This window comes from Echinops telfairi, unplaced genomic scaffold (genome assembly GCF_000313985.2).
Source record: "Echinops telfairi isolate 266 unplaced genomic scaffold, ASM31398v2 ScPeMD7_2;HRSCAF=8, whole genome shotgun sequence".
In the NCBI taxonomy this organism is placed as follows: Eukaryota; Metazoa; Chordata; class Mammalia; order Afrosoricida; family Tenrecidae; genus Echinops; species Echinops telfairi.
In genome coordinates this window covers 62,844,399-62,915,730 of record NW_022103898.1, presented here as the reverse complement: position 1 = coordinate 62,915,730, position 71,332 = coordinate 62,844,399, and the positions used below count along the sequence as shown (strand labels likewise).

The 71,332-nt window shown below is 43.2% G+C and overlaps 3 protein-coding genes and 1 pseudogene across 5 annotated transcripts in view; 1 reads left to right on the top strand and 3 right to left on the bottom strand.

Moving 5' to 3' along the window:
- Window positions 1-11,264: 11,264 nt before the first annotated feature.
- Window positions 11,265-31,265, top strand: CCT2 (chaperonin containing TCP1 subunit 2). The gene is made up of 16 exons (XM_004700455.3): window positions 11,265-11,364; window positions 12,001-12,075; window positions 12,172-12,237; window positions 13,761-13,872; window positions 14,214-14,290; window positions 14,424-14,536; window positions 15,704-15,906; window positions 17,768-17,868; window positions 18,081-18,208; window positions 20,979-21,082; window positions 24,227-24,346; window positions 24,718-24,846; window positions 25,077-25,180; window positions 25,431-25,530; window positions 26,643-26,784; window positions 30,594-31,265. Exons 1-16 carry the CDS (start codon window positions 11,362-11,364, stop codon window positions 30,622-30,624), a joined length of 1,608 nt encoding a protein of 535 aa, XP_004700512.1. The 5' UTR covers window positions 11,265-11,361; the 3' UTR covers window positions 30,625-31,265.
- A 1,837-nt stretch (window positions 31,266-33,102) lies between these two features.
- Window positions 33,103-41,417, bottom strand: LRRC10 (leucine rich repeat containing 10). 3 transcript variants are annotated; one of them, XR_006680341.1, is made up of 3 exons: window positions 40,184-41,417; window positions 36,443-36,653; window positions 33,103-33,675 (listed from the first exon to the last, which is right to left on the bottom strand). XR_006680341.1 is itself a non-coding variant. In XM_004700792.2 (1 exon), the coding sequence occupies exon 1, from the start codon at window positions 41,365-41,367 to the stop codon at window positions 40,528-40,530; it is 840 nt and encodes a 279-aa protein (XP_004700849.1). In that variant the 5' UTR covers window positions 41,368-41,417; the 3' UTR covers window positions 39,599-40,527. The 3 variants fall into 3 exon arrangements, 1 of the variants encoding a protein (XP_004700849.1); XR_006680340.1 differs by lacking the exon at window positions 33,103-33,675 and adding an exon at window positions 35,092-35,181; XM_004700792.2 differs by lacking the exons at window positions 33,103-33,675; window positions 36,443-36,653 and having other exon boundaries at window positions 39,599-41,417.
- On the bottom strand, window positions 34,984-35,528 carry LOC101655953 (annotated as a pseudogene).
- A 25,800-nt stretch (window positions 41,418-67,217) lies between the features above and the next one.
- Window positions 67,218-71,332, bottom strand: part of BEST3 (bestrophin 3) — a 41,823-nt gene continuing 37,708 nt past the window's right edge. Inside the window, exon 10 of the mRNA XM_045288881.1 lies at window positions 67,218-68,130. Within this exon, the coding sequence (XP_045144816.1) occupies window positions 67,218-68,130 (913 nt within the window). The remainder of the gene's footprint in view (window positions 68,131-71,332) is intronic.

Sequence of the window (71,332 nt, the reverse complement as noted above, 5' to 3'; positions counted from 1 at the left end):
TGTTTCTTGGGGTGGAGCGGGCACAGAGGGAGAGTCAAAAGACAATGGGTGTATTTCCCCTCCACTTAAAAAAACAAACAAACTGAGACAGCTTTAAAATTTGTCTAAAAGGAGATTAAATATTAAGAGATTACATTTTAACCTAACCACATCTACCTTAATGGACTTTACAGTGCCCACTGTGGGATAACAGGACTATTCACATCCCTCAGCTACGATCAGACGGGATTCGTTGCAGATGCAGGTAGGTTAAAATTTAGCACCCTGTCATTTGATCTTCCTCTTTGATGCTTTTAAATTTGTTCTATTTTTAATTTTAACATTTTAAAATATTAATATTTTAAATATTTTGTTTCTGATTGAAATATTTTAAAATTTATTATTATTGGTATTCATATATCGTATCATTCCATAGTTCAATCATGTCAAGTAGACTTGTACAATTGCTACCACAATCAGACATTCTTTTCGACATGGACTCCTTGAAATCGTCTCCCTGTTACCCCAGCACCATGGTAGCCCCTTCCCTCCAAAACCTTTATTCTACTTGCTGGCCTCAAAGGTTTATCATTCCTGGGTTTCATATTCCAAAATATAGGAAAATATATAACACAACTTCAAGAGGGTGACCTCCAATAACATAACACCTCTGAGATACACCCTAATATGAACAAAGCAAAACAATACAAACCAAAAATGCAGAAAATTTTGAAAACCAGATCAGGTCCAGCCTGAATCATAGGGGGTATCTACTGACAAAGTTTTAACTGTTCAAGTCCAATTTTTGCCTTTGATCTTCTGTACTCCTCTCTCCCAAGTACTCTGTTTAGTGACCACTTTCTTCTCATCCCTCAATTTTAGACAGGGGCTTATTTCCTATTGAGTTCCCCAAATGAATCTTGAGCTCCCACTATCATCCATCGCCTTCTGCACACTGGATGCTCACAATTTAAGCTCTGAGACTGATTCCGCCTTCCACTTCGGATTATATGGATTCCAATCCTGTGGTGACTGATGATGGTGTGCTTCTTCCATGTGGTCTTAGTTGACATCTCACTGAGACGGCTGCTTGCTTGGAATGTTTACCTGTTTTACTTTATATTCTTGTTAGTTTTTTTTTTTTTTAATTTTTTTTTTTTTTTATATGAAACCAGGACGGGTGAATCTACAGACAGTCACTGGGTTATGGTTCCTTGGCGTACGACAGGGGAGGGGAGGGAGAATGCGCAGCACAAGAATGAAGACAATGTAAAACTGACTGGGACGATCATTGCACAACTCTTCTTGATGTGATTGAACTATTGAACTGTATGATATGTCAATTACATGCCAATAAAACCGTAGGGGGAAAAATACACACCAAAAAAAAAGATAAATATTCCAGAGTCCTGTTATTGGGGACTCCTCCTGGTTGTCTCTGGCATCAGCTTCGTGAAGTGACAAGGCCTTCATCCCAGTCCCTTTGCAAAAGTCACACCTCCAAATTCAGCAGAGCTAGGCTATTGGTCGTCGACCCCCTTCCACGCCCCATCCGGCCCATCCTCAGGCTTGCCTGTCAGATTGTTGCAACTGCTCTGATGTGCCCAAGGGCTCGGACCACAAAGGCCAAGCAGAAAGTCAAGTTTATTTGGAAAGGGGGGCAGGAAAAGCCCTGAATCAACAGGAGGGGACTCCAGTGAGTTGCCACTGATTGAACTGGGTCTAGAAGCTTTTATCAAAGGAGCCCTGGTGGTGTAGTGGCTACACAGTGAGCTGCCATCCACATGGGTGGCAGTTCAAAGCTACCAGGAGTTCCAAGGGAGAAAGGCTGGGCTTTCTACACTGTAGACAGTGATAGTCTCAGAAACCCACAGGAGATGGCTATGAGTCAGCACTGACTCCATGACAGCGAGGGACGGGTTTTTAGCAGAGGTGGTGTACTTGGCCTGTCTGTGTCTCCACGTTATGAATAGACAAATCCAGGTCTGGTTCATTTTTCAGGTCCAATCATGAACCCGGTCATGCTATGTCTATGGCTGGGTCCTGCACAGGCACAGACAGGAACTTAAGCATGCAACGGGTCAACAAAAAGAGCCTTGGGTTTGAAGTTTAAAGTCAGCCTAAGGGTCTGATGCCTGCTGGTTCAAGATTTTAAGTGTCCTTGAAATCCCTCCTCCAGACATCCTGCTGCTCCTAGTACTTCCCGCAGGGGCAGGGTCTCTGAATTCACTTGAATTGAGAGTCTTCCAATTCCCTGGGTCACCAAAACTCATCTCCGAATCTGTTGGAGTCTAGAAGATACCAGCTTCTCTAACAAGTTTAAATGAGCCAGCCCAACTAGACAAGCAGCTAATAAAGCTCCCAGAGGTCCAAGCCAAGGTCCGCGCCCTGGGAACCAAGACTTCAGCCCTTCCTACCGGGGGTTCTGCTTGCTTTTTTACATAGGGCTTTGGATGAGTCCAGTCAACTCTATTGCTTTTTGGCTGGTCTCTATTTGGTGAGAAGTGTTCACCCAGAAACAACAGGAGGTTCTGGCGAGAGCACACACACTACCTTCCCTAGCCAGGATTTAGTCTAGAGCAGGGCTCTGCCAACTTTGGGGGTTGGCAAACTTTTGAGAGTAAAGAGACAATCCTGTCCCTCACAATAACAAACATTCTTTGACAGCCATGAGTATATTTTTTACAAACAAATGAAATCACCATTATCTGAATTTTTAATTTTAATTTTTTTCAGTTTTATTCCAGAGCCGCATGTGTGTACCCACCCATAGGGCTCTCAAGCCACAATTTGCCGACCCCGGTCTAGTGCAAGCCTGAGACCCATGCCCTGCCCTGCCACTGACAGTAAGTTGGTTGGGCCCTGAATCCATTTCTAGTGGCATTGGCTAATAAGTGAATGATCTTTTCTAATTGGTGTTGGAATCAAAGGCATCTGCCAGCCCAGACCATTAAAAACATCATTTCTTCCACATTCCAGCCAAGGCTCGAATGGATTGAACCCTTATAAATGTGTTACTTTATAGTCTAAATCGAAAACATCTCTCTTTGTGTGAGTCCAGTCACTAGAAGTTCTCTTATTATTATTATTAAATACTTTTGTTGGGGGCTCTCATAGCTCTCATCACAATCCATACATTCATCCATTGTGTCAAGCACATTTGTACATATGTTGCCATCATCATTTTCAAAGCATTTCCTCCCTACTTGAGCCCTGATATCAGCTTCTCATTTTTTCCCTCCCTCCCCCCAGAGAAGATTTTAAATACTGAAGAAAAGAAGATTTTGTCACCAATAAAGGGAAGGGGGAGACATACAAAGGCACAACTACCAGTCATTGGAAGAAGACCCAAACATTTGTCATCATCAAACTTAAGGGGGAGAAAACCCCCAGCCGGTAAGTGGGGTGTTTATGTATTGTAGAGGTTGGCTGCAAGAGACTCGGCGATCTTCCACGTTTGAAGGGGAGGGGACACATCCTGCAAGGTGTTAATTTTCCTCTTTGTGCGCCTGAGCTTGTGACGGTCACAAACTTATGCCTCTTGCTTCACGGGGCCTAAAGGTGACAATTCGTCGTGCCATTCTCTGCATAACGAAGAGCAACAACATACAAAAGGAAATCCTTTAGGTAGCAAACAAAGAGTAGCAAACAAATCATAAGAAGACAAACTTAAGTTAGTCATAGGGATTAAAAACAAAAGTGAAACAAAATGATTACTTACCTGTGTCAGGCAAATCGTTTAGAAACAAAAGTCTGAAGGCCTCTACAGGTTCACAGGAGGATTGAGGCTGGGGCTCGGGCTCTTCTGGAAGGTTTCCCGCTGCTATCAGATAGGGTCAATGATGACTCATAGTGACCCCCTCTGGGTGTCCAAGATGGTAACTGTTTACTGGAGTAGAAAGCCCAGTTTTCTCCCACGGAGCTGCTGGTGGTTTTCAACTGCTAACCTTGTGGGTGGCAACCCAACTTGTAACCACCAGGGCTCCTGGAAGATCAGCCTCTGGGTAATTGTCCCTGCTGGCCAAAGACCTCAAGCACATGCCATGGATCCAAGCATCTATTCCCATAACCTTGGCTGGAGACTGTGCAGACAATGATTCTCTCTCCCTATCTTATTTCTAGTGCTCAGGTTAATTAGGGCCTAGTTCAGCCAGTTAGGCACTGGTCCCAGGGGACAAGGGAGCACACTCTCAAGGGTCTCTTCTAAGGTCACTACTGCTTCTCCAGCCTTGTGGACACCATTCTCCACCAAAGAACTACCATCTGTTACAAGGGTCAGAGCAGAACTTTCCAAAGGGGTGCCTTTTAGGCCAACCCTGGTAGCGTGGTTTTGCAAGAGGACTCGGCTGACAGTCATGTGGAGGGGTGGGGATGGGGGCTCCTCTTTTTCTGCCAAGAAGCATGCAGGTCTTAGTGAAGTTTGCACCACCAGTCCCTCTACTAGTTAAAGCCTGGTATTTCAATAGGTGGTGTTGGAAAGCCACTGGCTTCCCTTCACAGTTAGACTCCCCCGACCCCCCGTGATGGTGTGGGAGGTATACACCATCAAGTCTCTTCCCTGAGTCAGTGGAGTTGCCTCGGGAGTTAGCAGGACCACTGCGGCCACCAGTGGGAGACGGCGGAGTCATCTTTGGGCAACCATGTCAGTTTCCTTGCTCACATATACAACAGGCTGTCACACACTCACACACGGCCCCAGTACACCTTAGTACACCTGTCCTTTCAGTTACCTATATATGAAAATTATGTCCAGTCGGGAGGCTAAGAGCAGGGGTACTTAAAGAGCTCCCTTTAATTGTAGGAAGGCTTGTTCTGCCTCAGGCTCCCGAGAGAGGTGGAGGCTGCTGTTTCTGGGCTTCAGGGAGGAGAGTTTCAGGGGAAGAAAAATTTCACTGTATCCTGGGATCCATAGTCAGCAGAACCCTCTAAGCTGATTAAAATTGGGGGTAGGGGACAGGCAACTGAGGGTTCAATTCTCTCTTTCACTAGGGTTCTGGAGCCGTCTGCCAGTACTGATCCCCAATATTGGATCAGACTCTCAAAGCAGACACTCTTAGAAAGTGCACAAAGAAGGATGTCATCTACAGACTGCAAATGGGTGACCTCTGCACACGGAGAAGGATTCCAGTCAACAAGTGAGAACTGTCCTGAACCCGTGCGCGAGGCGAGCCGGGCAGACCGGGCAGAGGGGTCTTCAGCGGCAGATGTCAGCTGAGAGTCTGAAGCAAGTATGCATGCTTTAGGTCGAAGACTGCACACCATCCCGTTCCCTCGGAGACAGCGGCGAGCAGGATGCCTGGGTCTGGGACTAGTGCGTCAGGTGACTGCCGGCCTGTTTTAGCACCTGTTGCAGAGGCTTCTGCCTTTTCCTCCCTCCTCTCCCTTTCCCCCCTGTGCTCCTGCTTTTGCTGTGAAACACCGAGCTGTCAAGCTTTAGGGGATTGTTAAGTTCCGAACTGGAGTCAAGCACTAGCGTCTGCCATTTCCCCTAGACCCCCCTTTTTTCCTGGGCCTGCCTCAAATAATATTTGACCCTCAAGGGAGTCTGAGGATCCTGGAGTGTGCTTTTTCTTGGCCGCTCTTACTTGCTCCAGAAATTCCGTATGGTTTTCCCCTTGTTAATGGTGGAAAGCTTAGGGTAATTGAAGGGCTTTCTCTGGGATCTTCGGAGGCCTTCCGGGAGACAGGTTTGGAAATGCCTCCTATTCCACTCTCCAGGCTGTTTGGGATCCCACTCTGGTCCACCCAGGGCACAGTCTGGTTTCAGTGAGAAATCACACTTATTCTTCAGTAGTCCATGTGTTTAAAATGTACCACTCATTTCCAGTGGCCTGAGGTCCTTCTCTGGATGTCTCTGAACTGGTCAGGGTCGAGTCTAGCAGGGGCACTCCATCTCTCCAGGATAGGTCAAAAGTTTGGACTAGGCTCTGGAAAAGGTCTGTATCCTTTTCAAGGTCACTTTGAACTTTCCCTAGATCTGTCTTAATTTGCCTCAGGTTGGAGAGGAGTAAGAGCGCATGTACCCTGGTGACAAAAATCTCTGCAGCCCACCTCCTGCAGCGTGCGCTGTGGAGCTCTAGTGAGCTCTCCTTTGTTTCTCGAAGGGCCTTTCCTTTCAGGGGTCTCACGGCTCCAACAGACACAGGGGGCCCTGGGTGTGAGGGCTTGCCAGGGCGCACAGGGAAATTCTGGCTGGCGTGGGGGAGGGATGGGGGCCTTGGTCCAGCTTTCCGCAGTCACTAAGGCTGAGAGCAGTCCAGCTGTGTCCAAACGATGCGTTTCGTGTAGCTTCTGATTACCGTGGAGGGCAAAAACAGCTTGCACATAGGGAAGTTCAGACTACCTGTCCTTCCATTTGCAAAATAATTCTAATTAAAGGATGGCGTTATAATGAATGCTTTTTTCGGGGCCCACTGTTCTCCAGCGGAAAGTTTATATTGGGGTGAAGGCTTATCACAAAAGAAAACCAAGCATCCTTTAGGATCTGGGGATCAGAGACTGATGTTTCAATGTGCAGCCCAGTGGCTTGTCAGATACGGTGACAAAAAAGTGCCCGTCTAAGAGGAAAGAGGCAAAGACCTTCAACTGTGACTGTGGGCCAGGAGTTTTGACCATAGAGCGCCCCCTGTGGCCAGGACTGGAAACCCTGTGACATGACCACCACAGGCCTCCCGCCACCCTCCCACCCACCACCCCACCCCCTACCCCCATCCTCATACCACATGCAGGAGGGAGAAATGCAACACTTGCTCAGTATTTCAGGCTCTGTTACCTGAAAAGCTCCCCCAGGGTTCACGGACCCATCCCTGGTGTCCATTCAGAGAAGAGGTCAGCTACTGGAAGCTCAGGAGGGCCATCCGTCCAGTAATAGTATTTCTGGAGGGGCCCTTGAGCTCCTAATCATCTAATTACTAGGATCAGAAAATGAAAACTTGTCGAGGGAGGAATGATGGCTCCTGCAGTTGTTGGGAACAAAAGGCCATCAATGAACTGGCTCCCCATTTGCTCTCAAAGGCCTCACTGGGCTCTCTGGAAGCTCCTGCAAACCATTTGTCACAAACCCGATCTGAACTAGCTCACCACGGAGGAGATGTAATGTTGGGATTGCTAAATTAGCAATCAAAAGGTAGTACTTGAAAAATCCCTGGGGTGAGAAGTGGCTGCATGTGCAGGTCATGTGAGAAGACATACCCTGGAAATGGAAGGAGAGCGCCTCCTGGGATCTCCCTCCCCCACCCCCACCCCCACCCCGCCTGCGGCGCTCCCCCCCCACCCCCCATTCCCCGGGAGTCTACACTTATCTCCGTGAACTCCAGATGGGGCTCCTTGGAGGTAATTCCTGGGCACTAAGGACAACTCTGGGATATCTTCCTCAATAACCAGCATAGTTTCTCCCTCTGGCCTTTGGTAAGGAGGGTTCCCCATGCATCATGGAAAAAGGAAGGACTAGAAGGGTGGAGAGGGATGGAGAGGAGACTGAAAGAATCCAATTGAAAGTCTTGCTCAAGCCAGACTGTAGTGGACCATTCACTCTGCACCATCCGGGTCAATCTGAATTCAGAGTCAGGCATCGTGGGACCACTGGTCACTTGTGCCTCCCAGCCTTCAGAGTCAGACGGAGGACTTTAAAAGGTGGAAGGAGAACTCTCTTAGGAAAGGAATAGCTGCTAAGGTCTGAGAATAAGCTCAGGTTCAAGCGTCGCTGCCCATTGCTTCTCAAGTTGCAGAGCCGACCTGACCCCTTCCATTGGGAACCGCAAAGGAGAGGATGGGCTGGAGTTCATTCATTGGCTTATTCTGTCGAGATGCCCCCTGCTGGGTGCCAAAATGTTGCAACTGCTGGATGGGTCCAGAGGCTCCTGGTCTCCAGAACCAAAGAACGGGCTCACAGAGTACAAATGGCAAGCAGAACGCAGAGTTTATTTGGAAAGGAAAGAAAGCATGTGACACAGCAGGTGAGGACTCGAGTGGGTTGCCACTGAGTGAACTGTGTTCGGGGCGTTTTTCACATGTGGCGTACTTGGTCTGTGTTTCCACGTTAGAAATGAATCAATCCTGGGTCTAGTCCTATTTCTCAGGGCCAGTTGTGAACCTGGCCCCACTCTGTGCATGGCCTGGTTTTGCACAGGCATGGACAAGGCAATAAACATGCAATGGGTCAGCAAAAAAAGAGTCTTGGGCTTGCTGACTTTGGAGTTTAAAGTCAGCATAAGGATCTGGTGCCAGCCGCCTTAAGATTTAAGTTGTCCTTGACTGTTGAAATCACCCCTCCATACAGGCTGCCACTCCCAATGCTTCCTTAGGGGCCTCTTTTCCCTCACTCTGCCTGTGCGCTCTCTAACTTCTATCATATTAACTATTTCCAGGTGTGTAACATCCACAACAAAACAGCCTTTTACAACATTATGCAATCATATTAGTTTCTCATTATTGTAATTCCACCCATTCCAGAGTGCAATTTGGGATCTGTGCATTAAAGAGCATTTCTGGAAAGACAATTCTCCCCCAAATCAGACAATTCTTGAAAGATTTCAATGAACTGTTTTCCTAGTCTGAACCCTCTTTGTCGTCTTGGCCCTCAGGATGGTGTGAATCAGAGTTGGAGAACTGTTTCTGTGAAGGACCAGGTAGTAAATGTGTTAGGTTTGTGAGCCTTAGTCGATGTCACAACTACTCTGTTCTGCCATTGTATTATGAAAGCAGCTATAGACATTACAAAATGAATGGGTATGACTGTGTTTCAATCAATCTACTTACAGACACTAAATTTTGAATTGCATGTGTTATGAAATTTGCTATTTTCTATATTTTCATATATTTAAGAAATATTAAAACTCTTTTAGCTCTCCGGTCATACACAACCCAGCACCAGGCTGGATTAGGGATTCAGCTCCTTGATAGTTTGCCAAGTCCTGTGTAAACCAATTTACTTTACAATATATCTGAAGGGTAGAAACAATGGAACATTTAGTGTTAGAAATTGTAAAGGTAAGTTCAGAATCTTGTTCCAAGTAATCATTTAGCTAAAGAAAAGTAGGTATAGGAATAGCTGTGAATTACCGACAACCAATGGATATTTTTCACACACACACACAAACACACACACACACACACACACACACACACACGGCTTTAGCTGTCATGGAGGCAAGGAAAATAGAAAACTGTTTTTAATACAGTGAAATCTTTTGGATTGATCTTGATCTCTACAAAGACATTGTTGTGCTGTTGTGTGATAGTGTATTCTCCAGTTGATTGATTCTGATTCATGGTGACCCGACAGGACAGAGGGTTCATAGAGTTTTTAGCTGTTAATCTTCATAGGAGCTGACCCACTAGACTTTCCATGGGAGAAGAGTAAAGCATTATATAATGGTATTATATTATGAAGAGAAAAATGCAAAATGTAAACATAAAAATGAATAAATAGGGCAAAGATAAAGAAAATATTCACATTACAGGGCAAGGTTTGGTTGGTGCAATCAACGAACATCCAATTAGAAACGGTGTATGAAATTCAATAAAAGGAAAGCAAGTGTTCTGACACTATGTTCAGTAAATAATGCTCAACATCATTGGGGGAGCAGAAGAGGGGAGGAGAGAGATTAAGCTCACTGGTAGAGACTGGTGGAAGCCCCAAACTAAGACTCTTTGTCACCCTTCAAGCATGGGATGAAATCTACTTGCCTTTGAATTTTCACCAAACCATAAAAAAAACGAAAACCAATGCCATCGAATTGATTCCAACCTATAGCGATCCTATTGGCCAAGATGGATTTCTGAGACTGTAACTCTTTAATGGGAGTAGAAAGCCTCATCTAGTAAGTGGTGGTTTTGAACTGCTGACGTTGAGGTTAGTAGCCCGAGGCATAGTCATCAGGGGTCCTAGCCAAATAATAATTTTGTAAGATGTACAGTAACATTAGGGAAGCATGCATTCCTTAGAATCATCAACCATTTGAAGTAAAAGGGCAGTGTTGTTCAAGGACAAGTTTAGAAAGCAGGAAGGGTTAGGAAAGAAACACAAGGAGTAAATAGGATAAGTACAGTTACATTGTGAAGAATGCAAGCAAGAAGATGAACAAAATGTGTTTGAATTTTTGAATGGAAATGGATTATTTCCTAAAGCTTCACCCAACCCAAAATTAAAAAATAAAAAATAAACTCAAGAAAAGGAAAGCAATTTTTTCTTCGTTATACTCACTAAATGCTTAAACTTTAAAAAGTGATAAACATATTTAGGAATACGACAGTAAATAACCACTCACCCACACCCCCAAAGCTAAAAAATGTGAAGGTGCGGTTGCCTCTGTGGGGATAGGTAGTGATGAGGCACTTGATAGCATTTACGAGTTTATTGTTAGCGTTTGGATCTACAATCAATGCTCGTGGAAGCAGCAGTTAAAGAAATCAAACGAAGCATTGGGCAAATCTGGTGCACTAGATCTCTCTCAAAGTGTTGAAGTGCAAAGATGTCACTCTCAGGACGCCTAAACCAAGTCATGGTGTTTTCTATCGCCTCCGACACTTGTGAAAGTTGGACAATGAAGAGGGAATTGTGCAGAAGAATGGATGCATTTGAATTGTGGTGCTGGTGAAGAATAATGAAAGTACCGTGGACAGCCAGGACCAACAAATCTGTCTTTTAGGAAGTAAAACCAAAAAGCTCCAGTGCCGGTGGTGGGTGGTGAGCCTTGTCTCACATAGTTTGATGTTAGGCAGAGTGCCTAATTCCTGGGAAAGATCATGCTTGGTAAAGTAGGTCAGCACAAAACAGGAAGACTCTTGACAAGGCGATTGACACGGTGGCTGCAAGAACAGGCTCAAACATAACAATGTGAGGATGGTGCAATCACGCAATGACTGTTTCCTTCTGTTGAACGAGCACAGGGCTGCTTTGAGCTTGAACGGACTCAACAGCTTCTAACAAGAACAACATGTGTTATTTATTTTAATGCAAAACTTTTAAAGTTATTAACGGAAAACTGTGAGACTTGAACGAGAACTCCGTGGCCACTGCACCACCGCAACGCAGCATCTCTTTGTTCTTCAACAAACTTGGTCCCAATCCGCTACGCCTGAAGCCAAACGTCAGGCCTCCTTTCCTCCCGCCCGCGGAGAAAGCGGTCCCTCGGGGGGCGGAGCGAACGGAGCCCCCGCCCCTCCAGTGGGACGGGCCTCGTTTCCGGATCTCCAGATTCCTCTCCACACGTCACTCCCTTTCTTCGTCGGCGGCCGAAGGCGCTAGGCCGGAACTGAGCACCGGACGCGGCCCCGCCCCTTTCAGGAGAACGTGCGGCGTCACTTCCGGCTCCCTCTTCTCTCCTGGTTAGCCGGGGCGGTCCGTGAGGGATTAGCTTGCGAGCCCAACTCCTTGGAATCATGGTGAGCCTGGCCCCCGGCGCCTGGTCCCGGTGCCTGCCCTGTGCCGCCTCTCTGCCCCCTCTGCCCGCCTACGGCCGCGGACTCCGAGTCTGTCCGGCGACCGCCGCACATGGCGCCGGCGGGGCGTGTGGCCTGCCCGCGGCCTGCTGGTGGGAACCCTCTGTCGTCGGGGGAGGGGCGCGCCTCAGGGATAACGGCTGTCTCCAAATCGGCTTAGTCCTGGAACGGCGGGCCTCCCCTCGCCCGCCCGTTGCGGAGAATTTTCTAGTGCCGCGGCGCCGACGCTGCCCGCCCCGGGGGCGGAGCGTGCAGCGGGCGGAAAGCGCGCCCCGGGGGCGAAAATGGCGCTTGTGTCGCGTGAGGCAAGCAATGTCCACGTGCCTTCCTCCTCCGTGCTACAAATCTCATCAGTGTTTGGTGTTTATTCCTGAGACGGGAAAAGTCGCCTTCCTCACAACGTTTATGTCTCTCTCTTCGCTTATGTCTCTCTCTTCGCTTTAAATAAGCCACTGGGCCGATGGTGGAGAGAGCTTCGTTCGCTGCTTGGAAAATGTGAACTCTTGGGTAATTGGGTTGTGGGCCTAGCAGGGGACTCGTGGTAAAGAGCACATATTCAGACATTCTTTCCCATTTCAGGCGTCCCTTTCTCTTGCTCCTGTTAACATATTCAAGGCTGGAGCTGATGAAGAGAGAGCAGAGACCGCCCGTCTGGTGAGCCTGGTTTTCGCCCATCTTTTGAGAATAAAGTATCTCACCTGTGACTGAATCTGGCTAATTCTGATCGTCTCTTTGATTTTTTTGCCGCAGTCGTCATTTATTGGTGCCATTGCTATTGGAGACCTGGTAAAGAGCACTTTGGGACCCAAAGGCATGGTAAGAAAAACGGTTGTATTTGTACCTTTTAATACTGTTTTAGAGCCATTAACCATTCCTTTAAGAACAAACTCGTTTTGAGGGAGGGGAGTTATTGATGATGAATTTTTCAAGTGTGCAAGTAAGACACAAGTATATTTTCCATAAAAACCAGAACTACTCATAAATCCTCTGATCCCACTGTTATCTCCCTGTATGTCGTTCAGAAGCTTACTTGATGGCACCTTAAGTTTTATGAAAAACCTACTCTAGCGTGTGTTCACTAACTGAAAGAAATCTGATGAGGACTTTCACATGTATGAAAAAAAAGGCGAAAAGCCAAACTAGTGTTTAGCAGCTAGCCCAGTGGTTCTCAACCTTCCTAATGCCTTTAATACAGTTCCTCATATTGTGGTGACCGCCAACCATAAAATTATTTTCATTGCTACTTCATAACTGTAACTTTGCTACTGTTATGAATCGGGCGACCCCTGTGAAAGGGCCATTCGACCCACAAAGTGGTTGCGACCCCCAGGTTGAGAACCACTGAGCTAGCCTTTAAAGTCAGATGGTGCGTAGCTGCTGAGTTACTAAGCTGAGTACACTCAGTGTCAAGCTGCCGTAGCTTTGAACTGTGTCTGTGAACATCATCTCACATAATCGATTCTGATAGAGCGGCCCCTGTTTATGGCCGCTAAAGCTGTAAGTCTACAGGAGCATGCTCCTAGAGGAACAGCTAGTGGGTTTGAACCTCTGACCTTGCATTTAGCAATCCCAACGTTTACCTGCTGATGTCATCAGCTTTTGTGGGATTTGATAGGTTGTATTTATTTATTTTTAATTATTTTTATTGAGGGCTCTTAAACAGCTCTTATAACAGGTTGTATTGTTTTGGGTCTTAAGAGCCCTGGTGTAGGCCCATTGAACTAACTGAAAGCGCCAACCACTATATGGAAGAAAAAGGAGGCGTGGTAAAAAGTCTAGGAAACTCATGGGGTTAGTTTTGCCACCCTACAAGGTTGCTATGATTCAGCATGAACATGATGGCAGTGAATTTGGTTTGGCTTTTTTGGGGGGTGTCTTAGAACACTCGATACTTTTCCTCATATAATTGTAATTGTTTCTTCACTTTACACTTTTTGGCTTATGAAAGGTTTCATAGAAAGGTTCTGCTTTTGGATAGTGGGGAAGATCTGTATGGCTGTTATATGTTTTAAGTTTTCCCTCATGTAATGATATTTTGTTTTATTTAGATACTAAGTCCATGTTTTTGAAGCTTGGTTGTAGTTTAATTAACAGCTATATAAATGGGCATTTTGTACTCTTTATTATAGTACTGAAACTTTACTATAGTAATGTCTCCCCATGCTGCTCATCCATTTAGGGGTAGATGCCAAGGCTTGGTACTGGGATGTATACACTAAATTTTTTTTTTAATGAATACTGCAAAATAACCATCAGAGTGATTTCACGCTAGTAGTGTATGATAGTACTAATTGATGCACTTGATCTTCAAAATCTCCTTGTATATTATGTACCTTTAGGACAAGATTCTTTTAAGCAGTGGACGAGATGCTGCTCTTATGGTAACCAATGATGGGGCAACTATTCTAAAAAACATTGGTGTTGACAACCCAGCAGCTAAAGTTTTAGTTGGTGAGTCTGAAGATTTATTTAAGGAGGAGGGATGGCATTATAAAAAACTGTTGTCAACCGGGTATATTTATTTAATAGGCTGTGTTAATTATACTTTTTATTAATTGATGTTTTGTGCTTTACGATTGTCCTTACTATTAATATATAAGTTTCTAGAGTGTCAAATAAGTGTTGGTGGTAAAACTATGCATTCCAGACTAAAAGTTCCAGAGGCTTTGTTGATCAAGGAAACATACATGTGAGATAGAGATTGTAGTTGTAGGTATATTTGGGAAATTAAACTCTCTTGATGTAATTTTAAAAAGAATCAAGTATAGACGAGTAACCCATTTTTTTTCTAGATATGTCAAGGGTTCAAGATGATGAAGTCGGTGACGGCACTACCTCTGTTACTGTTCTAGCAGCAGAACTATTAAGGGTAAGAAACTACCTGAGCAAATTTTAGCAAGGTTTTCCTTTTTGTTTTCATGGTTTGCAATATCAGAAGTAATTACATTATTCCTATAATGATTACTGAGTTTTTCTTTTTTCTTTTCATTTTTTATTAATAGGAAGCAGAAACTTTAATTGCAAAAAAGATTCATCCACAAACCATCATTAGCGGTTGGAGAGAAGCTACAAAGGCAGCAAGAGAGGCTCTTTTGAGTTCTGCAGTGGATCATGGGTTGGTAATCATGAGATTACCCTTACCAACAACAAATACTGTTTTATTTTAAGAGATCATTCTTTTTCATAATATGCAGAAAATTTAGAGAGCATTGAAAAGCATGTGCACACATGACCCTCCTGCCTCTTTTTACCCTCAAAGAGACCTATATTCCCTCCCAGAGTTAAGAAACAAATAAAATTAAGAGTTTTCATTCTAGTACATGTCATCAAAAAAGAAAACAAAAATAATAGGCAGGGGATGATTAGCCTGATTTTAACCTAGTTGATGAATAATTCTAATTTTGGGGTATCAATATTCTCTGCAATACTAATTCTAATAGAATTGTACATTTGATTATATGACTATAGTATAGTTTTCATATCTATATATGAAGATCTTTTTTAGTCTTTTATTAAAAATCATTTTATTAGGGGCTCATACAACCATACATACATCAATTGTGTAAAGCACATTTGTACATTCATTGCCCTCATCATTCTCAAAACATTTCCCCTCTACTTAAGCCCCCCCACAATTAGGTCCTCATTTTCCCACTCTCTCCCTGTTTCCTCCCTCGTGAGCCCTTGATAATTTATAAATTATTATTTTGTCATATCTTGCCCTGTCCGACGTCTCCCTTCACCCACTTTTCTGTTTCTGCCCCCCAGGGAGGAAGTCACATATAGTTCCTTGTAATCGGTTCCCTCTTTCCAACCCACCCTTCCTCTACCCTCCCAGTATCGCCACTCACACCACTGGTCCTGAAGGGCTCATCCGCCCTGGATTCCCTGTATTTCCAACTTTTTAGCCTTTTAATATGTGATTTCTTTTTTTTAATTTCCAGATGGTATACATCATATATTTTTAAAAATAAGTTTTTTTTAACCAAAAAAGCCTGTAGAAAAATGTCTGTATCCATAAGATATGTGACAACATTTGTTTCCCCACGTTTTGAAATTTTTTTCTTCCCTTGTGTTTTATTTTCTCTTTCGTGTAACTTGCTGATTATTGGGAAAATGGAGTCTTTTAATTAATTTATTTTCTTGTTAGGTTGAATTCTGTTCATGACTTAAAGCACTTAGAGTTGGGGTGAAATTATCTGTTTGACTTCAGAATATCGCTTTTGAAAAGCAAGCTAGAAAATCTTCGGAGAAATTCAAATGTGTAATTTTTTTTTTAAAGTTCGGATGAAGTTAAATTCCGTCAAGATTTAATGAACATTGCAGGAACCACCTTATCTTCAAAGCTGCTTACTCACCACAAAGATCACTTCACTACGTTAGCTGTAGAAGCTGTTCTCAGACTAAAAGGCTCTGGTAATCTGGAGGCAATTCATGTTATCAAGAAGCTCGGAGGAAGTCTGGCAGATTCCTATTTAGATGAAGGTGTGTATGTATGTTGGATATGGGAAAATCGCTTTGGATGTTGAGTGCTAGCTACTAAATGAATGTTTTTAGCTAAAGCTAGTGCTGCTATGCAAAGCCAGAAAAAATATGTGCTTAGTAATACAAGCCATACTGCAAACATTTTTGCTTTTTTGTTATACTGACGTGTCATCTTCGCACATCATCCCAACATTTCTATAATACTTGGTACGTTTTGCTTAATATTGTGAAGTTATTTATAATTAATGAGAAATTGTAGTTAACTTTTAAGTGAGTTAACCTCAAATAATGCTTCTTTTCAGGGTGGCATGTATTCTCTTGGAAGGATGTGCATATGTTTAAGTAGTTAAAACTAAGTTGTGGTTAAGAATTCTTGGTATTAAGTATACTGCTCTTGGTATTAGTCTTAAATTCATCTTAATTTCCCCTGTTTTGGATTATTTTGTTAAGATTGAATTCTGTTCATGATTTAAAGCACTTAGGGTTGTTGCTGTTAAATGCCTTAATGTGTTTTGTTTATAGTGTTTTGTTACATTTACATAATATATGGTATGTTTTTTTATTTTTCAGTTTATTCACAAAATATGGCCATTGATGAGAATATAGGCATTCTTTTAATAAGAAAAGGAAAAAAGGAACAAGTTATCATTTACAATTTCTGTCTGACCAGTGGTTTGATATTGTAGTTTTGCTTCATGTCATGTGTTATTGCAAGGGAGTTAGAAAATGCCAGCCGTATTCCTAGTTGAATTTATATATAAGGCCTATTAGGAGCTGCTCATGGAGAAAGATAAAAACAAAGGTAGATGCTAACTAGAATTAGAAACATGGGCCAAAGGCCTGCTAGAAACCTGTCACTTTATTGCAAACGGCTTGTTTTTTACTGCTTCAAATTTAAACTTGTGGGTGCATTAGAACAGTAATTGCAAATGGAAAAATTACAGGTTGAAGCCCTGCATGGGAGACTTGGAAGAGGGACAGTGAACTCTTTGAGGAGCCTGATGTGGGAGACTGGATTATTGGCAGGGCTGTGGAGAGCAACACATTTTCAAAGTGATGTCCTGTGGTGGTGGAACACCATTCCCATTTCTGGTCATATGATGTGCACAGTGCCCCTTTTTTTCTACAAAGGAGACAGGTTTCTAGCAGACACAGAGTACTGTTAACCATGTAAGACAACACTGAACTGTTCGATAGCGTTTTCTAAAACTAATCTTAATGGAGGTAGACTGTCATGTCTCATCTTTCTCAGGGCAGGTGGGTTTGAATTACCTTTCTGCTAGCCAGCAGAATGTTTAACCATTGCACCACTGGGCTCATCAATTTGTCTTCATTCTGACCCAGTTACTTAGCATTCACTCAGGTTAATTAGAACAGAAAACTTAAATGAGACTTGATGGTGTTTAGTCATTTTCTTCTTTAAATTTTGTAGAGGTAGACTGTTAATGGGTTCCTCGGATGATTTCAAATCACAGCTTGAGGCCAGTAGAAGACTTGTCTACTACTGCTTATATTCCCAGTTAACAGATGCGTATCTACGGTTGCACAGCCAGTAACCAGCAAGAGTATATGCATAGGGCCAGGTTTGGCCATCGTGCTTAAGGGTTTTTTTAAAGCTCAGTATCTAACAGTACTCTGTGTCTGACTTTACAGCATGTTTTCTCTTGAGGTGTTCACTGAATAATGAAAGTCTTTAATATTTTATGTTCACATTATCGATGCTATTGATTTTATTTTAAGAGCTTGGCAATTGAACTTCCATCATTTTTTTGAAAGACCAACGTGGTAAAGCAAACAGATTAATAAGATTTACTTACATAGCCCTAGGGTCTATATTTAATACAATTTATCTTTATTATAGGTTTTCTGTTAGATAAGAAAATTGGAGTAAATCAACCAAAGCGTATTGAAAATGCCAAAATTCTTATCGCAAATACTGGAATGGATACAGACAAAATAAAGGTGTGTGACTACATTTTTTGAAATTTCAATTGCTTGCTGTCAAACCCAGAAAGGTTGGGGAAAACGTAGCAATTAGCTGTTTTTGTGCCAGCACACCAAACCCACTACCATTGAGTTGATTTTTACATATGTACACAGACTTTTGCTAAGCTCCATAAAAATGTTGAAATATGTTCAGTCTGGTAGTCTATTTTATGCTTTCTTTGTTGTAGATATTTGGTTCCAGAGTAAGAGTTGATTCTACAGCAAAGGTTGCAGAAATAGAACATGCAGAAAAGGAAAAAATGAAGGAGAAAGTTGAACGAATTCTTAAGCATGGAATCAATTGCTTTATTAACAGGTCTGTGTGTTTGTGTTAATATGTGTAATAGCCTAAGATGTTATGAATACTTAGGGAAATGCCTGACATTGAATTAGTTACTTATTTATTAGGAATTACTTTTCCCCCCAAATGTATCTTCGTATAATAGTTTACAGTGAACGTAGTGTTATTTTTAAACTAATGTACTTTGAAATTTTATTGTATTAGCAATAACTGCAAGAGTCTTCTGATTGTGGTTATGTTAAGTAGTAGAAATTAAAAGATAATGAAATTTTTCCATGAAGCTTTTAGAGCTCCCTCATAATTGGAGAAGAGATTTAATTCCACGTTAAATGATAAGTTTGAAGTAGTAAAAACTAAGATCAGGGAAAAAAAACTGAGGGGATGACATAAGGTAGGCATGTGATGGCATTAATTTGCATGGAATATAACAACTTGTATACCAATGGTCAGGTCAGTATCTTAAGGTTTATTCGGATTGTTTTGAATGGTAAAAATAGCAAGAGGAACAACATTTCAATAAGTGAAATAATGCTACATAATTTTTGGGAAGTGAAGAGTAATGGTTAATGTTTGAGGAGAAAGTTTAAGGCCCGATTTTCTGAAATACTTTGTGATCTTTTAATGTCTACATATTTTGTCTAGCAATATCGATTTTTAAGTGTCATTTTAAAATGTAGTATGTGTTCATTCTGGAAAATAGAGAAGCATAAAGAGTAGACATGGAAAATCTACTCAGTTTTTTATGTTGACTTGTGTTTGTCAGTTGATGTGTGTTTTTAGTTTCATTTTTTCACTTGTGATCATATGCTATAAAGTTATGTAACTTGTTAAAGTACATAATTTTACTTAAAATTTGGGTGTTTTCTGAATGTAATCGGTAAATTATGACTTGTGAGTACTTTTTTAGTGGACTTTTAGGTGAGTAGTATTTTTTACTATACAGTACATAAATTTTTTCCCAAAGTTTAAAAAAAATTGCTGTAGATTTGCAGAAGCGAAATTAAAGCACATGAACATTGATACGGTTTTCTGATAAATTGCTTTCAATGATAGTTATGAGTAGGCTGGTGTTATAATTTAGCATTGCAAAGGTAATAAATGATAACTTTATTCTGATTGCATATGTTTGATTACACTGACCAAAACACATTTTGGTGCCTCAAATGTTAAACTTGTTCCTGGGTGTATTTGACTTGCTGATTCCAAAAAATGGCATTAGAGTTACCCCATCAGCCCTCTTTTGAGACAGAACGTGTGCCATATACCACTCCTCACTCTGCTCATCCATAGAAATCATCAGCATATGTTAATGTTGTGTTAGCTATCCTCAGAGAGAGGAGGTGCACATTGGCTTCATTTAAAGTAGGTTGTGTTGCACTAAATATTTGCGTCAATTGTATCCCTTCAGCTTTATTAGGAACTGAATAGCAGGCAGTTCCACTTTGTCATCTTAAAAGGGGGCCAGAAATAAGAAGCCTTCTTGCCGTAATGGATTTGACTGCCAACCACAAGGTCGCCCACTAAGCTGTTCTGTAAAAGAAAGAGGTTTTCTGCTCACATAGATTTACAGCTTCAGAAACCCACTGGGAAGTTCCACTATGTTAAACAGGGTTGCTGTGAGTTTGAATTGACTTACTGGTAGTGAGTTTGGTATCAGAGACTCACATGTGCTGAAACCCAAAATGAATCTGTTGGAGTCAAAGTCCTTTGTTAAAATGAACACTTTCCTGTCTTGTTATACGATGGCACAACTTCTACACCTGTACACAGAAAAACTCCCAAGAAAAGTTAGAATTTTTTTGGAATCAACCTCACCTTTGAAACATTTAACATGAGTTACACATTGATTTTTATATATTAAAACTTGCTTGGAAATGTTATTGCATAATTTGAAGAAAAATTTATTCAAAATATTTATGAAAATTGTTATGAAGTCATATTTTTGACACTACATTGCCCTCTCACCTTCTGTATATGGGTTTTTAAAGACTACAGATTGATGAGTTTGAACCATTGACTTTAGGATTAACAGCTCAGTGTGTAAACAGCTAGCCACCATGGGCCCATATACAGTTTCCCCTGGAAGTTCCTTAATGCCTAATTCTTTTTCAAGTATGTCTTACTTTTTTTGACATATCCTGGAATTCTCATATTTAAAATTAGGATGGTAAATTAATATAACTTAATAATTGGAATTTTTAAATTATATAGTGGAACTTAAAATATAGTGGAGCACCATATTCCAAGAAACTAGATATGTTGTAATCTATCCAAATGTCATTTTCTGAATCAGCACCTCAAATAAGGAATGGACCTACAAACCAAGGCATCAAGAAGGAAAACATTTTTTTGGGGTGGGGGGCTATTATTAATGAGGTAAAAAATATTTATGCTATTTTTCACTATTAAGGCTGATTGTTTTTCTGCTTTGAATTTTTTTTTTTCGTTGAAACCATGTTTTTCCAGTAATGGAAGTAGTTTTGAATGAAATTGTAAAAAAAATTACCTAGTAATGAATTTTTACAAGATAAGTGGACACAGGTCCCAACAGGTCTCTAGTGCTGGGTTCAGTGGTATAAGGCCAGTTTCTTTAGGTATATGTATCCACAGTTTTCCACAAGTTTGCAGCACATTGCTGAAAGTGGGAGAGCAGCTTCTGACTGACCACCTAGAGATGGAAAAAATGTATGTGGGCATTACATGTCTTAGGAGTCATGAATAGGTTGTCTTTTGTTTTCTGAATTGTTCATTTGCGACATAATAATTATATGTATTTTATTTGCAGGCAGTTAATTTATAATTACCCTGAACAGCTCTTTGGTGCTGCTGGGGTTATGGCTATTGAGCATGCAGATTTTGCTGGTGTGGAACGCCTAGCACTTGTCACAGGTATAGAAAAAGACATTGACTTACAACAAATCCTTTCTTGGGGTTGAATATTGTGTTTCATATGTAGTTGACTAGAAGAGATCCATATTTGTTTCTATTCCAGAGATCCAACAGAATGTAGATATTATTGAATCATATCATTAATATCATATGCAAGAAAAATTTTGCTGAAGATAAATTTAGAAATGGTTGCAGCAGTACATTGACAAGGGGTTGCCAGAAATTCAAGGCAATTTCAGAAAAAAACTACCAATGCTGATAGATGAATCTTGGCTGATAGTGAGAGATAAAGATTTTTTTGTGTTTTTATGGACTATATGAAGACATTCAACTATGGATCCTTATAAACTATGGATAACATTATGAAGCCTGAGAATTCCACAGTGCTTAAATTGTGCTTCTGTTGAACCTGTGTGTTGATCATTAGAACAAACATAGAACAAGGTATGCAGAGTGGTTTAAAATCAGGAATGCAAGATATTAACTTGCTTACTCAATGTGTATGCTGAACAAATGATCCTGGAAACGGTTTATGTGAAGAGCGCACTTTCAGAATTTGAGAAAGAATCATTAACAACCTGCAAATACAGGTGACCTTGCCTGCAGAAAGCAAAGAGAACTTGATGCACTTACAGATGAATATCAAATACCTTCAGTGCTAATTACACTTCCTTGTAAAGAAAAAAGCCTCACAACTTGTCTGATAAGCACAAGAAATTGAAGTGGTCAAAGATTTTATTTCACTTGGCTCACAGTGCACATGAGAGAACATCAGGAAAGGAATCTTTTGCGTTGGGAAGGACTCTACCAAAGACCTGATCAAAGTATTGGACAGCAAAGGTGTCGTTTTGAGAACTAGTGTGCCTTATTGAAGACAGCTGCCTCATGCAAGTAAAGGACAGAGAACTGGTGTATTTGAATTACACTACTGTGAGTTGGATAGATCATGGACTGTCAGAAGAATTACAGGTATGTTTTGAGAGAGGTATAGTCAGAATGCTCCTTAGAAACACGGATAGCTAGACTTCATTTCACAGATTTTGGATGTATTTGATCTGTTACTGATGGACCAATCCTTGGAGAAGGTCATCATGCTTGACAAAGTAGAGGGTCAACAAAAAAACCGAAGGCACTCAACGAAAGGACGTAATCACAATGGCCGTGATAATGGGTTCAAACAACAATTGTGAAGATGATGTAGGACCAAGACAGTTGTTTTATTCTGTTGAATCAGCTGGCTCATGAACCCTAACAACAAAATGCAACTCATTGAGAACACAAAGAAAAACCCCTTAAGGAGTTTGGAATGGACCTAAATAGTCTTTTTTGGATGGAAATCTTAGTTCAGTTTACATTCTAATATCCCAAATTACATACCACGTTTTCCACAGGTCTATTTTTTGTTTTAAGGCTTTAAAAGATACTGGATCTCCTCATAAATGTTTTTGTGCCTGGGATCTGAGTGCAGTACTTACAGTAACCTTTACTAAATACGACCATGTGCCAGAGTGGTTCAAGTACTTAAGTGTTGCTTTTGTAGAATTTTTTAAATTTCTGTAAATTCTAAAATAAGCGAAACTATCTAAATATGTCTGATGAAAAATTAGTGCATTCCAACATCAATCAATAGTGGTAAGGGCAATGTAATCCGGTTGTGTTGAATAGAAATGTGTTCATACATTAGATAACACCGTGAAACAAGCGTACAACTTGTTTGCAGTTTGATGCTGTAATGGTTTTGAAGTAACTGCTAAACCCTTGAGAAACTAAAATTTTTAGCCTTTATCTTCCAATCTTTAAAAATGAGTAGGCTGGAAGATTGGTTTGGAACTTTTGTAATAGAATTAAATCATACTAATATTTGGAGAGTAGAATTAAGTATTATCTCAATACTTTTCTAAGTTACTTTCAATAATTTGAAAGAGAAACCTGGTCTTCCTCTGATCTAAGGGTACTTTTAATTACTATAGAGTGACAATTGTCCTGTCTTAATTAAAGTTCACTAAAAGCCATTATGTACTTGAAGTTTATGATAACACAACATTTGCTCATACTGGTACAGGTTCACCCTTTAATGCAAAAAAATTGAACATATGTGAAGACAGGCTCATAGAATAAATTGATGCCATTGAAAAATATTTCGTACACTAATTGTATAACTGCAAAGTTGACTCCTATCCATGGAGTGCACTTGGCAAAATATGTGAAATTAGCTCTTGGAAATGTCGAAAGATAACTTACAAGTAGGCATACAAGAATTAATGAAAATACCAATAAGTTCAATATTCTTTTTTTAAAAAAAATATGTATGATGTCCCATACAACTGGTATCTTGCAATTAGAGCACAAAGCAATATCAGGAATTTGCCAAAATGTAAAGAACTTCAGCTGTTTCCATTAGGAATACATAGAGTTTAGAATACCAGTAGTCCTTATACTAAGAAATTTGCAAGATAATAGTGTCAATTACTCAGCAGATTTATTTGTAAAAAGTAGGAAAGGGAAGATTGACTAGTAATACATGGAATCTACATCATTAAAAGACAGTCTAATTAGATAAAAAGATTTTAGACACCTAATTATGTTTGCTGTAGGAAAGTTCTAGTTTACTTTTCCTCCTCTGGGCCTAGGCTTTCACAAATGGTTGCTGTAATAGAGCTATCTTGTGCTCTTTAAAGTGATTCCTAATTGTCTATATAGTTGTAGATTAGTCAGGTATTTGCATATCTTACCCTGGGTTCAGAAGAGAGTCTGAATTGAAATTCATCAGGAAAATGTTAATGGCTCACTCACCTTTGAGAGGTGGTATCCCAGTGTTGCATATAGGTCTATAGCCAGAATACTTCTGTTTGAATTACTGTTTCACCATATTTGTACTAGTTAGGTAACTTTGGATATGGAATTAAATCTCTCTTGGTCCTTAAATTTGGCTGTTTGTAAAATGGGATAGTAGTAGAAATTACTTTAGGGATGTTATGGGTTAATGATGTCATGGGTTATGTTATGGGTTAATTAACCCATCTGAAGTGCTTAAAAGTGCGTTTGGAGTATAATAAGCAATCAGTTTTACAAGATATCTATCTGTTGCTTTAGAAAACAAATGTTAAGTGTGTCAGCATGTAATTATTTTCATGTCCTCCATAGGTGGTGAAATTGCTTCTACCTTTGACCACCCAGAATTAGTGAAGCTTGGAAGTTGTAAACTTATTGAAGAAGTCATGATTGGAGAAGACAAACTCATTCATTTTTCTGGAGTAGCCCTTGGTGAGCAGTTATATTAGATCTTTGGTTGAGGTACTTAAGCCTTTATTGGGTTCTGTTGGTGTGAAATAAGCAGGCAGAGAAGTTACTCAAGTTACTACTAAGTCTTAACTCTTGAAATATGTTTGTTTCAGTCTTTCCTGAAGTCTACCTAAGTCATATTTAACTTGCTGTTGTGAAAAATTTGTGCTCAGCAGTTTTCCCCCTCATAGATTGGGTTTATTATGAACATGGACTATTAGGTGAAGACAGTGTGTGACAATGGAACACATGGCAATTTCCAAAACCAACACCTTCCTAGTATTGTAAGACAAAGTGTTTTATGAATGTGTTCACTGTGTCATAGGAATTTTATTATTATTATTTTACTTTAGGTGAGGCGTGCACTATTGTTCTACGTGGTGCCACTCAACAAATATTGGATGAAGCAGAAAGATCTCTGCATGATGCTCTTTGTGTTCTTGCCCAAACTGTGAAGGATACTAGAACAGTGTATGGAGGAGGTGAGCACTTGGAAAACAAGTACAGTGTTAAATCATAAATGATTGTTGTGATTAGCAACCCACTTGCTAACTCATAGTGCCACCAGAGCATTTTAAAGTTTCCATGGAGAACCACCAGCAGCTCCATGAGAGAATGTTCTTTACATTGTCTTTTAAATTGCTTGTCAGATTCTGAAGGAAATCAGTGTTTGGAGATAAATCGGCATTATTATTGAAATTTTAATTTGCAGGTTGTTCTGAGATGCTAATGGCTAATGCTGTTACACAACTTGCCAATAGAACACCTGGCAAAGAAGCTGTTGCAATGGAGTCTTATGCTAAAGCCCTGAGAATGGTAAGCTGATAACAAGAGATCCAGATTTGATTTTGTGGGTACCTGATGGCTTTTTAAAAGTACATATATTTTTTTAAATCTTGATACAAAATCTTTTGGCTTTAAGATAATGAACTTCTTAAAAGTAATAGTTATAATGAAACAGATTTTGCAGTTTCCAAATGTAATAGAAAAAAATTGTCCTTCCAGTTAAGGAGTAAATCACCTGTCTTACAGTGAAATAGGTGCTTAATATTTGTTGTCTTCATAGTTGCCAACCATCATAGCTGATAATGCAGGCTATGATAGTGCAGATCTGGTGTCACAGCTCCGAGCTGCCCACAGTGAAGGCCAGGGAACGGCTGGACTGGGTAAGTTCTTGTAACTACAGACCCCCTGCTCCAACTTTGTGTGTTCTAGAGAAAATGTTTGACTTAATTTTGCTGTTAGTGGCGTCAAAAGTTACTTCACAGAGTGTGAAGCGAGTTGGAAGATTTCTTAATAGTTTGATATGTAATGATTGATTGTAGGCTTTAAATATATAAATAGTACTTGTAATTTTGAACTATATGCTGATGTTTAACATCAGTCAGTATTAACTCCTAATCTCGCCAATTTATTCTTTGATAATTTTAAAATAATTTAATTTTGATGGTAATGTGCATTCACTTCTAATTTCTACATACACAGTTCAGTGACATTGTTTACAGACCTCACATTTTGTCACCATTCTTGAGGTATCTACCCATATTGCTTCATCTTCATTAATTTAGGTTTTAACAGTTGCTCAGAAAGAGGCACTCTGCAGGCCTGGAAGAGCGAAGAGGAATGATTGTAAACCCTAGGGCCCAAATTACCCCCCAAACCTTTCTTTTGCAGTATTTGGGCCCTCCAGGATACCTAAGTAGAGGGGAGTGGGAGCAGCAGCACCCTCTCCCCTATTTTTTCCTGAGCCCCTCCATCACTCTTGAAGGGTAGCCATCTCTTGTACACCAAGAGCTAGCTGTACTGATGGCTCTGCTGGTGGGGATGGGACTGGCTAGGGCCTTCTGGAAGACAGGCTGCCTCAGCCATGAGGATGAGCCTGACACATAAGTAGCTCCACAGACCAGGGGTGGACACTGGATGAAACACAGTAGTCAGATAGTTGGAGATTTACAATGGTCATATAAATGCAAAATATTAGAAAATAAGCTAGTTGGGAAGTGAGGAGAAACATATAAATGATCACAAATGTACTGTGTAAGTTTTCAGAATTGTTGACACTTGACTGCTATTAATATTGGTGGTAGTTAGCTTTTCATATTTTTTTAAAAGGCACTTTCTGATTGCTTTTATAGGCTGGTGGGATTGCTCCAACTAAAGTGAATAGTTAGATGTTGAAATTTTATTTTGGTTAACAATCTTATAAGCCATAAGAGCTTTTGATAATTTTGTTTTAAAAAGTGAAATTATTTTAAAAATAAGCCTTTTATATTTCCAGATATGAAGGAGGGTACCATTGGAGATATGGCAGTACTAGGTATAACAGAAAGCTTCCAAGTGAAGCGACAAGTTCTTTTGAGTGCAGCAGAAGCGGCCGAGGTGATTTTACGCGTGGATAACATTATCAAAGCAGCACCAAGGTACTCTAGCCTTTGTGAAGCTTTTTTTTTTTTTAAAGTAAGAAAGAAACAAAATATAAGTAGTTTTGTAAATTTGATTATTGTTGATAGAGTCATTCTGGCCTAGATAAAAATTTTAATATGTTATTTAAATTATGTAATTTTTAAAATTCATAATTCCAACTCTTAGATTTGTATCAGATGAGTTTGGTAGGAGAGGAAGATGGGTGGTGATGGAAATAGATCTTACTATTGAAAGGACACACAGGACCAGACTTGGGATGGGGAACAGGGAATCATCATCTTTACTACCCTGGTAAATTTTTCATACCAATATTTTTATGCATATGAAGTATAGGTTTCCGCACAAGTTCCTGTTTGAGCAGCTTTGCCAAAATGGCACAGTTTTTAAAAAACACTTTGTTCACCCCAAAATGGATAAATGGTCAGAATATCTTTAAAAGATTCAATCATTTTCATTACTCTTATTAGTAATTATCAAAGCCCTTTACCTGCTAGTGGTGGGTGCTTAAGGGGGAGCCAAGGAGAGAGACTGGTGGCTTGAACCAGGCTGGTAGTGATAGAGATGAGTTTGGATACATTTATCTGAGATGGAAAGGCTCTTAGAAGAAAAGAGGGATAGGGCATTTGAGAACGCTGTTGACTATGTGGTACTAGAGTTGAATCTACACTTTGGAGAGAAGTTAAATCTGTACTTAGAGATTAGGAGTTGGCAGCCTATTTATGGTATGAGATCTTCATAATGAATATCACTAAAGAGGGGGATTGGTTTTAAGGTTGAGCACTGGAGATCTCCAATAATTTTTTGAAAGATTGAAAGCAATAAACTATAAAAATGGGAGGGGGGCATCTGACCCTTCTAACTTCACGAGAGGGGAGAATCAGCACCAGCCCACACTTCCAAAGTGAAGGTCAACATAACTGTCCTCCAGCCTTTTCATCAATTGACAACAGTCCCCTGATACAACACTCCAGTTCTGTGCTGGGTTTGAGAATTCATTACAATGACCATATTCAACAATTAAGGGGCTTATTAAGGAAATGACATCACAGTTAGGGATTAGGAATCATGTAGGCAAAGTTTCACTTCTTCAGTGCAGGGCAAACTCCTTGGCCCCTTTGGGCCTGACGACTTCCCAGCTTGGGCAAGTGTCACAAAGCTTTCAACTCTACCCATAGGTGTCAGTAGGTACTCCTTCCTGCCCAAAGTGCTCGATCTTTGCTCTTTGGTAGTCAGCATACCCTGCCTGGAGCTGCCTCTGGCTGCAAAATCCATGGTACCCGATTCCTACTTCTGCTGCCCTTTCTGTACCATATTTGCCACTTTCTTGCTGTTTATACCTTTTCCATTGTTACAGCTTCCTGTATCTCCTGGGTATAGGGCCCCAGGTTCAAAGGTTGTACTCCACGCTTAGCTCTTCTTTCTTGGGGCTAGTATGCACCTTTATTGTGGGATTGGCTTATTTTAAGCCTAGCAGAATGGCAAAACTGATTGATCTCTTTAATTAGGCTTCCTTACTGCGTTATAGCTAATCCTCTGGTTGGCCCCAAACCACTTTTTTTTGCCTAATGCTACCCAGTCATGTGGGAGCCACAAATTGGAAGAGCCATGTAAAGTAATTCATTGCACTATACCTGTAAAAGACACGAAGGCCTGTATAAATATGTGTAGTTATTAAACCTGATTACAGCTTGAGAAATCACTGAAATTTATCCAATTTTATGTACAGTTGAAATGTTCCATAGTACTTTTTAAAAGGAATGCCACAGAAGTATAAAGAAAGTTAATTGTGTCTTAGAAGCCAAATGGAAATGATACTTAAAAGGAGGAGTGACTGTATCAGATAAGATGAGTAGGTTAAGTAAAATAAGGACAGAAAATCTATCTGATCATTGTACTTTGCAGCAGTAGTATTAGTAATCATGACAAATATGTAGTATTGACAAAACTTGATGTGCAGGGAGCAGAAGTCTGATGGCAGTAGGTTCAGTGAGACCCAGAAGAGAAATTGGAAAATATTTGTAGAGTTATTTCAAGGAGTTGGCTGTGAATGGGAACAGTGTGGTTAGTAGCTTAAGGTGGTGGGTTCTCACTGAGAACCTGGTCTGTTTAAATAGCATGACATAATAGGGAATATTGAAGTAGAAGAGGAAACTGTCCTAAATAGGACATGTGATATCTAGGGAACACCTGGAGGGAGAGTAGATTTTAGATCAGGAATGCAGAGAATTCATAACAACAGGAGGAAAGTGGGAGCATTATTAGGAATTCTTTATACCTTTAAATGAACTAAATTTTAAATCTTGGTGGAGAACTTGCCACACTCAGTTCATTGACTTCTATGAATGACAGCTCTCTGGTGACTAACTATTGGAGGAAGGGCAGTGTAGAGAATCGTGGTGAGAGATCTGATATTAAATCTGTGGGCAGTAGAGAGGAGTCCTGGTAGTGTAGTAGTTATGTGTTGGGCTGTGATAAGCAAGGGTTCGAAATTCGAAAACACCAGTTGCTCTGCAGGAGAAAGAAAGTTGTGTTTTGAGTGTGTAGTGGAAAGAACCAACCAACCAGCCAACCAACCAACCTCTGCCATTGAGTTGATGCAGACTCATGGTGACCCTATAGGGCAGGCTAGAACTGCCCCTGGGAGTTCCCCAGAAAACTTTTCTGTCTCTCTTGGATCAGCTGGTAGTTTTGAACAGCTGACCTTGTTGATCGCAGCTGCCATCGCATAACCACTGTGCTATCAGGGTTCCTCAGTAGAAAGTGGGCCAGGCTAAAAATAAAGGGTAGTGATTCTAAATTGCTGCCATTGAAGGGGAGGGTAGGACAATAGGGAGTATTGCATATTTGGAAGTGAAAGTTTGGTGTAAGAAGTTGACCATTTTCTCTGAAACAGTGTAATTAAAGGTGGAAAAATGCCATGATTCTTCATTGTCTTAAAGCAGAATGCGCCCAAAGAATGCTGAGTTCTTAGAACTAAATTTTCTGGTTTGAACTCAACACTCAATCATATTTGGAATATACTTTAAAAATGGTAATCCCTTGTTTGGTTTGATATCACTGTCTTAGAGATTTAAGTGTCTATTAAACATGGGGAATTCTAGTTTACAGTAAAGAAATTAGAATAATTTTGTTAAACCCAACTTGCCCTGTAGACTTTCGACCTCTTTTTCATCTTTACTAACTTCCACTGGACAAATTTTCCAGATTAGTGTCCTGCAACTGCTGCTGTAAACTTTTTCTTTACTGACAGTGGTTAGCTAGCCTGTGGCCTCTACCCCTACCCCCACCCCAGGCCCACCCTCCTGTACTCTACTGAGTTGGAAGATTATCTCTGTCTTCATTGGAATATAGTATGCTATGATCTTTGAGGTCTTTTTAATTTTTGTCACTGGGTTTGTCTATGAATCGTAATCTAGAGATTTTCATCTAGGTATGATTCAAACCATGTCGCTTACATTCTTTTTAAGAATAACTGTCCTTGACTAATGTATAAAATTTCCCCAACACAGATCAATCGAAACAGTTAACTTCCTCGAGAATACATTTTTGTTCAGGAGGTTGTTTGAGTTACTAAATACTACATGACACTTTCATATTCCAGTGATTCTGTAATATGACAATACTAATAAAAATCAGCATTAAAGCATAATTATTCATGAGATAGAAATGTCCTTGTTATAAAGAAATGGTTACAGTGGTTTTAATATTAGACTTCTAGTTATGGCTGTAACAAAACTGGGTAAAGTAATGCTTTTCTTTTTTCATTGACTTTTTTCTCTAAGTGTATACTTTGCAATTCTTACAGGAAACGTGTCCCTGATCACCACCCCTGTTAATAAGCATTCCCACGTGCTGTTGAGATCTGGACCAGTTCATAGCAAAGTTGTGTTGAGAGCTCATCCCGTGGAATCAATCGTTACATCTTTTAAGTTTGGACATTTAGCTGACCTTCTATTTTAACATGGGTCTAATTTATTTGACATTTATTTTCCATAAAATCTAGCTGACTTAAAAGTTCATTTCTTAAACTGTGCATTAAAATAAAAATTTGAACATAGTGTTTATCTCTTACTGATTTTGTATTATTTTAACTCTACTAAGAATTAGTGAATATTTTTGATAGAGCTCTGGTTTAAGTAATTATAGACCCTAAACATTTATGGAATGATACTCAATATAAGTCTAAACCAAATGTCATAACATCAGTTACCTTTAGGTTTCATTGCTGGGCTTTAAGAATACTCAATCACATGTAACTTTTATTACCCACTTAATTTTATGTAATGAGAATATCATAAACTATTTAATTTTGTGTAATCTAAGGATTGTTTCTTACATTAGAAAGCAGTATAGTGGTTTCTATTCAAATTTGAAAAAGTCCTGTTTGAAATACTGTTAAAAGGTGCTTCAAGCACTTACAATGCAAGTGTTATTTTTGGTTCTTCGTTTTCGTAAATAAATTCCATAGATAATGCGAGTGGACTTGAGTATACTTGGTTTATAAGAATCTGTTGATTTAGAAGTTATTAATACCTGAGTTATGTAGTAGACTACACCATAAATTAAACAAAGCTCCAAGCAGTTATGTGTTGTTATTGGTTATTCTGAGCGTAATGGAAGGGTATTTTATTTCCATAAAGGAGCAAAATAATTTTGGGGAAAGTATTGATAAAGCACCTTGTTTTCTGTTAGTCTAAAAATGTTTGTCTAATACTGTTTTTTGTCAGAGAATTATAGTATTTTTACTTTAACCAACAGTTATAATGCTGTCCTATGATTCTTTTTTTTAAGTACTTTGTCACATACTGTATATACTTGAGTATATGCCGTTTCCCAGCACATTTTTAATGCAGGCTTTGTGGTAAAATTAGGTGCCTTGGCTGATAGTTGGGTCGGCTTATACTCGTATATACTGTACGTTTATTGTGACCCGCAGGAAAGGAGGACCAGTGAGCCTCCAGACAGAAAAACCCTGCGCAAGTTTCAGTGAGAGGGGCAGTAAACATCTCTCTCTCCTGGAGAGCCTGATGACTGGATGCTGGATCTAAAAGTGTACCTCAGCCCCTTTTCTCCAAAGGCCGTATGGATAAACCAGTCATTGTTAAAATTTGCTAAAAAGAAATAGTAACCTTCAAAATTGTTTTGCCCAGGAATATTCCTATGCCTCCTTACTCTTTTGAGTTCATTACAGATCTTGTTGCTGTAGGCCTAGAAAAATCCCGTGTTAGGCGCCATTGAGTTGGCTCGGATTCATAGAAATGGTTGAAATGTTTGAATCCGTTGCTGGAGCCACTGTGCAACATCTTGTTCCAGATGTTCTGTTTTTGCTGACCCTCTTTATCAAACACAATGGTCCCTCCTGAGAACCAGGTCCGAAGTACATGAGACAAAGTATTGCCGTTGAAGACTCTTGAACTCTCTCTTGTAATGTTTTCAGGATGGAATTTCTTTTGACTCATATACCAAATATGGAAGCAGTGGTTTCATACTTTTTTCAATAATTTTGGGACATAAAAACGGTTGGAAGTGTACATTAAGGGTTATGGTTGTATAGGTCTCAAGTGCTTAGTGGTGATATTATGCCTAGTATCCCAATTATTTTCTTCCCCTCCCATACCCAAAATCATTATTTGCCTGCTGTGACACCTGGGCTTAACTCAAGAGGCACAAGATTTAGGGAAGGAAAAATCTGTTTCCTACTAGCTCTTTGTCTTTGGCATTGGCTGTGTATCTTCAAGACTGACCACTACAACTTATCCTAGGCCACTGCTTTTGCTTGGCTTTCAGCTTACTGGGTTTTAGTAACACCTCCTCCTATTGGCCCTCCTGAGAATTTGCCGGTTTTCCATCCCAGATACACTAGGAACTGTCTTTTAACTGGATCCTCAGAGTCATCTTGGTAGGGTGTGGAACTGTAAGGTACTTGTCTCTATTTTGTTTTCAAATGGTAACAGCTGTTATTGCTAGAGCCTCTAGTTCTCATTTGTGACTGGGTTCTGTTCCCACAACTCCTGTCCTAAGTTATATCTAAAGTAATCTGAATATAGGCATACCTCAGCTCTGTTTATGCTGAACTAGTCCGTGTGTGTGCAGTGGCCATGAGAAGTTTGAAATGTAAGAATTGCCAAAATGTGACTAAGCACACATTGTTGGGAAAGTACCAATAAACATAATTGATGGTGGAGTTGCCATAAACCTTCAGTTTGTTAAAAGCAGTGTCTGCAAGCCAAGTTGACGGATTACACCAAAGTTATAGAAATACCAAGATAAAATTTTCTAGTCATGTACATGTATATTTTTATTTTGCTTTTTAAGCTACCATGTACGTAACATTTAAGTCAAAATAGCCCCTCTGATTGTACCAAGATGCAGTAGTTTTCAGGGTATATTCAGTGGCCTTGACTCCTTTTCTTAAAAACTAAACGACATGGAAAGGTGAGTTGGCAATAACTGAGTCATTTCTAAACTTTTTCTTGGTCCTTACCTAAGATTTTTGGCATGTTGAGTGGTTTCCTCTTTTTGGTAAAAGTGAATGATGAAAGATTTCTGGAAGAAAAATACTTGACAAACGTGACGCAACAAAATCCTTATCAGTTTACAATCAAAAAGGGTTTCATTTGGTACGACTTCATTCTAGAGGGTGGATCCCAGGGCCAACTTGTAGGACAAGCTCCTGGAGTTACAAGGACTAGTCTCATTTTGGTACGTACCGAGTGTGTTTGCAGCTTGTGGCACAGATTTGGGAAGCACTGGCATGGCAGCGTGTGACACCCAGGCAGAGCACCTTTAAGTGGTAGTGTAGAGCCGACAGCAGTTGGGTGGGTGTAAGAGTTCTCCAAAGTAGCTTAGAAAATGAGAAAAGTGGTGGTGTCCTCACCAAAGTTTTCCTGTTAAATGTAGTTCAAAGTATTTCAATACATTTTTAAACAATAGCTTGATCTGTCAATGAGAAGTATTTCTATAAAGATTTTACAGTCAATAAAAAATGTTACAAATGCATTTTGCATCTCTTTAGGGAGCTACCACAATTAGGAAAAGTTGCCAAACATGAAGATGAAGTGAATCTGACCTTTATTTCCCATTTCAATGTGAAATCTTTATTTAAAATATTACTGCATTTCATTATCAGTATAAATTATTGTCCAGGGTTATAACCATAGGGATCTATTTTCAATGCTTTTGACGAGTTGGACACTTGTATCTTTCTAGTTTTAAGAAGGCACGTGGATCATCGGGGTTATCCAGGGGAATGAGCACAGTGCCTGGAGTCAGAAAACAAAGTCTGGGGGTCTTCTGTGCTTTTTTTGTGCTTGTATTTCATGGTAATTTGAAGTCTGAACTTTAGCAAAGTGGCCAGCATTTGAAACCTTGGTCAAGCAATAGAAACCCTTGATTTAGTGTAGAAAACACTCCAATTTTCATCTAAAAATTTTCAATAGTTCATCTTTTCCATCTTGTCTAGTTTATCCTTGAATTTTTCAGCACCTCAATACCTGTGCTTACTGCTTCTGTAGTTACGTGAATTTGAAGTGATGAAACCGCCCCTGTTGGTCTTAAAATACTTGGAGTGGTCTGTTCCTTCAGGTTCTCTTGAAGGTTATATGCCCTTTGAATCAATAAATTCAAAGGAATCCTCTTCTGGATTTGATATTTTTTTTTTTTCAATGAAGAAGCTGAAGTTTTTATTAAATGGTTTCTTACGTTGCTGCAAGGCTGTTGCTTCATTGTATAAAAATAGCACCAGCAAAGACAAGTGTACTGCAAACTTAAAATTGTGTTGTTCTTTAGCTGCTACAGTACAATTAATAAAAACTTATCTCCACTCCTGGTCATTTCCAGCAGGAAGAGAATTAAGTATCCAGGCCCAAACCCAGGTCTGGATATCAGCAGTAGCTATGTTATAGGAGGCGTAAGATAACAACATACCTTTTGAGTTATATCGTTTTGTGACTATTCTCACCACAGATCATTTCATGACTTCTGAATATTATCACTAGATCCTAACATAAAAATCACAGGCTACTGTGAGAAAAAGTGTGCAGTGTTTCTCGGCAATCATTAGGAAGTTAAGGGGTACTTTCTTCCAATAGTATAATTGCCCCAACTGGTTTCTCTGTTTCACAGTGGTACTGCTGCTAAAAGCTACTTCAATTCTTTCCACCACTAATTTAAGACAACTATGCTGGCATAAGTTGTTTCATTGTAGTTTATTCAAGGGTCCCATTTTCACTCCTCGATGGATTTTATGTATTGCTCATAGGCCTCCTCACTCATTAGTTCATCAAGTTCTGAAGGATTAGGCACTGTCATCTTGATGAGCCAACCATCTTCATAACAGGATTTGTTCACAAGCCCGGGATTCTCTGTAAGCGCGTCATTAATTTCTGTGACTTCTGATAAAGGAGAGTAGAGTTCACTAGCAACTTTCACACTTTCCAAAGCACCAAACTCATCCTGTTTGTTCAGCTTTGTCCCAACTTCAGGAAGACTACAGTAAACAACATCTCCCAAAGCTTCCTGTGCAAAATTGCTGATCCCCACTGTTCCAACACTATTTTCTGTCGTTACCCATTCGTGTTTGTGAACTTACGCACCGAGAGCAGAGCCCGGCCTGAGCGCAGCGTCCGCACGGCTGCCGACCCGGGACCCCAACATCGCGCCAGGCAGGGCGTGCGGCCGCCGACAGCGCACGCAAGATGCAGGCCGCAGCCCGCGCACTCCGCGCCCTTTGCAGCGCCATGTTCGCTGGCCGGGTGAGGACTGTCTCCTTGCAGGTCAGGGACCCTGGGGCGCGGGACCCTGGATTTGATCTTAAAGCAACAGCTTCTCCCGTCTTGTGGGTTGGTCTTATATCTGCTTGTTAAATTGTTTGCCAACCCACTCAACAAATCTTAATCTTAACCCACAATAAAACGGTGGGATGATACTGTCCCTCGAATTCTATTTCATGGACTCAATAGAGGACTTTGTGGTCTTTATATCTTAATAAGACCCTTTCTCCAAAAAAAACTCGCTGGTTTTGGATTAGAACTTTCAGTAGCATGACTTTGCTAGACATTTGGGAATATAAGCAGTGCAACTATTCCAAAAATGAGCAATTGATGTTTATGGTACAAAATGCTGAGTTAATACCTCTTTGCTACAACAAAGTCAGTGTCAGTGTTGTGACAATGACGTTAGAGTCCCATGGCTGTCAGCTCTGTACAGTTTAATTATATGTTGTCAGAATTGAACATTGCCCAACTTTCTGTTAGGACTCCCAAGGTGACGCCAACATTGTGGACCAGATCACAGCCTGTTAAAAGCAGTTGGGACAGTAAACCATAACATGGAACATCTGATACTGGTCACAGCAGCAAATCGCTTGTAAGTGCACTTTTCATAAATGCCCTGGAAGAGGACATTTGTAACAAAGTGTTACATTGTTTCCCCCCATCTACTCTGAACAGTCCTTTTGATAGCGCTTCATGTAACTGTGGAGTGAGTGCAGTTTCTGGCCACATGCCTGATGCCCTATTAGTTGGCATGTTGTGAAATTGATCAAAGTAAAAAAGACAGCTTATAATTCTAAATCAGAATTACTGTAGAAGTGTCCAGATCCCCAATATGAGAAATAAACATGATTCATAATTTTGAGTGGCACATAGGACCTACTTTAAAGAGGTGCAGAAAAGTTTCCATAAGTTGACAAGACCATGAAGATGGTGCTCGACCAGCCAGAGTGCTCCTCCTCAGGTGTTACCCTTCTGCCCTGTGGCCTGGCTGTGTGGCTGTGTAACAGCCAGCACTGAAGAAACCTGCTGGGGCCGGAGTAGGCTTGGGATGCCAAGACGAATGCCATTTGTTAGCTGCTTTTTAGAAGTGCCTGGAAAAAAGTAAGGAGTAAATTGTATTTTTGTTTTAAGCAGCATTAATATTCTCTGTGGCCATCATTGTAAAAGTGCATATTTGACAATGACAAAAGACAAAATACAGCCACGTCTTCATCTTGCTTTTCATGAGCTGTATGGGATAAGTACCATTGACACAACTTGGCAAGCTTTTATTTGTGGTTTTGCAAGTTCTGGAATTCCAGGGATGAAACATGGTATATTCATTTAGCAATTCTAAATGGTAATTGAAAATTAAAATGCCTATTTTTTCCCTATTTAGGCAAGCCAGATGTATATGATCATGTTGCAATTATACTCGTGTGCATAGGTAATATTTTTTTAAAAGTAATTTACAAAGGAAAATGTCCATGTTTTGCCATCTAAGGGGTAGTTTGTTTTTTAATTAGTCAAGCAAGGGTAAATATAAATATATACTATGGTGTAAAACAGCGTGTTATATGAAAATTAACTGTTACCGGCCAAACACTGTTCTTCACACATGCACAGTAGCTCATTTAATCCTTGCAAGAACTTAGCCTCACTGTACCGATGACAAAACTGAGGCACACAGATGGTAACTGACGTGCCGTTTGCTGTGATGTTGATTCCAACTCCTGACGACCCATGGGTGCACAATAGAACTCCATAGGGTTTCAAGGCTGTGCCCTGTCAGAAGCAGATCATTAGACAACCTTCTGAGGGGCTTACACAAACCGAAACGGAACTCGCGGCCATTGAGATGATGATGACCCTTAGTGACCCTGTAGGACAGGGTAGAACTGTCCCTTGGGAGTTGGAGACTCATTCTTTTCAGGAGTAAATAACGTCTTTCTCCCATGGAGCTATTGGTGGTTTTGAACTGTTGACCTTGCAGATTACAGCCCAATGCATAACTACCATACCACCAAGGCTCTCAAGGTGTGTACGGGTGGGTTCAAATGGACAGGTCTTCAGCTAGTGGAGCACTAAACTGTTGGCGTCACTCAGGGTCTCCTCACTGGTGAGCCTGGGACTTGAACCCTATGAAGTAGCCACTGTGCTCTGGGCTACTGTGATGTCCTTTTAGGTAAAGTTTGCTGACCCTAGTTGATTTTTAGTCTTCAGCCCACTTTTGAAGCATGAAATGATGAACTGGAGTACAGTAGAACCCTTGTCCTTGACGCTAATCCGTTCTAAAAGGAGTGTTGAGCTGCGATGCAATTGAGTTCCGAATCCATTTTTCCCCGTAAGAAATAACTGAAAATTGATTAATCTGTTCTGGACCACCAGGTTTTGACTCTAACCATGCCTTTTTATACAAAACATTACACATAAATTTCAAAGTGAACAAGTTCAGAGTTAAATAATATAATTTAAACAAGAAACAATGTTAAAACGGTTTTTAGCAACTACAGTATGGCCCATGCCTTGAGACTGGTGAGGATCTGGATCTGTGGACACGGATGTGGAGAGAGAGGCAGTGTGTGGAAGGGGAATCCCCTTCCATCAAATCAACTGGTAGCCGCTTTTCAGGAGTTTTTCCCCTTCTTTGCCTTTTTTCATTAGGACCTGCCTGGCTTTCTCAAAAAAATATTTTTTCTGTCAACTGTGGTCTATTGGCGTTCCCACGCTTGATCTTAGCCAAAAGGCCGAGACCGATTGGCGTTTCCTTAACTATTTTCTGAAAGGGTTCACTAAATTCTCAATATTGATAGCACAGTTAGCCAGTTCCTCATGATTCTTTTCAAAAACCCTTACGCCCCACGTTCTTTATCTAAAAACAGTGCAAAAAGCCACAACAGCTAAGAAAATTATAGCAAAACACTTGAACACAGCTGCAAAGTTTTTAAACAACGTGTACTAACAACGCTAACTACCACCAAGTGGCAAACACAAACTGCTTTTATTCATGAACATCACGTGCGTCGAGTCAGATTCCAATGTCTTGTTCCAGCCCTGGTGCAACATTTTCTCGACATTTTGAGTCGAAATCTGATTATGTCGAGTATTGACATGGTCGAGTCCTGGGGTTCTACTGTAGTGTTATATTTTAGCAAAAAAATAAAACTTATGGAAGCTAAAATCTTATATAAACTTCTAGAAGAGATTTTCCTTCGGTGAATTAGCAATGGATTTAGGACTCAAAATCATGAGTAAAACGATGACCTTTGGTGGCTTCCCTCTTCTCTTTATTGTTCGTTCTGATGTCAATTTCCAGAAAGCATCTGAGGCATTATTGTCAAAATACATAATGTAGAAATACATTTCACTGATACTTTTCCTACGAGATGACAGTTTATAGAGACACTATTTCAAGAAATCGGGAGTGAACACGACTACTATTTGAAAATTGCACATTAGTTATATTTGGAAGATGAAGTGATCTACTCCTATGAAGATTTGCAGTCTTAGAAACCCACAGGGCCAGTTCTGCGTTATCCTGTAGGGTGGCTATGAGTATCAACTGGATGGTATTGAGTTTGGTTTTTAGTTTTTGTACATTGATTATTTCTGGAGGGATAAAGAGGTGGTAACAACAGAAAACAGCTTACTTGACTATGAGCCAAATGTTTCTATGACGTGATTCACTAGTTAGTTCATTTGCCTTCCCTCGTATGGCTATCGCTTGCAGCTACATTGGGAGAGGTAGGCACATTCATCTTGAAAACAGTCGAAAGAAATTAACAGCCTCCCTAAGTTAAAAAGCCTGTTGCTGTCAAGTTCATAGGATAAAGTAGAACCTTCTTTGTGAGTTTCTGAGGCTGTACATCTTTATGGGAGCAGAAAACCTCACCTTTTTCCTGAGGAGCAGCTGGTGAGTTTGAACCACGGACATTGTGGTTAGCAGAGCCCTCATATCCAAGAATAGTAGCCAAAATCCTCAGGTTTATACACTGACTGCCAAAGACCCTTGGTAATAAAAGTGAAAACAAAGGAACACAGGCAGAGGCACTGAAGCTGTAGAGGCAAATCTTTATTTATTTACACTATCGCCTGCAATTCAACTTTCCAAATGCTTGTTTCCAGTGAGCAGATGTCTTAACCTAGTACATTTACCCTAGTCAGAGCTCGGAAATGTGATTCAGTTCCGCTCCAGTTTGTTCATGGGAATAGGCAGGGCAGCTCTCGGGAAGCAGCCAGCCACAACTGGGCTGGGCTTAGGGAGCCAGCACTGCCAAGGAGAAGCTCTGCCTCCTGATGACTTCTCACACTGCCTGTCAGTGGCAATAGACAGCTGGGAGCAGACCTTGGGTCAACCCGTTTAGAGGAAATGCACCACTGTCAAGTTTAAATGGCAGCTGGACTCAGCCGAGGCATCGTCCATCAGGAGTCTTCTCAGCGGGCCAGAAACAGCTGGGGAAAATGCTTCATCTTGAACTTTTACAGTCACAAACCTCCCTGACACCCTGCCCCCCGCCAGTGTTAATCTGGCCTGAATTAAATAATAATTTCAATCCATTTAGGGAGAAAATTAAGAAAATAAATCCTGCAAAGGGCTAGAGCTCATCTACCTGAGCGTACAGGTGAGTTCTATAGCAAGTACCTGTTTGAGGAGCTCCCCAGCCTCATGACCCGCATTTCTGAGGACCGGAGGAGAGCACAGCATCCCTCCAGCCCTTCCTGGTCTCCAGGGTTCCAAAAGAGCTGCTTGCAGAAGCAGACTTGCTTCCAAAGAAGTGATGATCATTCCAGATTGTCATGGTGCCAATAGCACGACATTCCTTTGAGAGACAGGCTGTTGACCAGTTTTTCCTTCTCCAAGTGATTTGTAGCATTTCACCTGGCCCTCTCTCAGCTCCCTGTGGCTGAGAGGAATCTTCCACTCCCGGTGAGAGATCTTCCAGAAGAGGCTGGATTTGGGTCTTGGGCATTAACCTATAATCGCCCTCAGGAGTTGGCAGGAGGCGGTGAAGGAGCAGGGGCAGCTGCTGGTGGCTCCGGGATGTCGTCCATCGTGAGTGCGTAGCGTCTGGCTTTCCTGGGGTCAGGCTCTGGGGTCTCCTCCGCCCACCTTCCCACGCGGCGCACACCTTTGGCCACCTTGGGTGCGTTTCTGCAGGGGTTGTGGTCATAGATGACCAGCTTCAGACTTGACAAATGAGCCAGGCTGGGGAAGTACCGAATCCTGTTCCGGTCCACATCAATCACCTCCAGGAAGGGCATGTGCAGCAGCACCGGGGGGAAGTCGGTCAGCAGGTTGCTGGAGAGCCAGATGGTCCGTAGCTCCTGGAGGCGCTGGAGCTGGCCTGGCAGCACGCACAGAGCGTTGGAGCCCACGTGCAGTGTCCGGAGGAGCCTCAGCTCACAGACCACCTCTGGCAGCTGGGTGAGGCAGTTGGCCTCAAGCCACAGGGTCTGGAGGTTCTGCAGCTGGCTCAGCTCCCAGGGGAGGTCGCAGAGTTTGTTGTTGCCCAGGTAGAGGATGCAGAGGTGCTGTAAGGTACAGACCACCTGGGGCAGAGTCTTGAAGTTATTGAAATCCAAGGCCAGGATCTGCAGCTTCTGCAGCTGCCCCAGCTCTGGAGGCAGGTTGGTGAGGTGGTTGTCGCTCAGGTAGAGCTTGACCAGCTCCCGGAAGGAGCAAACGTGGCCAGGGAAGCGGCGCATCTGGTTCCCGCTCAGATCCACCATCTTGTCCCGGGGCATCTCTTGGAGGTCGCCCACCACGTAGTTCTGGCAGCGGTCAGCAGGGATGAAGGCCACGAGGGCCCTGACCATGTTCCCCATGTGAGCCCTTGCGGCGTGCTGAGCCCAGCAGGCCAACTGGGGCTGAGCTGCCGCCTGATCACAGGCCTGTTCTAGCCTCCCAGTGTAACGCAGGCCAGTCATTTCAGCCGAGAAAAGTGCTCCTGATAGCAATTTGAGTGTCAGGTGACAGCCCCAACAGACAGGCAGGGACCTGGAGGCCAGGCCTGACACACACTTGCCTTCAAGCGCCAAAGGTCCAATCCCCTTATCTACATGTTTTTCATTTCAAGCTGAAAATAGCTTCACTGCTTTTTCTGAGCCATTTCATAAAGGTGTAAACTTTGGGGTCATGGGTTAAAAACACCCATAGTCCTATAACCCAGAAATAAAGAACTGTAAACATTTTCCTACAAATGGTCAATTTGTTTAATTTGTTTTTTAAGAGTTATACTATTTGGGAACCTTGGTTTTTTGCCTGTCACAAGTATATTCTTAAATGAGCAAGTAGCTGTGTGACAGTATTGATATATGCCTGCACAGTCCTTCATTATATAAAGGTGTCTAGGTTGAAAGCATCCTCATACGTACAGCTGTGGTGTCCTGGGGAATTTCCTTAGAAGGGGTCTTGGGTCAAAAGTTTGCATTCTTGAACTCTTCATTAACGTCTCTTCTTCACACGCACCGATCTGCAGGTGCCTGTTTTTGTATTTCTTTGTCCTTACAAGGCCATGTCTATTGACACTTTAAGAAGGTGCCTTTGACAAAAAACATAGAACAGAACATGAAAGAAAAGTAGAAAAGTAGCCTAAGGCTTAACTAAATGAGGATGAAGGCCCACAGCCCATGCGTGTCCGGCTACGTTAGCTGCCTTCCCAGGCTTGTGCTCCTTTCCCAGTGCCACGGGTTGGTTGGGCAGCAGCTGCCTGTCCACCCCAGCCACTTCCTAGTCCTGGGCTTGGAATGGAGCTGGAGGTGTCTTTGATTAAGTTCTGGCCTCAGGAGTGTTGGCAGAGCCGACCATGTCACTTCCAGGCCTGGCTCATTTAAAACAAACTTCTCGCTCTTCACACCCTTTTCACCATCTGGACATGACGCCCAAGGTGACCTTAGAATAAGGTGCCAGATAACGTCACGCTTTTGGCGGGACAGTCCCGATTTTTAACAAATTTTCCCGTGTCCCGCGGCGTTTTAAAAAAGTCCCAATTTTCAGAAAGGATGCACAAGCTAGGGTATACGGTTTTCGGCTGCCATGTGGCTATTTTGCCAGGATATGAGTTTTATCAATGGTGTCCCATGCTGTCCCGCTTTACCAATGTTAAAATCTGGTCACTTTACCTTAGAAGCCACGTGGGTGGAAGCCACATATTAAAGTTGGCAAGACTTCAGTTAACCTGGATCCCTGAAATAAATGCTAGGAGAAGAACTCCTCCAGCACCCTTCATGCGCTCTCTTTCTCCCAACGGGAGGTAGGGAGTAAATAAGTGGGTGGAGGCAGGGAAATCACAAAAAACTTAACCTATTTAAACTATTGAGGATTTGAGGTTCAAGAGTTATATACCTTAGTGATGTTCTCTGTTAAATAGAAATATGTTATGGAAAGATAATTGAGAATAAATAAACTGGGAGAAAAAAAAGGAAGCTTCAGGACCATTAGCCCAGCTGTAAACACACACACACACACACACACACACACACACACATATGCGCGCGCGCTTGTATAAGGGTATGTCAAAAATATTCCTACAAAATAATAAAAAACCATTAATAAACAAAAATGTCAAAATGTGAATCTGCTGTCTTTGGACACGGCCTCCATCTAAGTCTGTACTCTCTACAAGTGGCATTTCCACTTGGCTGAGGAATTCTGTGCTCTTGAGTTTATACCACTTCAAGCCTGCAGTTTGGGCATCCATGAAGGGCACTAATTATAAACCTTAATTTGTTTCCTTTTAGTTTTGGGAGCAAAAAGTAGTCTCGAGGGGCAAGAGCAGGTCTGTAGACTGGAGGGGATCAGAGCCCCCAGAAGTCTGATCGGATGGCTCTTACAACACTGTCATGAGGGGAAGACTCCCTCGGTGCCACTTCCCGGACCTTTCCCTCACCAGTGGCATTTTCATTTTCTTTGAACTTCTTTGTAATAAACCCCATGTTTGTCTAGCTCTTTTGAGAAAATCTATCAAGATAACCTCTTGGGAATACAAAAACAGTCACCATAAACTTTTTTTTTAACAATATGCATTTATTTGTTTTCAACAGTTTTATTGGCATATAATTCACATATCATACAATTCAACGATTCAGTCACATTAAGAGGTGTACAATCACCACCACAATCAATTTAAGAACATTTTATTCATTTTTTTAACTAAATGCTTTAATTAAAAAAAATTTTTTTATTAGGGGCTCTTAAAGCTCTTATCACAATCCATACATATATCCATTGTGTCATACACATCTGTACATATGTTGTCATCATCTTTTTCAAAACATTTTCTTTCTACTTGAGCCCTTGGTATCAGCTCCTCATTTTCCTCCCTCCCTCTCCCACCCTCCCTCCTCGACGTCTCCTTGACACTTTATAAATCCTTCTTTTTTTTTTTCATGTCTTACACTGACCGCTGTCTCCCTTCACCCACTTTTCTGCTGTCCGTCGCCCTAGGAGGGGGCCATACGTCAATTATTGTGATAGATTCCCCTTTACTCCTCACCCCCCTTACCCTCCTAGTATCACTGCTCCCCTTATTGGTCCTGAAGGGTTTATCTGTTCTGGATTCCCTTCTTATCTGTACCAGTATACATGTTCTGGTATAGCCAGATTTGTAAGATAGAATTCAAGTCATGATAGTTGAGGGTGTGTGTGCATTTTATTCATTTTTATTCTCATTGTTAGTAGCTCCCCATTTCCCCCCATCTCTCCTGCCAAAAGAACCCTGGTTACTCTCTCTATAGATTTACTTATCCTGCATTTCATATACAGAAAAACATTAAAAAACAAGCTAAAAAAAACCTAACAAGAATATCAAAGTAAAACAAAATCTTCAATCAAAAAGAAATATAAAAATATATATAAAGAAACTAGACCAAATTTAAGTGGATCATAAGGGAGAGCAAATGAAAGGGTGTTAATAACCTAACTGCGTCTGCAACAATCCGCTTTCCAACGTGTTCTGCATGTTGGCTAGGCTTCTCACATGGTCAGAGCGGGTCCATGGTCAGAGAGGCTTCACCAGCGGTTTAATCCATTCCCCGTCACTCACTCAAACAAACAAACAAACAAACAACAACAAAACCCAGCTGAAACAGCTTAAAATTGATCCAAAGGGGGATCAAATGATAAGATACTATATTTTGTCACCATCACCTTCTGAGCTGATCTTTCCACCCTGAGTTTAACTAGTTTAGCAGATCCCCTTGGAAGATACTGTGGTTTGTTTGGCTTTTTTTTTTTTTTTTTTTAAGAAGATACCGTTTTGATTGGACCTGGTGGCGAAGTGGATGGGATTGGCTGCTAACTGCACGGTTAGCAGTTCAAACCCACCAGCCGCTCAGCAGGAGTAAGATGAGGCTCTCTGTTCTCATAAGGATTTATAGCCTTGGAAACCCACAGGGGCAGTTTGAATCCATCCTACAGTGTTGCTCTCAGTTGGGATGAACTAGGAGCCCTGGTGGCTGCAGGTTCAGGAGTTCAAAATCATGAGCCACTCTGTGGGAGAAAAATGAGGCTTTATCCTCCCCTCAAGAGTTACAGTCTGAGACCCACAGGGGCAGTTCTACCTTGTCCTATAGGGTAGCTGTGAGTCAGAATGGATTGAATGGCAATGAATTTGGTTTGAGTTTGAGATGGCAATGTGGTGTTTGTTTGTTTCCTTTTTAGCAAGATTACTGAGAGAACTTGTTTGTAGCCATCAATTGATCTCAGAGATACATTTAAGACATTTGTGTTTGGAATAAACCTGTGCATGTATGAGCTGCAACCTTTTTGATTCACCCTTGTATATGCATAAAAAATAAACGTAAGAAATAATAGCAGTTTGCTCTGGGAACTCTGTCTCATGTTATCTTTGGGAATCATAAGGATGCTGAGTTAGTTAATTGTGCCAGCCTGGCCGATAATCACATGTGGTGTTGGTTGAAAGGCGGAGGGATAAATGGGTGGTGAAGCCTCGCCTTTCTGGTTCCTGGGTCTCTTGTTTTGTGATGGTTGCATCGGGTGCAGCTGCCTTAGCAGTTCCCTGCTTCAGCTTGCAAGATGGATTTCCTTCAAGACATCCCTCTTCAGTTTCCTTTTGGATCTATCCCGATGCAGCCCTGGGTGCTGGAGCAGCCATGTGGAGACCCCTGCCAGTGCTGAGATGCTTACACGTTCACTGACTCAGCTTTCCTCCTGCAGTCGGCATCACTGCCTCTGTTTTGTGAGGTGGAGGACTTTGTGGACTGGTGTTGGGCTAATGGGTTAATGTTGGACTTGTGGGCTTGGGCAGCATTGGGTTGGGATGTTTTCTTGATGTGCACATTTTCTTTGCATAAAACTCTCTCTTATACGTGAGTTGCTGTGGATTTGTTTCTCCAAAGTACCCAGACTAATACAGATGCTGACTTTTCCATGAACACTCTTTGATACCACTTGTTTGAAACTCTAGGTATACCATGATGATTAATGCATCAATTTGGCTGGGCTATGATTTCTCAGTGAAGGGAGAAAATGGACTGATCGCTCTTCCATATGTAATGTAACGAAATCCCTTCTAGGATGCGATGTGATTAACCAATCAGGTGGAAGAGGAGTTTCTCTGGGTGGGGCTTGTGTTGCGGCAGGATGTAAACGGATGTCCCTGCAGGGCTCACTTGCTTGCTCTCCTCGACACTGCTCCTTTGATCTCACACTCTTCTCAGGACCTGCTGCCTGTTCATTTGGTTATTAGGATATGAGCCCGTAATCTTCCAGCCTGTGGCTTGATCCACGGATTTGGAACTTCCCAGCCCCCACCATTGTCTGAATCATTTCCTTGAAATAAATCGACATGTTTATACCAAGAGGCTTCAAAAAGTTCGTGGAAAATGGAATTAAAAGAACTTTCTCATCTATATGCTTTGAAGACTTCTCGTCTATATGCTTCACTGGTTTAGCTCCTCTAGAAAACTCAGACCAAGACACATCTATTACTTATGTATTAAAAAAAATTAAAAAAACCTCTAGTCCCAAAGAAACCATCAACCTGCCCACTCTCTGGACAGAGTATATTGGCTTATGCTTAAGGGCTGGCATACTGTGTGCCTTTTCCAATGATGTTACTAGTGTGGTGGTTCGGTTCCATGTCAATTTGGCTGAACCAGGGTTCTCAGTTGGTTGGCAGCTGATGTGCGCTAACGTAATGACATCAACTCCATCATAGGATCTTCTGTGAGTGGTCAAGCAGTTGTGAAAAGTATGGAGTGGAGTTCTCCCCCACTCATCAAGTAACAGCCCCGATGCAATTTTAGGGAAATTTATTGGAAGTATGACTTCTATATAAGTTGATGCTGTGGAAAGCTAGCTTATTTCTGCCGGGTCTGGGTCCTGCATCTGGTTTGTTGACCTCTGATGCTTTGGACTTGAGCCTACGGCCTGTCATATGGCCTGGTCATCCCAGGAATCATCAGTGGACTGCCAATGTTGGATTCATTTGGCTTTTTCCTCTACTGGCCTGTAGTCTTCCTGCTTCCTGCTTTGTCAGCCCTCACAACTACACAAATGAGTCATCAGAAGCCTCCAGCTTGACATCTGACCCATGGACTTGAACTAGACTGGACTAACCCACTTGTATAACCCTGTGACTCACTTTCTTGATATGTGTATGCCATTAGTTTTGCTTCTCTAGAGAACCCAGCTTAACACAACTGCTAAACTGCTTGTAACAGATAGAACAGGGAAATAGGTGGAAGAGACACATCCCTCCCATGTAAATGGTGATTCTGCAGAGCTCTTTGGTTAGGCAGCATCACTGCTCACCTTCTGCCTACTCTCAATGTCATGCCTGAAACCAGTGCTCTTGGACTTGCGCTATATTGAGCGTCAAGGAAGTTATCAAGAGATTCTGTTTTGCCTCCATATTTAGTGTGGTCAGTGGTGACTACAAATGGCCACAAAGAATCTACCTTGATGTCATGCCTCAAAATCATCATAAGCATACTGAATTATTTTAGTTACATACTACATAACAGAATATAGTTATTATTTATTGTGGATATTTAAAAAAATAATTTTATTGAGGGCTCATACAGTTCTCATCACAACCCATCCATCCATCCATTGTGTCAAGCACATTTGTACATATGTTGCCATCATAATTTTTTTTAATATTTTATTTTTTATTAGTTGGGATTTAATACATATATCATTCCATATTTCAATCACATCAAGTAGAATTGTACAATTGCTACCACAATTAGTTTCCAACCACTCTTTTTCTACATGGACTTCTTAAAATCACCTCCCTTTTACCACCATTCCCCACCAGTGTACCCCACAACTCCCAAACCCCTTATTCTACTTGCTGTCCCTATAGGTTCATCAGTCCTGGGTTTTGTAGACCGAAAGCTAGAAAAGCATGTAACACAGCTTCAGCAGGGTGACCTCCCCTGACACAACACCTCTGAGACACACTCTAGTGTGAACAAACAAAAACCAAATAAAACATTACAAAGCAAAAATATAGAAAAAATTGGAAACCAGATCAGATCCAGCATGCATCATAGGGGGGGATCTACTGACAAAGTTTTAACTGTTCAAGTCAGATTTATGCCTTTGATCTTTTTTTTTTAATAATAAATTTTGGGGAGCTTGTACAACTCTTATCACAATCCATCCATCCATCCATTGTGTCAAGCATATTTGTACATTTATTGCCATCATCATTCTCAAAACATTTTCTTTCTACTTACTTGAGCTCTTGGTATCAGTTCCTCATTTCCCCTCTCCCTCCCCCACTCTTCCTTCCTCATGAATACTTGATAATTTATAAATTATTTTTTGTCATGTCTTACACTGACTGCTGTCTCCCTTTACCCATTTTTCTTTTGTCCACCCCCCTGGGAGGGGGTTATATATAGATCACTGTGATTGGTTCCACCTTTCTCCCCCACCTTCCCCTTCCCCGCCTGGTATTGCCACTCTCATTATTGGTCCTGGGGGATTTATCTGTCCTGGATTCCCTGTGCTCCCAGCTCTGATCTGTATCTGTGTACAGTTGAACCCCATTACTCGCACGCTTCAGTACCGCTTACTCAACTTGATCGGATTTTGACTCGAGATGTCTAGAAAATTTTGCCTCAGAGCTTGAACAAAACATCGGAATCCAATCCGACACACGTGATTTTTGTAAACAAAAGCAGTTCGTGTTTTGGTCGCTCGGCGTTAGTTGGCATTGTTAGTACGCATTATTTAAATCTTTTGCGGATGTGTTCCAAGCGCTTTGCCATAAATTTCTTAGTTTTTGTGGCTTTTTTACATAATAAAACATGGGCCCTAAGAAAGTTTTTTGAAAAGAATCATCATGATAAGAAACTGGTTAACTGTATTATCGATATTGTTGATGATAATTTAGTAAACCCTTTTAGAAAACTGTTAAGGAAACGCCAATGGGAGACCACCGTAGACAGAATTTTTTTAAAAGAGAGAACCTGCCAGGTCCTGGTGAAAAAGGCAAAGAAGGGGAAAAACTCCTGAAAAGCGGCTACCAGTTGATTTTATGGGAGGTGATTCCCCTTCTAAACAATGCCTCTCTCTCCACATCCGTGTCCACAGATCCAGATCCTCATCAGTCTCAAGGCATGGGCCATACTGTAGTTACTAAAAACCGTTTTAATGTTGTGTTTCTTGTTTAAATTATATTATTTAACTCTGAACTTGTTTACTTTGAAATTTATGTGTAATGTTTTGTATAAAAAGGCATGGTTAGAGTCAAAACCTGGTGGTCCAGAATGGATTAATCCGTTTTCAGTTATTTCCTGTGGGAAAAATTGATTGAGAACTGACTGGATCGGATTAGCATCGAGCTCCGGGTTCTACTGTACATGCTCGGGTCTCGCCGGGTTTGTGAGGAAGACTTGGGGTCACGATGGTGGGGGAGGATGTTGAGGATCTTTTAAACACTGTGTCCAGTGCTTTGCATACATTGCCTCTTTTCACAACTCCTGAAAGAAAAATGTTTTTCCAATCCTCGTTTTTCAGATGAGAAAACTGAGGCTCAGAGAGGTCTAATAATAAAATCTCTTTATTTTTAAGCGAGGGAGTTCCAGCGCTCACAGCGCTGCAGCGAGAGGGACAGCCTCTTTTAGCCTGAGAGTGAGCAGAAGCCAAAGTCAGGAAAATGGCCTTTGGGACGATTCAGCCCCACAGTCCCTAGGAACCAACATGCTCCCCAAAGCTGGGTTTCTTGATACCTTTGCCTAATTGGACTTGTTTCCGGTAACAGCTGAAGGTCACCTTAGTGGCCATCTGTGTCTGTAGAGATTTCAACCTGAAAAAATCTGTTCTGTCACATGAGGTGGCTACGCGTCTAAATGAACTCTGACATAAATCAATGTCTGGCTTCCTGGTTTGGTGTTGGGAAGACCTGATAGCGACTGGGCCAGCTTTGGGTCATCCTCCCAACAAGCTGTGAAAAAGTACAACTGGTTCACCAGGCTTCTCGTGTCAGTGTTAGTTTCCTCACAGCAAAATAAAAAGGGTTTTTAAATAAAAGTTAGAGGGGCCTTTTATTGACCTTGAGTGGTGACCTTTGAAACACAGGAAAGAGTGTATTTTGAGCAATACCTCACAGTGTTTTATGCCCCTCTTTCAGGAGCCCTGGTGCAGAGCGGGTTATGAGATCAGCAGTTTGAACCCATCCAGTGTTCCACGGGAGAAAAATGAGGCTCTCTGCTACCGGCATGATAATCTTGGGAATCCATCGGGGGCCGCTCTCCTCTGTCCTACAGGGTCACCACGGGTCAGAATCAACTCTGTGGCAGCGAGTTTAGTTTGGTCTCAGGGTCAGAAAGCTTCCCATGCTGGCTCCCCTCAACCAGGGAAGGAGCAATCGTTATTAGCTGCCATTACGTCCATGGTTAAGTCAAAGCGCTCCCGTGTGACAGAGGGTTTTGTGCGCTGTCATCGTCCCAGGAGTAGATCACCAGGTCCTCTTCCCGTGGAATTGCAAGCGGGTTTGCATCGTGAGCTGGCAGTCAGCAGCTGAACACTTAATCATTACGCCACCGAGTTTCCACAGCTCCCGTGGTAAAAAGCTTGGGAAGGGGCCTCGTTCAGGTCAACGGACCAGGCTCTTGCCTGGCAGAGCTGGCTTGCTGTTTGCCCAAGGGGAGCACGGGAAAGAATGCCTTTCTCTAAAAATAGGGCCGCGGGAGGCACAGGGCAGACAGCACGCCCTCCCAGGGGCGCTGGGACAGGCCAGCTGATAGAGCTTTCTGTTCTGGGTGCCCTAGATTATATGCAGCTGTTTCCAGACCAAAGGGCCCTTGGGAAGCTGGCCTCGCTCCACATATCAGGTGCTTCTCATCCAGCACTGCGCGTGGAGCTGGCAGCAGCTTAGTCAGCGTCAAGGCCTGGCGTGGCCTCCAGGAAGGATCAGAAAGGATTGGCAACCTGAACTGTAACCACGTTCCAAAAACCCAACCATCTCCTTGACTCAGTGGTAACTTTTTTTCTTTTTTACGTCTATTAAAAATCGAATCCCTCTTTCCGTTAGGCATTTAGGTGTGTGTAGTATAGTATTAGTGGCTAAGAGGTATACTCAGATGCCAAATTCCGTGTGTTTGAAGGCTACTTTTGCTATTTAGCTTTTTAATGCCCCGGGGAAAGTCACTAAACCACTGCCTTGACTTCCTAGTGGGTGGACCTGAGGCTGTAACAGGGCTGGCATGTGATAAACATGCCGAGAGAGGGGAGGTTTGGGATTCAGTTGGATTTCTGTTTTGAAAAACGCCTGCGATTCTTGAGCACAAACAATGTTTAGGTTGGGGGACGGATTCCAGGAAGCTCTTTTTTAATAATAAGCATCGATCCTATGCCACACCATTAACTGCCATCCTCCATTCTGTATCGCGGTCGCACGTCTTCCTGTGACCTCGAATTGTGGGCCAATGTTCTCTTGATGGGTGTGTGTGTGTTTCCCTTCCATGTGGAAATTCAGGGGCACGTGGAATTAGACAATTATGTTTGCTAAAGCATTATGGATACGGGCACTTCTCTGTATGCCCAGCAGCTGATGGCCTCTATTGGTGCCGCTTTAATGTTCATGCAGATGGAGGTCAGAACCTACAGGAGGAGAAAACACAAACTAGTTATCATCCAGTCAATTCCAATTCACAGCAGTCCTACGTGTTTCAGAGTGGAACTGTTCTAAGATTTTCAATGAATGTGATCTTTTGGGTGAAATTAGGCCTTTCTTCCAAGCCTGGGTGAGGAGACTTACCCAAAAGGTGAACATTGAGTTTCTTTCTATTTCCTCCTTTTCTCTGTCTGTTTGAGTTGTTTCCGGTTAAGTCTACGAGTCTTAGAGGGGTCCTTACTTAGGGTGTGGTGGTATAAACTTGCCCTCCGAGGCTGGAAGACTTCTGGTTCTGCTGCCAGAGAGCTTTGTTGTCTGGGGACAGCTTTCTGAGCCTCGAGTTCTTCGTCTGTAAAATGGAAATAGTAATGACTCATGTTGCATGGCTGCCAAAGACACTGGGGGCTGCCATCAATAGCTTAAAGACACCAAATAGGAGAAACCAAGGGCAGAGCTGTCTTCTGTCGGGTTTGGGGTCCCTCTTCCTGCAGACTGGAAATGGTGGGAGACTGGATACCCAGATACTTAGGGAGCTGTCCTGGACTTGTGGCCTGCTTAGTAAGGAAATCGCTCTTCATAACTCGTGACATGTTGAAGTGGACTCTCCAGAGAAGTACATGCAGTGAGCTTGTGTGTGTATCGAAATAGACATGCCCCCAAATGCCTCACACCTTTGCAGACATGTGCAAATCCAATCCGCTTCAGATCGGACTGACCCGATCGTGGGTTCCATGCAAGCTGAAGGCGTCTCCAGTTGCAGCGGGGTGGACATACAGGAAGCAGGGCATCCGTGGGCTGGTGGATGCCGAGTTGAATGAATTCGAGGTCGGCAGTCTGCCAGGCCACACTCTGAATGGACAGAGCAATGAGGCTGTGGCCTGATGGAGGAGCTTTGTTCTCCCCACAGCAGCTTCACAGTGAGCCCATCACGGAGCTGACCATATCATGTTGGAGCATTTCATGGGAGAATCCTGGCCCACTCAACTTGACATGAAACCTATCGTGTGTGTGTGTGTGTGTGTGTGTGTGTGTGTGTGTGTGTGTGTTTTGCCAGAAATGTGCTCTCGGATTTGGTGTGGCTCACTTTGTTCACATAGTCTGGAACCCCGGACATCCCAGAACCCTGGACAATAGCCATTTGTCTATAACCCAAACCCCCTCCTCCAGCGGGATTAGGGGTGAACGTTGACCCCGGCCCTGGTGGATTTATTCGGTCAGTCTGACTGGGGCTTTTTGACGCCTGACAAACTAAAGTGCTGTCACCTGGTGGCCAGACAGAGCACCACCTCTTGACAAACTCCCTACTTGCGCCCCCTTCTTGGCGTTTTTTGGACTCTGCCAAGTGGAGTTTGTGAAATACCATTTTGTCAAATCTTTGCAAGGTAAGACATCCAAGAAATTGCACACCTAGATATTCAGCTCAGCAAAAACAACTATTTTTACACCTTCAGAAAAACATAAGTCCTTAAATCATACATTTACCCTAAAATCAGGCCCATTTCCCTTGAAAAAGTCAAGCTCACTGTCATCCGGTCAACCCTGGCTCATAGCACACCCCCCCCCCGCCCCCCTTCTTCTTTTTACATTTCTATTGGCACATATTCCACATATCACACAATGCATCTGGTATTGCGATTCCCATTTCAGCTCCTGGGTTGTGTGTGTCATGAGCTCTTATCTCTTATCTATGCCTGTACATGCTCTGGTCTAGTCTGAAGTGAGAGGCATCACTGGGGTCATGATAGTGGGGGGTAGGGGGTGAGGAAGTCTCAAAGAATATTGTGTTTGCTCAGTGCTTTACTGCACCCTGGTTGACTCATCCCTTCCCTGTGACCCCTCTGTGGGCAATGTTCCATTGTCTACAGATGGAATTTGGGTCTCTGCTCGGAACACTCCCCCCCTTGTTCTCAACCATATGGCTTTGTTTGTTTGTTTGTTAATGGTCTTCTGATGCCTGTTACTGGGTCCTAATGACACCTCATGATCACACAGGCTGGTGTGCTTCGTCCATGTGGGCTTGTTGTTTCTCTGCTGGATGGCTGCTTGTTTCACTTCAAGCCTTTAAGACCCCAGACACTATATCTTTTAATAGTCGGGCACCATCTGCCTTCTTCACCACATTTGCTTATACACCCATTTTGTCTTCAGCAATTGGGCTGGGGTGTGAGCATCTCAGATTGCTAATTTGTTAGAACAAAGTGTTCTTGTATTGAGGGAGGGTATGAGCAGAGGCTCAAAGTCCATCCACTACCTCAGTGTATTACCATATAAATATATGTACACATATTTACATATATGTATATATATAAGCCAATACCTCTATTTTTATTGATGAATGTATTTATATATGGGCATACCTATGCTTATACCTCTATCCATAGTTTTGTTTCTTAGATCATTCCTCTGTTTCCTTTTACCTAAGGAAGACATTTTTCTCATGGAACAAGCAAGAGATCCTTGCACCTAGAACAAAATCAGGTTGGGTCTAGAGGGAGGTCAACTGACCCAGGATCAAGTTTGATCCTAATCAGGATTACAGTGATCTATGTTTGATAGTAAGGCTGATAGCAACCCTTTGGGGTTTCCAAGACTGTCAATCTTTATGAGAGTAGAAAGCCACGTCTTTGTCCTATGGAGGAGCTGGTGGTTTCGAACTGTTGAACTGGTGGTTAGCAGCAGCTCAATGCGCACAGAACCCATTATCCCACCCGGGCTCCTAACGAATAGAACAATAGCTACAGTTATCAGTCACGGCTTGCACCAGACCCTGTGTTAACTGTGCTCCATCCATGACTCCATGCACTCACTTAGTTCTTGATCCGATGAGGAAAGTACTGGCTGTATCTCCTGTGAACAGTTGATAACATTGAGACTCCGGAACATTAAGTAGCGTGCCCTCCGCCATACAGCTGGTCTCTGAGCTCACGATGTGTCACCATGTCATAAGCACATACGATGCTATAATAATATCACCAGACATTTACTAGGTGCTCACCACACGGCAGGCAGTGCATTCTGTGTTTTTTTTGTACTATGTGTTTGGCATGTATTAACTCACTTAGTCCTCATAATACCAGGTATTATTGTGCTCATTAAAAATACTTTAAAAATACTTTTATTGGGGGCTCTTACATCTCTTATCACAATCCGTAATTCCTCCAATGTATCAAGCATATTTTCACATACGCTGCCATCATCATTTTCAAAGCATTCTCTTCCCACTTGAACCCCTGATATCAGCTCCCCATTTCTTCCTCCTCCCTCCCCTGCCTGCCCGCTCTTCCTCATGAACCCTTGTTAAGTTATAGATTATTAGTTCCATATCTTACATTGTATTCCTTCACCTACTTTTTCATTGTTTGTCCCCCTGGGAGGGGGCTATAGGTTGATCTTTGTGATCGATTCCCCCTTGCCCCCCCTCCCCTCTGCTAATCCTCCTGGTATCTCTACTCTCATTGTTGGCCCTGTGCTCATTTTTATCTCGGAGGAAACCGAGTTATAGAAATGCTAAGTCCTGTCCCAAGAAGCGATAGACTGAGGACTTGAACACACGCAGCCTGAGTCCAGAGATCACGTTCTCGCCATGCTGCAAGACCCCTGCTTTTGACTTGGTCAATTAAGGCCATCTTGGCATTATGGTTTTATGGATTTTAATTTAAAATTTGATGAATTAGGCCATCTTGGTTTTTTGGATGGAATTTAAAACTCACTGCCGTCATGCCAGTTCTGACTCTGTAGGACAAAGTGGAACTGCCCCTTTTGGGTAAGTCTTACAGGAGTAGACAGCCTCATTTGTCTTCCACCCGCAGAGTGGTGGTGGGTTCAAACAGCTGGCCTTGTGGTTCACAGCTCTGTGCAGGACCCACTGTGCCACAAGAACTGGGCAGTGAAAAACTCAGAGCTCTCGCTGCCTTGCTGCCGCAGTATGACATGGGCTGCTTGTGATGGCTAATTTTGCCTCACCCCCACTCCTCTTTTTAAGTTCAGAGACCAGGAGGAGTGGAATTATTGTATCAATAATTTGTCAAGCACAAATCAATGTGCTTGTATCAATGGTTGTCAAACACCTGATATCATCAGTAGCATGGGACCACCCTGGAACAATTTTGCTGCAGATATAATTAGATGACAACAGAGTGGGATTTGCATGGCACCGGGTGGGGGACACTGACCCCTTAGCCTTTCAGTGATGGAGTGCAGGCAGCTGCAGAGATCACCCTGGTGGCTAGGGGTCGGTAGAACCCATCGATGTTGATGGGATGACTAAGGAAAGGGTCATCCTTAATCTTTCTCTTCCGGGCTTCTCCCCCAAAGCTCTCTGAGTATCCCGTGAAGTCTGTTCTGAGAGGAGGATTCTGGACTGGGCTAGTGTTCAGCAGGAAAAGAACTCAACAGCACAGGAGTCATTTCTTGCCTCTTATACTCGAGGCTTCTCCTGACATTCAGTAGTTTATCAAATTTAGGTTCCTTTGGGCTGTAGAAGTTTTATTACCCAACGGTCAGCGGGTTTCGACCTCCCAGCCTTCTCCTTGTCACTCCATCAAAGTCTATGCCCTCGTCTGGCTTAGTGCATTCTTCTTCCTCCAAGGACCCCTTCCCCAGGGCTACCGTGACAAAAGACCACCAATGGGGATGCTTAGAATAGAAAGGTTGAGATAGTTTATTGTGCCAGCCTGGCCGATAAACACAAGAGGGATTAACTGAAGGGTGGAGAGATAAATGGCTCGGTGAGCCTTGCCTTTCCTGTTTCTCACTCTTTGATTATCAGACCAGTGTGTGGCTGCCTTGCTTGTTCTGTGCCTCAGTTTACAGGCTACACTACCTGTGGGACGCCTAGCCTGTGAACTGTGTCGCTGTAAGTTGAGGTCCTTTTAAGACATCTCTGGAGCTGGGGACTGGCGGTTGGTGACCTGGCTGACAGTTGGTGACCTGCCTTGTGGTTGGCTGCTGTGCTGAGATAGCCTAGCTCTCTCTATATATAGAGGAAGACCTGGCAGCAGACTAGACTTGAAGGACTGCTAGTGTCTCACAACTCTCTTTCACGAGAGTGGGTTGCACTGAGCCATTTGTACTGCTTTATAATTTAACTGTTCATTTCTTGTATTATATATCTATCTATCAGTTCATTTCTTGTGTTATATATCTAATTATCTTTATAAATAAATATACAAACTTATCAGCAATCTGGTTTTATCTCTCTAGAGAACCCTTTCTAACACAAAGGTATTCTCTTACCCTCTGGCAGCTGGGAGTCTGGGATCAGGGTGTCAAGCCTGTTGGTGTCTTCCCAAGCTTGGATGGAGAATCCATTCTGTGCTTCTATACCAGGACAACAGGGGAAGGGCCTCCCTTCTCAGCCTCTGCTAGCCCAAGATGTTCCTTGACTTGCCATGGTAGTAGGCATCGCATGGCTGTCTGCTCTATGTCTGTGTGTCTTTTCTTCCATACGAGTCATTCTGGCTGGATTTTGATCTATCCTACTCTAGTAGGACCTCAAATAATTGAACCGTGAGCCTCTTCAGAGATGCTGTAGCCAAACATTGTCATAATGATGGAACAGGGGTTAGGATCTCTTGTGTGACACAACTGAATCTGTAACACTGCACTTACTGCCATGCCCTTTGCCTTAAGAGCGTGGAGCGCGCTTGGAAACTTTATGTATCCTCCAACCTCTCCTTTCTCAGTGCCCCCATGCCAGAGGCTCTGGAGCTGACTTCAGAGTGACTGCTGGGCCCGGAGGTTGGTGGACAGGCCTAGCAGGAGGGCTGCTCAGAGCAAGAGCCAGCCAGCCTGCAGGGACTGTGCACAGCAGCTGCAGCTATGGAAACGACCCTAGACAGCAGGCTCTGGGTTTCTCGGGCAAGGACATGCTATTCGGAGTTGTCTGGGATCTGACATCTCTGCGAGGTCTGTTGCCCATGGGCCAGTCAAGCAGGTATGCTGAGCACCATGAGCCCCCAAGTCTTGGGTGATTAGCACTGTCTTCAAGCCAGGGAAAAACTAAGAGTGTAGGGTTCACTCGTCAAGGTGAGTCAGAAAAAACAGACAGCTTGGACACGTGTGCGGCTTTATGGGGGGCAGAGAGGGGCAGCTGGGAGTTCACAGAAAGTGGAAAGATGATCTGAGATTGTTTAGTGTCTGAATCACGGGCTGAAGGCACCGTGAAGCTGGCGATGCTTTAGGAAGAGGTCGTACCATCAAGTACCCACAGGGCTAGGCAGGCAACAATGGAGTTAAGCGGGCCCATTGCAGGATGATAGGGAGGGGTGGAGATTGTGGCTAACCAGAGAGTTCTGGGCAAACAAGAGCTAGCTGGAGAAAACACTCAGACTACCAGCTCCCAATTAGCCTACCTTGGTTTGAATGTGGTGAAGTATTAATTCCCGCTCCTTTCTTCTTGGGCCAAAGTTGTCCATTCTATTTTGCCACAGACTACCTCAAGAACTCCTTAGCGAATGCAATTCTGCCTTATGTGAAGTAAGACCCCCAAAATCAGATTCAGCAAAACGCCTTTAAACTTCTACTGCACTTCTTTCATGGGAACTGGTACATTCAGGAAGTCCCAGTAAACACCCCTTATGCAGGTGCTAGGCTCTAATGTCAGCACACAGTGAGACAGTGGTTAAGGAAAAGTGATCACATAAAATCCCTTTGGAAGGTACCTCAGGAAACCCTCATGCTGAGAGGCTACAAAGAGGTGGATGTCTCATTAGCTAAGCAGCAGAGAGAGCAGTTGGCTTCTGTTTCGAGGCCATGTTGTTTGGGACATTCTGGTGCTGTCAGTTTGTGTACCAGCACCACTCTCAGTACTTTAGAATGAAGGCAGATGGAGTGGGGATTCGCTTTTGCATCTCCCACTCACCTAGGGTCCTAGTGTGTACACTCTGGAGAGCAGGGTAGACAGGACCATGATCTTCTTTTTATACACAAATATGAGCACTTCTCTTCCCTTTGCCAAACTCTTAGAGTTGAATTTAAGTAAGGCAAACACAGTTAATGTGATCCCCATGGTTAGGAGGCTGGTCCCAGAACCTCTCAGCCTCACACATGCACCCAGGGGAAGGAGCCAGTGATCCGGCACTGGATCCACAGTCTTGTTTCAGGCACCGGTGTTGGCTTCCTCACTGAGGATAAAGTACAGTCTTACACCCAGGAGCTCCAGCTGTTCCCAGTGACGAGAAGGGCCTTGAGGACTGGTGTACTGTGGGACGTGCTTCTAGAGACACAGGCGCTAGGGTTGGGCGAGCCTTCCCTCTGTTTTTCTCAAGATTCGTCTAACTACTTCTTTCTTTACCCATGGGTAGAACCCCCAGTCTTATCTCTGGAACCGGCATTTGAGTGGAAGCTTAACAAGTCCAGAGTTTTTAAGTAACTTGGTTGAGGATGATTGTGCAGTCACATTTGCCTGCGATTTCCAGGTCTCTTAATTTTGCCTTTAGCTATTATTAGTGTTCTTCATTCGCTCCTTCTTTTCTTTCAAGCCTTCATTCCTCTACTTCTCCCCCCAACCCCCACCCCCACCCCAGAGGCCTATCAGGCACTGTTCTAAGCCCCAGGGGAACACTGGCTGAATAAGACACAATGGTACCAACTTCCCACTGGAAAGTTGACTCCTGAGACGCCAAGAGGTGTGCTGTGAGCATGGGAATGGCCTCATCACAGAGGCCCTCGCACCAAGTACACCGGGTCTTCTTTGCCAGAGTAACAGGGTGCCATGGCCTCTGGGGTCAGGAAGAGCCGACTGCTGCAGGGAGGGGACGGTGTCATTCAGGAACTGGCCTGTCAGGAATGTGCTTTGGTGATGAAAGCCATTTTTATTGGGTGAAAAAGGACTGATCTGGGTTTGGAACTGCTTTCTATTCTTGAAAAGTGCTTTCCGCTTCCGAGTTTGTAGGGTCCAGTGACCATGGAGGTGAATACTGAGGGGCTACCCCTTTAGGAGGGAGTTCTGGTGGTGCTGCCGGGCAAGTGTTGGATGCTGACTGCAAGTTCAAACCCAGCAGTCACTCTGAGGGAGGAAGTTGAGGCTGCCTGTGCTTGTGAGGATTTACAATCTCAGAAATGCTCTACAGGGTCACTGTGAGTCAGAACTGACTAAAGGGCAGCGGGCTTTTGGTTTTTCACACGGTCGACAGCTGCTTTCGTTGGATGAACAGGAAGAGCATGGGAATAGTTTGCTTCTGGAACCATCTCTGGCTTTCCCAAGCATGACAGCTGGCTTCTTTATTGGTACACATTCTTAAATGAGATTCGATTAGAACATTTTATTGCCACTCCTTACATAAGCTGTTGGTGAAGGCCTGGCCATCTGCTTCCATGAAGACCGCAGGCAAGAATGCCCTACTGAACAGAGCTCCTCTGTCATGTGTAGTCACTATGAGTCAGAACTCACCTGATGGCAAGAGGTTTATTTTTTTAATTATTTCTTCATGGTAATTGAAGTATTCTCTTTAATTTCTTCCCCCCTACAATGGTTTCATTGGCATGTAGTTTATTTCATACAATTCAATAGTTCAGTTGTTCATTCGCATCAAGGATAACCACATCCATTTTAGAGCATTTCCCATCCCCCATGGTTAGATCACCTTTGTGATGAGTTTCGCAATCACAATACGTTCTGATGCTCCCTCCTCTGTTTTTTGCCTTTAAAAAAACTCATGCTATAGTTTTGGAAAATTATGGTCATACCAGCCATGGTATGTAGATGTTATTGGCAAGGGTCGTGCAAGAACTTCTTTAAGGGTACAACTCAGGTTCAAATCCAGTTTTCTTGGGTCTGAGATACCAGTTCATCAGGATATGGTTCTTTTACAGCACATGTAGACTAGAAACTGAACCAACTGCAAATTCATCTAGTCTCTTTCTCTCTCTATGCCCTGTCTCTTCATGGACAACCTTGATGGTTGTCTCATTGAGCTACTAACTGCAAGGTCAATGGCCCAACCCCCCAGCTGCTCCACAGGAGAAAGATGAGGTTGTGTGCTCCCATAAAGATCTGATGTCTCAGAAACCCCAAAGGGCCACTCTGCTCTGTCCTCTAGGGCCGCTGGGAGTTGGAATCGACTTGACGGCAGTGGGTTTTACAGACTCAGTGTTTTGGATCAGCATTTTTCTGGTCGGGGTTGTGTCCTGAGCAATCTAGGGTGTTTATCAACATTTCTGTCCTCTACCCACTAGAAGGCATAGCACCGCCAGCATGACAATCACAAACGTCCCCTGGGAAAACCATGAACTGCCTTTGGCTGCTCATCTCTGTCCATAAAGGACCTCGGATCCATCAGCTTTTCTATGCAAAACCTTTGAGATGTTCTTATTTGGTTTTTAAGATACGAGACGCAACATTCCATTAAATGCCTCTGCTAGGCAAACTTCTGAAACTAGAAGGAGAAGATGGTTCCAGAGAGCCCGAACCAGCCAAATCTTTCTGTTGCAAAAGCAAGACTTGGACTCCCATCTGAGTCATTGAAAAAAATGTGGGTTTCTTGCCCCTGATTTCCAGGCTAACTGTTTATGCCCTGGGATCAGCTGGCCACACACAGAGACCTTGTTGGGCAGTAGAACGTTTGTTGGGGTCACAGCTTTGAGTGTTTGCTAGTGGGTTGCGTCCTTCATGTAGGTTTTATAAGATTTGAAATAAGAGAATACTTCTGTTGTCATGAATTGGCTCTTTCATTTCATTTCAATGCTCACTTCAGAGGAAAAGATCATCCTGAAAAGTAGGGATCACTGTTGCTCTGGTTAAGCGCCATCAAGTGGGTTCGGACCCAGTGATCCCTACCTACAGTGGGAACACTGCTCAGTCCTGCGGCACCTTCCCAAACATTGTGGTATTTGATCCCGCCCGTTGCTGCAGCCGCTGTATCAGTGCGTCTCACCGAGGGGTTTCCTTTTATTTATTAATTTCTTGTCTTTGCTAACTTTAGCAAGCATGATGTCCTTTTTCAGGGACTGAAGTCCTGCCACCCTCCCTTCTGAGGAGCAGTCTGACTGTACTCTCCTAAGACAGATTTGCTTATTCTTCTGGAAGTCCCTGATATATTTAATATTCTTTGCCAACATCATAATTCAGCTCTTCTTCATTGTTCAACTTTCAGAAGTGATTGAAAATACCAAGGTAAGGCACACCTTAGCTGTTAAAGTGAAATTTTTTTTTTTTTAAGCACTTTACAGAGGTCTTTTACATTGGGCCTCTATTCAAGTCCTACCTCAGCACAAGAACACTTTGCTCTAACAAGCTGGCATTCTGTGATGCTCACCTAGCCGGCAGGATCGCTGAAGACAAAATGGGTGCATAAGCAAACGTGGTAAAGAAAGCTGATGGTGTCCAGCTATTAAAAGATATAGCATCTGGGGTCTTAAAGACTTGAAGATAAACAAGTGGCCATTGAGCTGGGAAGCAACAAAGTTCACATGGAAGAAGCCTGTGTGATCACCAGGTGTTGACAGTATCAAGTATCAGGTATCAGAAGACTCAAACAATCATATCAATGTAAACGAGGGGGGCCGGAATGGAGACCCAAAGCCCATCTGTAGACAATTGGACATCCCCTCACAGAAGGGTCACAAGGAAGGGATGAGCCAGCCAGAGGGCAGTATAGCACTGATGAAACACACAACATTCCTCTAGTTCTTTAATGCTTTCTCCCCTTCACTATCATGTCCCAAGTTCTACCTTACAAATCTGGCTAGATTAGAGCATGTACAATGGTACAGAGAAGAGCTCTCGACACACAGGATCCAGGATGGAAAATAATAATAATTTATAATTTATCAAGGGTTCATGAGGGTGGGAGGGGTGGGGAAGGAGAGAAAAAAGAGGAACCAAGGGCTCAAATAGAAAGTAAATGTTTAGAAAATGATGATGGCAACATATGTCTAAAAATGCTTGATACAATTGATGTATGGATTGTAATAAGAGCTGTAAGAGCCCCCAATAAAATGATCTTAAAAATAAATGAATAAAGAGGTCTTTTACAGCAGATTTGCCACATGCAATACATTGTGTAATTTACTGACTGCTGTTTCTATGGGCACTGCTTAAGAAAAACAGGATGTGTACAGGATTTAGCATCTGCTTCAGAGAGTTTAATAAACTGAAATATGAACAATTCTCAGTTAATCTTATTAATACCCGAGCACATTGGAAATGTGTGCTGTTGCTCAGGTAGCTGGTGACGGTGATGTGGGAGGAGCAGGTGAAAATAATTTGGGAAGAGGGTTTTTGGTGGTCAGGATGATTTTTACTTAGCTGGCAGAGAAGCAGATGTAGAGGGAATCATTGCTCCAAGAGAACCCCCTACTTGAACCAGGGCTTCTAAAGCCCCTTGATGCACAGCCAAACCAACCAAAGCAGCGACCCTCTTCTCTTCGGTTCTGCCCTTCGATGGACACGACTGATGCATGGGATGGGTGAGAGAGGAAGTCGTCACTATTGGTGATGACTTCGGGGATATTGTGGGAAGTGAAAAAAGAAAGGAGGATGAGGGAGAAATTGGGAAGCTTGTGGAAGGCAAACATGAAACAACAACATTAGTTAGCTGGGAGTTGAATGGTGTTAGAATACAAGCTTTCTGGATGAAGATTAGGATCCTGAAGAATAAAAGAATTCTGAGTGCAGATGGCTAAAGATGGAGAGGGAGTCCAGGATTGTCTTAAATGTGCCATGTCTGGAGGGAGCAGCCAAGTGCACGGGAGGAGGAGGTGAGAGAGTCAGGACTGCCAGTGAGTGGAAGTGCCTTCTCACTGCCATCGAGCCGCGCTCACTCATAGCCAGCCCATGGGACCGAGTCCAGCTGCCCCCGGGAGCTTCTGAGCCGGGAACTCTTTCCAAGAGCATAAAGCCCCGTCTTTCTCCCTGAGGTGCCTTAGGCTGACTCCCCTAGCCCTAGGAACTCAATTTGCTCATTAGGAAAATGACCGTGTGAGTTAGATCCCAATAAATATCACCAGATGTTTATTAAACAGTTTGTGAGAACCAGAGCTAAACTGTTGCAGGGTCAAGTAAATCAGCGCTTCTCAACCCTTTGGGGGTCGAACGACCCTTTCACAGGGGTTGCCTGATTCATAACAGTAGCAAAATGACAGTGATGAAGTAGCAACGAAAATAATCTTATGGTTGGGGGTCAGCACCACCTGAGGACCTGTATGAAAGGATCGCGGCATTAGGGAGGTGGAGAAGCACGGAAGTAAATGAAGAGCACTAGACTTTCCAATTCAATTATGTGAAGTAAAAAAACCAGCAACAAAATGTGCCATGTCTGATGGTAAGACAGTTGGTAAATGAGGGCTAGGTGTCATCTCTTCCCTAACCATCTCGTGAATCCAGGGGAGCAGCAGGCCCGTCATGTCATTTATGATTGACATGTTGCTGAGTGGAAGGACTTCCCAGCCTTCTCACACAAACTCTCATGATTTCTCACAACAGTTGAGTGTTGTGAGCCAAGCGGTAGCCCACCTCACAGGTGTGAACATGAGATCCAGAGGCTGGATGGGGACTGGTTCCAATTTGTAAAACTACTAAGAGGGAATTCAGATGCCCATTTGGCAGTATGGATTCCACTCCCCACGTGGCCTTCCTGGCTCAGCAGACTCCCAGAGGGCAGATTTTAGGATAAAGAATCTCAGACACATGACGGAGGATGCAATCCCATTCTCTGGAGAAGATGAAAATGCCAGGAAACAGCAAAAAAGTGATACAAGGGAAAGTGAATCTTTTCTTTAAACTAATGGTGAATTATGTTTCTATTAAAAAACATATTTTTGGTAACTGAGGCTGAGAGTTGATGCCAAGAGCCTGGAGATATGGAGGGAAGGAACCAAAGAAGTTGGTGGGCCCACAACAGAGGGAGAAAGCAGCCTTCTTCGCTTTGTCTGGCCAGTCATCCCTAAAGTCTTGGATTCCAGGGGAAGAGCGAGTGGGCCTTTATCTACCTAAGCACTGGGCCCCGTCTCAGGGTGGAGTTTCCTCTGGAGATGGGAGGGGAGAGGAGCAACCTACTCGTAGAGGGCTTGGGCTCAACATGCTCTCTGGATTGTGGATCTTATTTAATTCAGAACCTGTTCTTCTAGCGAAGCCTGTTCTTGGCAGTGACAAGCCAAACAGACAAAGCCATTCGGCTGTGAACCATTTGTCGAGGTGATAGAAGATTCTAGAGCACAGGGTCAGGGAGGCAAGGAAATTAGGTGAAGAAGACATCATCCTGTTTTTGCAACTTTGCACGACACTGGGCTCAAAAACAAAACCCAAGCTCATTTTAGAGCGAGTGCAGAATTTCTTAGTGTGCTCGGAGTAATTGCTGTCTTGAATTCATAGCTGAATTCAGCTGCATATACTCAGTGAAGGGCCCATTACTCAGTGCTCAGAGCAAGAGAAATGGAAAGTCAACCTCTGATTTTGAAGAAATATTGAGGAGATAACGTGGCTAGCTGGACAAATGTTCTTAAGGATGGGTGACACAGAGATTGTCCTCTATACAAGCTATTAGCCTTGGATTTAATGGGACATAAAATGATTATCTCTCAAAAACAGCTTTACCTTTGAGCACTTGATAGGGCCAGCAAGGAGAGAGCGGAGACTTATGTTGAACCACTCACGAAAACAACAGGAAGAGCCTGGTGACTGGGGAAAGGTCAAGGCTCACCGCTGAAAGCAGTTCTATTGGGGCTTGAATCCATAGCATGCACTTAATGCTTCAGGATCATGTCCCTTCCCAGGTGCTGACGGATCTGCACAGAGAACCAGGCAGGTATAGCACTTCATCTAGTCTATAGAGTTTTCATTGCAGGCCTTTGAGAAAAGCCAGTCAATGTCAGGGCACCTCATTAGACATGAAGTCTTTCTTGTGAAGATGCTCTAATTTCAGCACTGCATATCAGAAGGGGTTGGGCTTCCTTTGTCATAAACAATGAATGTTCTCCTGTCAGGAAAACCGAAGAGCACTCTAGCTAGGCCTCAAAGCGGTAGCAGTGCCCTCCTTTGTGAATGTGTAGAAGACACACTGGTCGGCTTAGGCTGGGAGGACCCAGAGAACTTCAGCAGTAGAGCCTGGGCTAAGGCTTTCCTGGGGCAGCTTCTGAAATTCTGGGCAAATTGCTGACAGAATCAGGGCCTTAAAGACAGTACAGCAGAGAGAGCAAACAGTGATTAAGCGTGTGGGCTCTGGAGTCAGATAAAGTTGGGTTTGAACTCAAACTCTAGCACCTTTCTTGGTCATGTACTTTAAGGCAAATTCTTTTATTTCTCCAGAGTTTATTTTCCTTGTCTTTGAAGTGTAGATATAGCGACTTCATAAGATTCTTGTGAGGATTCGTGAGGTTACCTGTGAACTTTACATGCTGCTGCCTGGAACGCTGTTAGTACTCAATAAATGGTTGCTGTTGTTATGATTTTGTTTATTAAGTTGTATGTACTTAAGTTTCATCATATGACAGAGATAGTGAGAGCAGCATTCATAAGACACGGCCTTCCAGACCCAGGTGGGGATCCTCACACTAACAGCCAATCCAAGGGCTCTTTTGGAGGGAGGGGTCAATCGTCTGACCCTGTCATGCAGTTCTGGACCCCCGTCACCTCCCAGCTCCAATGTCCTACCTTATCCCGGACAACCTGGTCGACCCAGTAACTGGTCCCATGTTGTGGTATGATTGGGATATTTTGCTTAACTTTTGGAGTTAAATGGGCTGAGGGCAGGTGAGCATCTGGTTCCATAGCGTTTGGTTATATGCGTGTGTGTTCTCCTACTTCCATTTTCTCCAGTGTGCAAAGCGTGGAAGCGTGAGAAATGGCAATGGCTGCAGAGGGTGTAGCGGCCCACCATGGACTTGCATGCCCCTTCCACCGAAGGTGTGTGTGGGTGTGCAAGGTTGGGTTTGCAGACAGCTGTGCCCAGGCTCTGTGAGATTGGCCAGTGGCTCTTTTTTAAAGGCATGATGAGAAGTGAGGCACAGAGTTGGCAAGAGAAACTATCAGGACCTGCTGGGTGGGGCATTCGTCCTTAAATAGGGTGCACACCGAGGGAGCAGGGGAGAGGAAAAGGAGGAGACAAGAAAATACGCAGAGCTGAGAGGAGAGGAGGAGACTGAAGCAATGGGCAGTTTTCTGATGCTGATAAAGGTTACGAAGTAGGAAATGACAAAAATGTTACTGAAAGTACAAATGAGATGATTGGAAAGCTCCAGACATAGAATGATCAGTGGGCAGGGGCTTTTGAGGCATTAGCTGCTGATTTCTAGTTGAAAAAGGGAAGAAAAAGAAGAGCGAGTGAGAGAGAATATCCTTTGTGTGGGTCCTTCGTTTCCTTAGAGACAAAATGGGGAGGAGGAGGGACTGTTATCTCAATCTGACTAGATGTCGCATCCATATTTTTAAGAGTCCTTATTTGGTTAAGATATGTCATTGTGGTCTGTGGGAACCACTTGGTGATGGCTGACGTGAACGCACCTGAGGCTCTTTGCTTTTGAAAAGTCAAGATCACCGTGCTGGCAGGCGGTTCGGTAGCGTATACAGTGACACACACATCTCTGTGTGTGTGTCTCAGCCCCAGAGAAGTTCGGAGACAACCTGCTGGGAAAACAGGAATCAAGCTAGGACAACGTTCTCGAACGTCCTGGCACGCCTGTGGGGGACGCCTCGGCTTGCTCGCTGTCGCACCCGGTGATGTCGGTTTCCGGGGTGTCCAGGCTTTCCATTAGGTAGAGCAGGCGAGGGGGGACGCGCGGGCCCGCCGCGAAGTTGATGCCGCTGCTCTCCGAGGACGTGTCAGTCTCGAGGCGCAGGGTGGGCTCAGCGCCCCCGGGGCCCGGGTTGGGGCCGGCCAGGGAGGTGTGGCTGGACTCCAGGAACCCCGGGAGGCTCCACCTTTTCAGGAACTTGTCATTCCCATCGGGGTCCTCCTGGAAACCGAACTTGAACGCTCGCCCCTCGGCTTTGCCGGCGAGAGTCTGGGAACTGGGTCCCATGAGAAGGAGACTCTTATCTGAGGGGGACAGGATCAAACCCGCGGGGCGCTCTGGCCGCCCCGCAGTGCTGGGCCGAACCCCGGTGAACTCCAAGTCCACGAGAGAGGCGGTGGCATCTGGGCAGCGCCCATCTGCCTCGGCCGCCGTGACCCGGACCTCGGGGACCTCGGGCGCTTTGGTGGGGGAGGCCCTCACACTGGACTGCGGGCTCAGGCTCTGGATGGTGCTCGTGCGGCTGGCTTCTCGGATGGTGGACAGTTCGCCCACGCTGGAGTGCAGTTTGGGACTCCCTGCTGGGCCGCGGGGCTGCTTCCCGTGCGGGGGCACGTCCAGCAGGTCCATAGCCGGCCCGAGGGGGTCAGGGGGGAAGAACGAGGAGCTGTCGCTGGCCTGCCGCCAGAAGCTTCTCCTCCGGGGACTGGAGGGGGGTTCGTGGGCGCTCAGGAACCTCTTGACTCTTCTGATCACCGAATTCCGATGGCCTTGCTTCTCGTAGTCCCACAGCCATTCCTCGCTGGGCAGCTCAGACCCAGACAGCCTGAAACACACAAGGCGAAAACAGACAGACAGCAGCGTCAGGTCAGGGCTGGCCTGCAGGGGGGATTCTCCGGTGGGGGTGGGATGGGGGTGGCTCTCTTCCTTGCTGTGACCCAGAGGACCGTCTCTAACCCTGTGGTCTGGGCACTCTCCTCCTAACCACATGATTGAGAACTGCCAAATGACGTCAGTTATCTGTGGGCATTCACCGTATGGTACACGATAGCCTAGACGTCTCAAAAGCACAGACGTGGACAAGCGCACATTGGGCCCAATGGTTCCCTGTCCTGAGGGTGCCGCCTCTGGAAAAGGCCGCCTTACACCAGCTAGCGAGCAAGTGGGAGTGGAGGAGGCAAGGACAAGGTTAGTGGACCAAACCCTAAAGAAGACGTTTGATTAAAGAGTCCATTAGAATTCCCAGGGTGTACTGAGTGATCAGCTGTTGGAGAACAGGGAGTGTCCAAAAGGAAAACAGGCTTTTTAAGGCAGTTTCCAGTCGGGAAGTTACAACGATTGGGTCTTTAAACAACTTTGATTGAAGAGAGAGTCTTACAAACCAAGGGTCTGTCTGTCATCAGTTTCCTAAGTAGAGTCATCTGGTGGGACCTGGTGGTTCTCCACGGTGAATGAGAAACATGATCAGCACTCACATTCTTGGCTTTGGGATCGTAAAAAGACTTTGAAAATCCCCTCCTGTTCAGTCTGGGTTTGTTTGTGGCACAATTGACCATTCTGATGTACTGTTCTCAGAAAGAGTTTGCACCTGGCACAGATAGCCTTTGATTTTTATTTAAATATTTAACAACAATGACAGTAATAGTAAAGACATTGTATAAAGGGGCTTCAAAAATTTCATGGAAAAAATTCCATGATCTTTTCATCAGTATTTGTTTCTTTCCCCCTTATATAGAGGAACTAAGATCACGTGTCTCCAGAATCCACAAAACTTCCCTAAAACAAGGGATCATAGCTAAATTCAGAAGAGAATACAAACAAGGGCTCTTGTTTGGTGACTATGCACTGTGGATCAGCTAATCATCTTGCACGCATTAGCTCGCTTAGTGATCACAGTGGTGTTGGTATCATACAATTCACATTTACATATGGGGCAACAGGTCCAGAGAGACTCATGCAGCCCACTTAGGAAGTGAGGGCCAGCCCTAGAGGTTTGCTACAACATCTAGCTTACAGTGCTCAGAGGTAGGAAGATCTGCCAATAGGCTTCTGGGAAGATGCCAGCCCACGGGACCCGTCAGCCCAGTCACATCGGGTTGCTGAGTTGAAATTGGCTCCATGGCCCTCCACAACCACAGCAATAAGTGCTGAGCTAGACTCCAGGTCAGGAGAAGTGATAAAGCACAATGCTCGTCCTGTCTACCTTGGGCATATTGACAGGGAAGCATTTTTGTCCACTTCGTTATGGTGCAGGGAGGACTCAGGTGAATCTGTGGGAACAGCTGATTGATTGAGGGGGTGGAGTCTCCTGGCCGGGCCTCACCAGTGATGAACTTTAATGGATATGCTATGACTAAGAGTTTCCTGTTGTATTGCTGACACTTAAAAATAAAACAGACAACCGGACAACTTCAAATTTCCTCCGTGAGGCTGAAATAAAGTAGGCGATCAAGGCCATGGTAAGTGCTAGGTCTCCTCCTGCCTCACCTTACTTGGTTAGTTGTCTCAGAGCTCGGTGGGTTTAGACTCTTACTGCGGTTCGAAGAACTACTTAAGCTCAAGGCTTAAACCACAAGTGCTTCTCAAGCCGGCTCTTGGAGCAGCAGTGACCAGGCCGGCCCATCCAATAGCCATACTGACCTCCTGATGAAAAGACACTTGCACCTCTGCCTGGTGTACTTTATGTGGCATAAAGAAAAAGCTGGGATGGTGTAATATTGATATAAACTCAAAGGTCAACGTGAGCAGCCAAAGCAAATGTCATCCCTCCATGTTTATGAATAAAAGATGGGTCACTGAGATGATTAAGTAGCCAAATGTCCTGGGATGGGGTTCCATTACAGCCATGTGCTGTTATTCTACAACCCCAGACAACCCCAGACGTGCCCTTGCCACCAGATAGCCTTCTGGCCCCCCTCCGCGTGTGCAGCTCGGGTTCGGTTACGCTGCCTTGAGAATGCAGACTCAGGCTTCAGTGGCCTCGCTGGCCTGCTCCTTGGATAAGGTCTCCAGTCACACTTCACAGAAGTCCATTTCGTTCGGGAGGCCATCAAAGGCGGACAGGCCCAGTGGTTCACTAAGACTGCCGCATTGGATGTGCTCTGGGAATCTGAGGTCGAATTGGCCATCTCTCTTTATTGAACAGGCATCAGTCCTGTGTCTGGGATCGTGTCTATTTAGTGGGCATTTTTTAAAACTCATTCTTCCAAAAATAACACTGAATAAGAAAGACAAACTCTACTCAAAGTCTTCTGGGAACATATGTTTGCATTATTATATAAAATTTCCTAGATAGGTACTGGGGTGGTAGGTATGTCTACTCAACAGGGGAAAGAGGAATACGCTCCTGGGTCACAGGTGGGAGAAAAATAGAGTTGTTGGGAAGGAATTGTCTATAAATAAGGCAAACATGCTTTCAAATGTTCTGTTTCACTGCTTGACATTGGCGAGTCTGCGTGGTGAATCTGTGGTGTGAACATAGAAGATTTAGCTACTTGTTCATCTAACTCAGTGTACTGAATATCTACCACGAACAATTTATTGTATACCCCCCTCAAGGAATTTAAAAGGAAGTATAAGCTATGCACAGAAATATCTAAAGGGCACGGAACACCTGATCCAAGCTTTTCATAGGTATTTTTCATAGCCTCGTATACATGTGAAAATTGGACAGTGGCTAAGGAAGACCACAGAAGATTGATGAGTGTCAATTGATGAAGGCTATTCAAAGCAGCACAGACTGTGGGACGAACAACCGAATCTGTCTTGGAGGAAGTATAGACAGAATGTTCCTTGGAAGGGAAGAGGGAGAGATTTTGTCCCACAAACCTTAGACATGTTCTCAGGAGCGAACGGGCCTGGAGAAGGACATCATGCTTGCTACAATAGAACAGCCCCAAAGAGGAAAACCCTCTCCAAGACGGACCGACACAGTGGCTATCCGAGTGGGCTCCGACAGCAGGGTTGTGAGGACGGTGCTGGAGAAGGCGGGGTTTGTTCTGTGGCACACAGCGTTGCTCAGAGTCAGC

Coding starts and splice junctions, on each gene's coding strand:
- CCT2 (XM_004700455.3), top strand. Junction 12,076..12,171: donor GAGCAGAGACCGCCCGTCTG/GTGAGCCTGGTT, acceptor TTTTTGCCGCAG/TCGTCATTTATTGGTGCCAT. Junction 25,531..26,642: donor CCAGGGAACGGCTGGACTGG/GTAAGTTCTTGT, acceptor TTATATTTCCAG/ATATGAAGGAGGGTACCATT.
- LRRC10 (XM_004700792.2), bottom strand. CDS start 41,367: ATGGGGAACATGGTCAGGGCCCTCGTGGCCTTCATCCCTGCTGACCGC.